This window comes from Podarcis liolepis, assembly GCF_965112155.1.
Source record: "Podarcis liolepis genome assembly, chromosome: 16".
In the NCBI taxonomy this organism is placed as follows: Eukaryota; Metazoa; Chordata; class Lepidosauria; order Squamata; family Lacertidae; genus Podarcis; species Podarcis liolepis.
The window spans coordinates 13278548-13350636 of NC_139567.1; the positions used below are offsets into that span (position 1 = coordinate 13278548).

Here is a 72089-nt window from a genome sequence, read left to right on the forward strand (position 1 = left end):
GTGAACAGAAGGCTGAATCTACTGAGGAGACAGAATGGCCAAACTTCTGAGCTAGCAGTTCACAGGCTGACGATTCAGATGGGGGAGACAGACTGTTTTTCAAAGCTAACACCCCACAGCCCTCCCTTCTCACTCCTAGCTCAGATGAAGAGGGATGGTTGGAAGATGGCCAAGGAGAAGCCAGGCTGACAACAGATAAGAGAGGGGCTCAATCCAATGACAGTGAAGAAGAGCCGATGAAAACTCTCAGTTCTCTGACTCGGCTTTTGCAATGCCTTAAGGAGGAGTGAAAAGGATGCAGGTGGCACTGTGGTCTAAACCACAGAGCCTAGGGCTTGCGGATCAGTAGGTCTGCAGTTCAAATCCCCATGACAAGGTAAACTCCCATTGCTCGGTCCCTGCTCCTGCCAACCTAGCAGTTCGAAAGCACGTCATAGTGCAAGTAGATAAATAGGTACCACTCCGGCGGGAAGGTAAACAGCGTTTCCGTGCGCTGCTCTGGTTTGCCAGAAGCGGCTTAGTCATGCTGGCCACATGACTGTACGCCAGCTCCCTTGGCCAATAAAGCAAGATGAGCGCTGCAACCCCAGAGTTGTCTGTGACTGGACCTAACGGTCAGGGGTCCCTTTACCTTTAAGGAGGAGCGAAAGAGGAGGGGCAGACACACAAGGTTCTGGTGTATATCCTGCTGAAGCAGAACTTGGATTAAGATTAGGGAATCTGTTGTTGCTGAGAGGAGTATGAAGCTCAGCTCAGGATGTTTATTTTGAAATAAAATCTATATTAAACTGACGGGAGTCTGCTTACTGCTGGGAAGCTGGCTAGTCACCAGGGATCTTTACAGATGATGATGATGGTGATGATGGTGATGATAATTTATTATTTATATGCCTCCCATATGGTTCCCCATCCACTCTGGGTGGCTTCCAACAAATTAAAAACATAAAGCACAGTAAAAGATCAAACATTAAAAACTTCCCTGCTCTTTAGCAATAAATCAGAGCACAGCTTCATCTGGAGAAAACCTGATTGACATTTGCTCCGATTCGGTATTAAAGATCAGGTTTCCTCAGCGGAATCTATCCAATTCACACATTCTGAACCAACCTGAAAATGGAAAAAGAACTATTCTTCAAAACTTGCAATTATCTGAATATTGTGATGCAGTCCTTCGACGCTGATGCTGAGAGTTGCACTTCCTGAAAGTGAGTGATCAGCACAGACTTCAAAGAGAAACAACCACATATTGGTAAATGTCTGATAGCTGTGTTGGCGTCCATAGTTCTGCCTGAGTTTATGCTCATTTTCTGTGTACTCAAATGAAATTCCTGTTTTCTGATTAGCTAGTAGGAGGAAAGAGGGGGGTATTATACATGACTGTAGGGTCCTGCTGCCCTACCCAAGCCTTTCCAATATGAGATGGTTACTTTGGGGGATCTTTCCTTTTTTAAAAAACACAGAGAGACATGGGTGAAACATGCTGCACTTAGTGACAGCTGTGATTGGCTAAGCAGAGGGGATGGGCAGAAGCATCATGCAGTGTCTTTCAGTCAGTGGAAATGTATGAATGCAAGTGTGGGTGACAGGAGAAAGGCTACGACCTTTGGGGAGTCAGAATCTTGGAAAGGCTATACCCCACATTGCACTACAAAGGAACTTCCTCTGGTTATATGAGCATGGTGACAAGACACTCACACACAAACATGTTGTTGTTGTTTAGTCGTTTAGTCGTGTCCGACTCTTCGTGACCCCATGGACCAGAGCACGCCAGGCACTTCTGTCTTCCACTGCCTCCCGCAGTTTGGACAAAACACACAAACATAGTCACCAACAAAGGCAGTGGTATACCGTAGATCGTTGGCGCCCGGGACAGGGCAAATGTTGTTCCCCTTTAGTGGACTGGTCAGTCTGGCGGCACTGGGCTGGCGCCAAGGAAATTGCCTCTGCAGCTTCCTCATGTGCTGGTGCCCGGTGGAGGAAAGATGTGGTGATGCTGATGCCACTGGTGCCCTCAGATGGTGGTGGCACCCTCCTCCTCACTCCCCCTCTTGGCTGACCCAGTGGATGGGGCACATTCAGGTGTCCCTTTACTGGCCATGCGAAGAAGGAGATGGTGGCACCACCCACGTCTAAGGGCCTGGCCTGGGTGCGGCTTGCGTCCTGCAGATCTGGCCTCTATGCAAAAGCCTGCCATGAGGCACCTAGATGCGTCCCCTCAAAGTTGTGTGCCAGGGGCCAAGTTGGAAAAGTGGCCTGAGCTTTGACCTAATCCAAACCTAACCAGCACAGAGAAGCTCCTCTCATAAGAGGAGTGAGGAAGGAGGAAGAGTTTGAAGAAGGGGCACCTTTTACAGGAAACCCCTCCCCTGAGCTTATTGGCTAATAAAGACCATGTGACAGGAGTCTGTCCTTCCCTCCTGGGAGGAATTCTTGAAAAGCTGCCTCCTGCATTGGGATGGAAGAAGAACATCTTCCACAGGAAAGGCTGGGTCAAGATGAGAAATATCCAAGCAATAGGATTCTTAGTCCTGTTCTGCTGTGTTACAGGTAAGCCACAGAGGATTCATAGAATTGTACAGTTGGAAGGGACACCGATGATCATCTAACCCAAGGCAAGAACAAAACCCCTTTCTAGGGGAGCTGTCAGGACAAAAGTCTCTGAGAGAAAAACTTGATTTATTAGACCATTCATTCTTGAGAAATAAGTGAAACTGTCAGAATTAAATTGTGCAAAAAGAATAGTTGTATTAAAGAGTGATCTGTTGTTATTGTTTTGAAAAGTCATCACCACTGCTGGCTGTACATTTAGACAGCTTTTAAGCAAGAAGCATAGTTGCTTTGTTCTCAGGTGGCGTATGCATTGTAGTCTTGCCTTAGAATACACATCCTTCCTGTGAGAGAGAAAAGAGAGTGTTACCTCTTTTAGGATGCTGCTTGCCATCTGAAGTTTTTAGAAGCAGTCACACTCATTTTAAAAAGACACAAAACTCTTCTGCACATCTCATTGAGGGAGCTCACCCTGCCATTGATCTAGTTGGATGGTTTGCTTTTCAAACATTATATGGCCATGGCCTATTCTGACTGTTCTCTTCTCCTCTCTATCTGGTGCAGCTCGAAATTTTAGATGCCTTGAATGTCCAAATGTTTCAAGTAACAACATATGTATGGTTCCTGAAAAGCAATGCACCACTGGACCTTGGGAATTTTGCTTTGCTCGTCAACTTAATGGACGTAAGTTCAGGGGGCAATTGTCATTCTTCCAGAGCACAACATAACCCTTATGACTGCTGCCAAGGCAGGAAGCCCATATCTCTAGGATTGTCAGACATCTGGTGACAGGGCTCCTGGGTGTTTGACAGCTGTATCAGATTTTTTAAAATTGCCAGGTAATATGTGCACATTAATGCATCCGTGTGCCATGATAAAACACAACTGATAGGAGATTGTGAAATGCATTCTTATATTTTATAGGAAATCTGCAAAGGCAATTCCGGCAATCCTACATACTTCTCAACATTTGTCAGATAGATTTCCTTTCCTTGACTTTCATTAAGCATAGGCTTTGCATAATCATGCAGAATATGCGGAATTATAGGTTAGGCCGCAATCACACACCCTGTGCATGCCATAGGTCAAGGCTTTTGTGAGTTGGTGGTAAAATGACAGCTACCAGGTAGAAGACAGAAAGTTATAAACCAAAGTCATTGAAAAGCATGCTGGCTGAATCTGCCATGCCACCTCACTCAGCTAAACCTCTGCTGATGAACAGAAATGGTCAATGAATTTGAAAAAGATTTTTAAGGCTACATCCCAATAAGCCTGAAATAACCTTTGTTTCCCTTTCTGCTCCCACCCCCTAAGAAGTGGGAAGGAATGTATCCTCTGCAAATGGCTGAATTTTCCTAAATGTAAAAATTGTGGTTTTCCCCCCCTTTACAGCAGGTTTTGTACATGTGGACCGGGGTTGCACTAACAGGTGCATCAGCTTTGTACATAAGGGGAAAAAGATGTCGCAGACTTCGCTGTGTTGTGTGAACGATCTTTGCAACAATCACAACTTCTGGACTGATTAATAATGAATGACTGTTTCTTGAGAATCGGTTGGTGGAAGCAGGTGGACTTCCACCCCCTCTGGCTTTTGAACAGTTCTGTTAATAAATCGTGCCACACAACAGATAGTCTTCTTCTTGCTATTCTTTGGCATGTGTTGATGGGAGTTGTTGGCAAAAACATTTGGTGGGCATCAGGTTGAGGACAGCTCTGATGACTAATTGGGCCATATAATGGCAACCACTGAAACTTTGTTGACTGTCTCACTACGGAACCAATATTTATTATTTCTTTATATCTTGCCCTTTGTCAAAGGAGCTCTGGGAGGCGAACATGGTTCTCATTTTCTTCTGTGAGGAAGGTTAGACTGAGAGGTAGTAAATGGCCTGTATTAACCTAGAGAGTATCACTGCATACCCTCCAACATTTCTTCACTGAAAATAGGGATGTTCTGTTCCATAACGATAATTTTACGATTTATACCTCACACATCTTACTGGGTTGCCCCAGCCGCTCTGGGCAGCTTCCAACATATATAAAAACACAATAAAACATGGAACATTTTTGAAAAAACCTTCCCTATACAGGTTTACCTTCAGACGGCTCTGGGGTCAGATAACTTCATACCCTCCAACATTTCTCCATTAAAAAAGGGACATCCTAAGGAAAAGTGGGACATTTCGGGATCAAATCCGAAACTGTGAAGGCTTCTCTAAATCGGGGACATCCCTAGAAAATAGAGACACTTGGAGAGTCTGTCACTGCTGAATGGGTATTAAGAACCTAATATTTGGTGGCTTGGTCCAACATTATAAGCACTGTGCTACTCAAGCTGATGTGAGTGCTGGGAGCAGTTAAGAGACCAATATTATTATTAATAAGACTTTTATTATTTCTTCCCCAGCCCTTCTGACTGGGTTTTCCCAGCCACTCTGGGTGGCTTCCAGCATATAAAGAAACATAATAAAAAGGATAAAAGGTAAAGGACCCCTGGATGGTTAAGGCCAGTCAAAGGCAACTATAGGGTTGCTGCGCTCATCTTGCTTGTAGGCTGAGGTAGCCAGCGTTTGTCCACAGACAGCTTTCTGGGTCATGTGGCCAGCATGACTGAACCGCTTCTGGTGCAATGGGACACCGTGACGGAAACCAGAGCGCACGGAAATGCTGTTTACCTTCCCGCCTCAGTGGTACCTATTTATCTACTTGCACTGGCATGTTTTCCAACTGCTAGGTTGGCAGAAGCTGGGACAGAGCAACGGGAGCTCATTCCGTTAAGGGGATTTGAACCACCGACCTTCCTATCAGCAAGCCCAGGAGGCTCAGTGGTTTGGACCACAGCGCCACCTGCATCCCTATAATAAAACATCAAACATACATATTCCCCTTGCTCAGCTAAAATTCCCAGAGTTTCCTTGGAGAGGGGTGGATTGTTAAACCACTCTGGGAAGTGAAGCCCTGTGAGGGCAATACTAACTCTTAAGTGCCTTTAAGAAACGACAGTCCCAATTGTTCTTCTAAGAAAGTCTTGACTGGTAAAAGGGTGCACATGAGTCCTTAACCTGATTCAGTGACAGCAAATGTTTGATTGCCGCAGTGTGTACCTATAGCTAATCTAATACCTCTGCAGGTATAAGGGCATTGGGTTTCCAAATGTGTGCTTGCCATGTGGACGAACACTGTTTTTAATACCTATTTTTATCACTTTGCATAGCAGTGGTGGGTGTCAAAAGAGGCTATTGATAGCTGAAATTCCCACTCTTTTACATTATGGGTTGAAGGCCAATGCAGGGCAAATGGCCTCGCCTACATCATTCTTCCCCAACCACACAACACACCTGCCAAAAGCACATGAGTGCCTACCTGTTCTTCATTCCCTTCATCGACTGTGCATGCAAAATGAAATCTGTCCAGACTGGGGGTTTTTTGGGTTGTTGTTGTTTTACAAAATCCTTTATAGGAAGCTCTTTATTTCCCCTTACCTGCTTATATTTGACTTTGAGGCCCTCTGCTTCTCTCCTCGTGGTATCTTGGAAGAAGTAATGGAAGATGAGCAGAGTTCTGGCAATAGGTTTCATAGCTGTGCTGTACTTTGATACAGGTACAAATCCCTGGGGCAAGAGGGAGGAAGGGCCCATAGTTCTGTGGAAGATCATCTGCTTGGCATGTAGAAGGTCTCAGGGTCAATTCCTGGCATTTCCAGGTATGGCTGAGAGACACCCTACCCTAAATTTCTCGAAAACTGCTGTCAATCAGTATTGGCAGTACTGAGCTAGTTAGACTTGTTACAATGCAGGTGTGTATGTGTTTTCATATACAATACAGTGGTACCTCGGGTTAAGAACTTAATTCGTTCTGGAGGTCTGTTCTTAACCTGAAACTGTTCTTAACCTAAAGCACCACTTTAGCTAATAGGGCCTCCTGCTGCCGCCGCACCGCCAGAGCACGATTTCTGTTCTCATCCTGAAGCAAAGTTCTTAACCTGAGGTAATATTTCTGGGTTAGTGGAGTCTGTAACCTGAAGCGTCTGTAACCTGAAGCATCTGTAACCTGAGGTACCACTGTAATAGCAAAACATTTTAGAAGGGATTATTAGGTTGGAATTCACTTAGTTAACTTTGATCACTCCATCATCCAGACTGGAAAAGAGCAGAAGAGAAAGCAGTGAATAGGAACCAGTGTGATGAGATGCATTGTTAAATTAAAGGTGAAAAATTAATAGCTTTATTAGATATGGAGTGATTTCTTTTGAGAAATGGTCACTATTACTTGCCCTCACACATGTGGATTTTTTAACACAGCCCTCCAACCAAATAATCTGTACAAAAATGCATACATTAGTGGAAAGTGTGGCTATAAACGCATATGTTGTTGTTGTTGTTCATTCCATTTATATACTTCCCTCTATCAGAAGATTCCAGCTCAATGTACAACATTAAAAACACATTACAGAACATCAGTGATGATGAAGAAGAAGAGGAGTTTGGATTTGATATCCCACCTTTCACTCCCCTTCAGGAGTCTCAAAGCGGCTAACATTCTCCTTTCCCTTCCTCCGCCACAACAAACACTCTGTGAGGTGAGTGGGGCTGAGAGACTTCAAAGAAGTGTGACTGGCCCAAGGTCACCCAGCAGCTGCATGTGGAGGAGCGGAGATGCAAACCCGGTTCCCCAGATTACGAGTCCACCGCTCTTAACCACTACACCACACTGGCTCTCAAAAAAACATAATACAAAACATACTGACAGACAGTCCAGTAATAAAATAGTTATCATAATAACAGTTCCCTCCCCGACACTTTCACAGGCCATAGATTATTTGCTAGCCATAGGCCTGGGTAGAGACTTAATGTCAAAAATGCATTATATTGGAGAAAATTGAGGGCAAGTCTGTATATTAAAAGGAATTCACACTAAAACACTTCTGCCTTGTAATGACTAAAAAATAAATAAATCTCAATCTGTTGGGGAAATGTAGGGTTGCCATGTTTCAAAAATCTGGACACAAAAGTTGTTGGCTCTGTCAGGGACATTTCGGATGTATGGCAACCCCTTCCTGCCTAGCTGTCAGGTTTTGAAAGGAGCTACGTTCTGTTGATTCCCCCCCCCCCATCTGTAGGCTGAAATCCTACAGAAATTACGCTGTCCCCACTTTTTCTGTGTTGGGTGGGTGGGTTGGAACCATTTCTTTAGAAGGGAATGCCTTCTACCTTGAGAATTAGGGAAGCTTTTAATATTTGATAAATCATTGTATTTTAATATTCTCCTGGAAGCCAAATATTATATTATTATAATTATACTGGGCACAATATTTCACCAGCTGCACCCCATTGTAGTGTTTCAATGGGGAGGTTCATGTGTCCCACTTTACAGAAGGGGGTTCTTTATCTGAAGAGCAGTCTCTACATCCAGAGCTGTCCAGACTATATCCAGTTTAAGGATTGTGGAGCATAAGAAGGGAGAATCATAGAATCATAGAGTTGGAAGAGACCACAAGGGCCATCGAGTCCAACCCCCTGCCAAGCAGGAAACACCATCAGAGCACTCCTGACATATGGTTGTCAAGCCTCTGCTTAAAGACCTCCAAAGAAGGAGACTCCACCACACTCCTTGGCAGCAAATTCCGCTGTTGAACAGCTCTTACTGTCAGGAAGTTCTTCCTAATGTTTAGGTGGAATCTTCTTTCTTTTAGTTTGGATCCATTGCTCCATGTCCGCTTCTCTGGAGCAGCAGAAAACAACCTTTCTCCCTCCTCTATATGACATCCTTTTATATATTTGAACATGGCTATCATATCACCCATTAACCTCATCTTCTCCAAAAACTGGGACTTGAAGCTGACCATCAACAGTTAGCACCTAGAAAGAAAACCAAGCAGACACAAAGACCACCTGGTCAGTTTTCACCACTGTGATTGGACTGATGCTTTTAAACATTTATAGAGCAGCTTTCGTACAAAATAACAAGATGACTTACAAGATAAGACCAACGCAGTAAAATACTAAAGGGGAAAAAAGATAACCAAATACCACAGATACCCAGAAGTTCCAGTAGAGCTGGAGATCTTTTTTATTTTATCTCCATATGGGATAGCTGCACATTCCTGCATCTCAGGGAGTTGGATTAGATTATTATCAGGGTCCCTTCCATGAAATTGCAGGAACTATCACTAAAACTGCATTGTGATACAGAGAGAGGGAGGAGAGAGAGTTTGCTTTTTGCTTTTGCACTATTTTTGGACTATTTATTTATATACTGCTTGATTGAAAGAAAGAAAAACCCTCAAAGTAATTTACAAAAACATATTCCCATTAGTTAGGGTTGCCATATTTCTAGAAGTAAGATTCACAAAAGTTGTTGAGCTTGAGCTTTTTTTGTGGGAGGGAGAATGAAACTCAAAACTCAAAGACTCTACATTACCCCAGCTACCACAAGCAATGAGTAGACTTGATGGGAGTTGTAGGCCAACACATCTGGAGGGTACCTGGTTTAGTGGATCTGTGATTTGCTGCCCTTCTACGTTCCCTAACACAAATGGCATCTCTGACTGCTTCTCCTACACACACAGCTTAACAAGTGCATATACATAACATTAACAAAGCATTGCAAAAGCAATCTTGACATGATTGTACTTGTGATTCCTTTTGAGCATGTCCTGTACTGATGCACTCATTTAATCAGGTACATCTCTTGCAATTAAGATAAACGGCAGAAAAGGGGAAAGTGGAGAGGAGCCACTATCCATGAAATTCAAGCACAAAGCTCCTGTTGAGATTTTTATATTTGCACTTTCTTCTCCAACCTGAGGATTAGTATGGGGAGTAGGGTACATTTTCTTAGCATGGCTCCAGATAAGTAGGGCCCTGGGGGGCAAAGGAAAGGCCCCTGCACCCCACAGGAAGCATGCACAGCCAACCCCCTCCTTCTCTGACCCTGCTACTGCTTACGAATTTGAGCAATTTTATTGGCAAAAAACTTCACAAACGTCTGTGAGCCTCTAGATGTTCTACACCCTCACTGCCAACTTGCTTCTAATAAACTCACCAGGATCCAGGTGCAATGTTAGAATCACCCACTCTGTTCTTACCATCACCCAGTGTAGGAAGCTTGCAATTTTTCTCCTTCTCTCCTTTTATTTAACTTGGCTTCTCTTCCTCCTTTGGCTTGAAAGAAGGAAACTAAGGATGAACAAAGTTCTGTTAATAGGCTTCCTAGCCCTTCTCTGCCTTGATTCAGGTAAGTCTAGGGCTCTTTTTTTTCAACTGGAACTCACCAGAACTCAGTTCCGGCACCTCTCAGGTGGGCGCCATTGCCATTCTAAGAGAATGAGGGAGGTGTTCATGGTGAGCTTGGGCACCTCTGTTTCTAGAAAAATAGCACTGGGTAAGTCCCAGAGTCAAGAAGAACAAAACATTATGGAGTGGGACTACAACGCAGATTCTCTACCGCTTGGCTACAGCCCTTCTTTCAAAAGGAAGAGGGCCTTCTTGGTAGTGGCATTGGCCTTCAAGCACCATCTTTGGGATACCATCTTTGTGGCTCCCCAGGCTTTTAAAATAGCATGCTTTGCAGTCTGGGTCTCACAGTTTTAATTAAGGTTTTTTTTTACACTGTGTTTTAATTGTGTTTTGATTTTGAGAATAACTTTCTTAAAGTTCCCTATTGTTATATACTGAATTGTAAAGAGTTTGTTCTGGCAGTTGTTTGGCACTTGCTTGCTCTATTGGCTTTGTGAACTGCCAAAGGAAGTCTTATAACGGGGCAACTATATGAGTAGTAAATTTTAAAAAATGAGACCTTAGGTAACAATATGAATGGAGCAAGAGGTTCTAATAGTAGTAGTAGTAGTAGTAGTAGTAGTAGTAGTAATTTATTTATACCCCACCCATCTGGCTGGGCTTCCCCAGCCACTCTGGGTGTCTTCCAACAAAATATTAAAATATTAAAATACAGTAATGCATCAAACATTAAAAGCTTCCCTAAACAGGGCTGCCTTCAGATGGGCACCACTCCACTTCTCAAATGTGTCCTTCATCCCTATCCCAACCACTGAGGTTACCTTTTCATGGTTTCATCCACCACTGCATGTCTTGCTATTCAAAGAGGGTTTAGCTATTTACCATTCACTTCCTGGGAGCCACTCTCTAACCAGTCATTTGCTTAACATTTTCTTCTCCTTTTTTCATTCTCCCTGCCAAGCTGAAGCCCTCTGGTGCCTCTACTGTCCGAATGTTGAGTATGATAATAGTTGTTCGACCATCCAAGAAATTTGCAATGCAGGGAATGACAGATACTGCTTCACACGAATGACTATTCAACGTGAGTCCAGTAGGAACAGTTTAATGTTTGAGAGTGGCAGAGGGATGATTTGTTCCTTTGCTTGTTTAGACTAAATCCCGCTTTCCAGACTCAAGAGGCTATCGAAGAGGCTAAGAGCCCCTCCTGACATCCTTTTCACAGTGCATTCATGGTGATTTGTGCTTATGAAGCTCTTGTAACCTCCTGCTCTTAATGTTTTATGCTGCAAATGTTCTGCGGGCTTTTATGTCTCACTTTTGCTGCAATGTAGCCCCTCCAAACTGCAGTAATGTGGGAGCCCTGGGGAAGTCACACAGAACAACTAAAGAAACAGTATGATGTGTGAATTGTCCAGTATATAAGGTTGCCACCCATCCCTTAAAATATGGAATCGTCCCTTTTTTTCAAAGTAAATTGCTGTGTCCCATATTGATTTAATACGAGATGCAATTTCCCCCCCTGCATTGGAAGTTGTCATCCCCTCCCTTCCACCTCCCTCTTCCTTCACTGGTCCTTTAAGGTACTTCATTCCCCACCACCACCTTTTTGTCCCAGCTGCGGAGCCGTGGGCAGGCAGAGCTTGCGCGGGCAAATGGTGGGTCGTGGGGGGGGGGGAGGAGAGCAAGAGTTTGTGCTGGCAGAAGTGAGAGAGTGAGAGCAAGAGCCGCTGCCATGTCAGGTGCGGCAGCTAGGAAGGGCGGCTGGCCAAAGAGCAAGATCTGAAAATCGAGAAATCACAGACATAGCATCCAGAGCTTAGTGGAGCAGCTAAAAGGTGAGGGCCCTTGCCCCCCAAACTCCTTTCTTGTGCAGTAAACGGTGGTGCTGACTCGGCTCAAATTCTTTCTCCCTGATTGCTTCGTATGTAGAAGGCCCCCACCCTCCAATTATGATTACAGTGGTACCTCAAAAGTAGAGCAGAATCCATTCTGGAAGTCCGTTCGACTTCCAAAACATTCGGGAACCAAACATGGGCGGAGGAAGGGGGCGTTGGGGGCAGTCCACCCCGGGTGTAATCACTGAGAGGGGTGACATTCGGTGTGCTGCCTGCCCACGACTCCCAAGCCTACCCCGAGCCGCTGGGGGAAGGGGCGGAGCTGCGCCACCTTGCCAGCACCCTTCCCCCCTTCCCCCTTTGTTCTGACAGCTTGGGGGAGGCTTGGGAGTGGTGGGCAGGTGGTGCGCCATTGCCACCTACTCCCAGGGTTCTTCTGGGGGGGGGGCCTCCCTGCAGCTGTCAAAAGGAAGAGGGAAGGGAGGAAGGCTGCTGGCAAAGCAGCACGGCTCCGTCCCCACCCACCCAGGAAGCAGCCTTCCATAGGCAGCTTGCGCCCTGTGATGCTCGCCCTGCCCCTATGGTCCCGTCCTCGGGTGCACAGCATGTGCACGGCTCCGGGTGCCGGAGGAGCTAGCTCTACCTCTGGAACCAAGGCGAAGCTTCTGAGTGGCTGCAGGAAGCTCCTGCAGCCAATCAGAAGCCACGGAAGCGGTGTTGGACATTCAGGTTCCAAAGAATGTTCACAAACCGGAACACTCACTTCTGGGTTTGCGGCATTCAGGAACCAAAACGTTCGACTTGCAATATGTTCATCAACCAAGGTAAGGCTGTACTTCTTGCAACTCCTCACCATTTAAGTGTAACTCAGAAGAGCCCATCTCCCTCCTTTTTTCTTTGCTGCAAGCTGCACTTAACATGGCTCACACACCATGCAGCCTTCTTCTGACTTCCCCACTGGTGAGGGGAAGGTGATCAGGCATTCCTGCACCCATCTCCCTGCCACCTCCCTCTCCCTTCTAACTTCCAGTAAGCAACAGTGCCAGAACCATCAAAGGTCAAGTGTGTGATGGCGCCTTGCCACACTGTCTTCTCCTGTTCGTCCATCTCTCTTGGTGGAAGCTACAGTAGGTGCTGTCACACACTTGACACGCACGTGTAATAAATACTAGGCAAGCAACCATATTCCGGCCACCACCAGAGCCATTTTAAATTATTTTTTTTGAAACTGGGCCACCTATTAGAGCAGACTTGGGGAATCTTTCTCAGCCTATTTGGGAAAACTTCTGGGGGCCATGCGCCAGTGGTGGGTGGAGCAACGCACATACATTTCCCTTTGCACATCAGACTTCTTTCTACATCTATGATCAAACGTTTTTCTCTCTCTATTCTCCATTCAGGCAAGAAGGAATTATTATCAGGCTTCAATGATACATTTGCAGTGAGGTGAAAGCATTCACTCAAGGAGAATGCAAAGCAAGGGCAGAGGGAGGTGTGGCCTGAAGAAAGAGGGTGTGGCTACAAAGGGATTGTGGCCTGTGCAGGGTCCCAAGGGCCAGAGAGAGGGAGAGAGTTTAGGAGGGCTACATTTGGCCCCTGAGCCTGAGGTTACCCACCTCTGTATTGGAGACTACAAGGCCACTGAAATATCTGATGGGTGACAAACAGATGCTTTTTGGGAGGCAGGAGAACTTAATGAAGTAGGAAAATCAGCTGTGTGGGAACTACAGGATAAAATGGTAATGTTCAACCCTCTTGATGTGAGCTGGGTGTGTGGATAATATGCTTGGCACCATCTGGTGCTTTTTCTCAATATTACTTCAGGGATGGAGCAGACATACATGGCACATCAGCTTCTAAATTGCTAGTAGGGATGGGGAGAGGGGGCTGGATCTACACTCACCTTTTAAACATTATTAGAACGATATTAGAAATATCATTCTAAAATGTCAAAATAGAAATGGTCTCTTCTGCTTCCTCCCTGCTGTCTCCCTGGTTCCTAGTTGCTCTGCAGACACCGTTAAAGAGCAGAATGTCATATGGCTATATAGTTGTCAGAACCATTCCTTAACTCATACTTAGCGTTAAAAACCATGAGTGTAGATCTGCCCAGGGTCCATGATGCATTTTTCTCTGTCACATCACTCCACAGATGGCAAAGTTACAAGTGTGGACCGAGGCTGCAACAGCGACTGTCATACCTTCAAGATCATGAAAAACAACTATGAAGAACATATGTTGTGCTGTGGATATGAATTGTGCAACGATCTGGATCTCTGGAATGTATGATGAAGAGCTGTTGTGATGTGTGGAATACTTTTGCAATTTTCATAGCCTTTGGACAAATAAATAAATAAATGTGCGCATTCCTAGCTATTGAGGGTGAGTCTGTGAAATCGAGAGGTTTCTAAAGTTTCTGGCTTTTGACTACTTGCATGAAATACATTGCTGTGAGTAGTGAACCAACAATGTTCTTGTCTCTTCTAGTAAAGCCATAAAGTCATGGGACGAGTGGATGTGCATATGAGCCCATCTCAACTCATGTGGAAAAATAAAAGACAAATATAGGGACACTTTCCTGGAAGAATATTTACATACTGCATTGGAATGTCCCCCATCTCTCTATGTACCCTCCTACATTCATATAGTCATCTAGAGATCTTTTCTTGGAACCTGTCACAGCCCATTAGAATCAGATGGGCTAATAAAAGGCCTACCATGAGTGGATATTTCTGGCCTGTCCACCACCACCAACCACACAGCACAAGCCGTTCCACTGGCTTTAACAGAATGCTTTCATCAAGCCTAAATTCAGGTCTAGCAAATGACAGAGAAGGATTCGGCAGGTCTCTGTGCATACCACAGTGGGCACTTCACTGACAACTCCTACTCTAGTAAATGTTATTGGGTATGATATGCATTTTCAAGCACCTTTTACTGAATTGTTAGATGAACATAAATCAATAGACCTGTCTCTTTGCTTTCAAATCCTTTTGAACATACCAGGGACTACCAGCCGCACCCCAGGTCTGGTCCTGGATCAATTTGGGGGATGGGGCAAATATTCAATTTGGGTTTCTGTTTTTTTTAAACACCCTAATTAAACTTATGGATGGGAGGGACAGAGGAAGGAGGCGTGAAAACAGGTGGTGAAATTCTGCTAGGTGCTCCCCTGCAAGCCATATCCCTGTGCACTAAACCCTACAACACACATTCCTCTGTCTTGAAAATATGAAAGCTGGAGACTTGGAGAAGGCAGCAGCAGGCTTGGATGGCAGCAGGCGGGCCCCTAGATATTTTGCACTAGGCCCCAGATCTCCTGTTGCATCCCACACTTTCATAACCGGCAAGTGTCCCATTTTAAGCGAGACAACCCGGATCACAGAAGACAATCCCCACTTCTGTTTGGATCCTGGAATGTCCTATTTTTTTGTCTGGCAATCTGGTGTGAGTCATTGTGCCAGAGAGCCAGACCAAAAGACACTCACTCTAGAGCAAACCCTCTAGGAGGGTTGTGCCACAGCACCTTCTGATCTAGCACTCTGGCGATTGTCAGCATTATCGTGCCAGAATGCCTACCTTCCAGCCACTGGAGCCAACTCCAGGGGGCCATGGGTGCTTAGGCACCCACAATAATATATTTGTGGGGCTGGACCCCCACAAAGTCAATTGGCAAAGTTGAAGCCCTTCGTTGTGGGCAGCCACAATATTCGGTGCAAAATAGCACCTATGCTTCCAGCGCTCTGGGACAATCCTGCCGATGATTGCCAAAGCATCATGCCCTTCCCGACATCCCAATTTTAGGGACGAAGTGTTGCAAGACATGCCCTTTTTAACGGCATGCTTAAAATTGTCCTTGGATTGTCCTGGGTCAGATCAGGGACTCCAAAAACACTGGATCAGGCCCTCAAATCAGATCATGGACTCCATGCACAGCCTTAATATCTATCGGTATAAATTTGTGATAAAATAGAGATGGTTTCCCATGAGGATTTTTTTTTAATAGTAACAGTCCACAAATTTCTGAAATGTGTACAACTGAATTAATACAGTGGTACCTCGGGTTACATACACTTCAGGTTACATACGCTTCAGGTTACAGACTCCGCTAACCCAGAAATATTACCTCGGGTTAAGAATTTTGCTTCAGGAGGAGAACAGAAATTGTGTGCAGTGCAGTGGCAGCGCAGCGGCAGCGGGAGGCCCCATTAGCTAAAGTGGTGCTTCTGGTTAAGAACAGTTTCAGGTTAAGAACAGACCTCCAGAATGAATTAAGTTCTTAACCCGAGGTACCACTGTAACTGGAAGAATGAAAAATGAAGAGAATCCAAAATCCATATATATGACCATCCCTACTTGCAATGCACCTTGGACAAAGGCAGGGTTTTATGGACTGCCCCAGGAATGACATTTCACACAGTATTCTTCTGCATGTACATTGAAGATCTAATTAAAAAAAATCCTTCCAGTAGCACCTTAAAGACCAACTAAGTTAGTTCTTGGTATGAGCTTTCGTGTGCATGCACACTTCTTCAGATACACTGAAACAGAAGTTGCCAGATCCTTCTATATAGTGAGAAGGTGGGGAGGGGTATTACTCAGAAGGGTGGTGGGAATGGGTGATTGTCAACAGGCTCATCTCAGCTATCTGCCAATCACCCATTCCCACCACCCTTCTGAGTAATACCCCTCCCCACCTTCTCACTATATAGAAGGATCTGGCAACTTCTGTTTCAGTGTATCTGAAGAAGTGTGCATGCACACGAAAGTTCATACCAAGAACTAACTTAGTTGGTCTTTAAGGTGCTACTGGAAGGAATTTTTTTATTTTGACTATGGCAGACCAACACGGCTACCTATCTGTAATTGAAGATCTAAGGCACACACCTGAATCCCAAGCTGTTCTAAGTCCTCACTGCCAATAAGGTTCAAAGAATAAACTCATTGGCCCTCAGGCAGTAAATTAAATCCACCCAAAGTGTTCTTCTTCTGATCATGCAAGGTAGGAAGGTTGCGACTTCACAACACCTGTGCTTCTATTTGACTTTGAGTCACCCTTTGCATCTCACCCCCCATTTCTTGGAAAAACGGACTAAAGATGAACAAGGTTCTTGCAGTAGGTTTTTTAGCCCTGGTCTACTTTGACATGGGTAAGTCCTAGAACATATGGTGGGCATTGTTAGTATGAAAGACATTGGAAATGCTTAGTTAAATTTTTGACCAACCAGTCCAAAGGGCAGTCTCAGAAAAGAAAGGTGTCAGTAGGAATAAATGAAATTAGCAGTGTTGTTAAATTAATGAGGAAGGATTGTTACTGAGATGTGATTTACATTAGGTGTCATTCACTATCAAGTATATGAAATAGATATGATTGAGCTTGCTCCTGACACCATCTATACAGCAAAAGGATTGCTTGAAGTGTGAAGTTTGAGTGAATGGATGAAATTAGCTGTACAAAACAGTATTTCTAAAAGGCTGCTAATGTCAAACTTCCCCACAGAAGCTGGCCAATATGCACAATGACTCTGTAAATGGGAGATATTGGCACTGGCTACCCTTCCTAATCCTGGTTTTGGATGAGTCCACCAATCTTTCATGCAGTTGCCAAGAAAGTTGGAAGGGACAGATTATTCCCAAATGCTTCCCACTTCTTAGCAAGACTTCATTTTAGAGCGGTGTTCTTCATCCTAAAAACAGGCCTACACTCATTCCTCCATTCATACCACAAATCTCTAATGAATATGATTGTTATACTCATTACATAGGTCATTCACACCTCCATCCTTTGTTTTCACACACACACACCCAAAATGGTGGTGCCTGTTTGTCTTGGGACCAATCTCAATTTATCCATTGCTTAATATTCTTCCTTTCTATTCTTCTTAGCTGTTGGAAGTTTTGTGTGTCATTACTGTCGGAAGGTTAAAACCGATAATACATGTGTCCATGCTGCAAAAACTTGTAGGGCTGGGCGATATAAATTCTGCTATACTCAGCTGATTGCTAAAGGTGAGTACCCTGGTAGGATTGATTAGAGATGCTGTCTTTGCCTTTGTAGAGATGGAGGAATCTGTACCTTTTGATTCTCTCAGTTTTTCCAATCTTAACATAATGAAACATTAAGCATTTAAAAAAACTTCCCTATACAGGGCTCCCTTCAGATGTCTTCTAAAGGTTATATAGTTACTTATCTCCTTGGCTCAGAGGAGGTCACATAACTCCATACCCTCCAACATTTATCCAATGAAAATAGAGACATCCTAAAGAAAAGTGGGACGCGGGTGGTGCTGTGGGTTAAACCACAGAGCCTAGGATTTGCCGATCAGAAGGTCGGTGGTTTGAATCCCCGTGACAGGGTGAGCTCCCATTGCTCGTCCCTGCTCCTGCCAACCTAGCAGATCGAAAGCATGTCAAAGTGCAAGTAGATAAATAGGTACTGCTCTGGCAGGAAGGTAAAGGGCATTTCCGTGCACTGCTCTGGTTCGCGAGAAGCGGCTTAGTCATGCCGGCCACATGACCCGGAAGCTGTATACCAGTTCCCTCGGCCAATAAAGCGAGATGAGTGCCGCAACCCCAGAGTCAGCCACGACTGGACCTAATGGTCAGGGGTCCCTTTACCGTCAAAGAAAAGTGGGACATTCCCAGATAAAATCAGAAACCGGGATGGCTTCTGTAAATTCAAGACTGCCCTTGGAAAATAAGGGACTTGTAGATATAACCCAACATAAATAAAAACATTGGTTTAAATCAGGCATAGGCAAACTCAGCCCTCCAGATGTTTTGGGACTACAACTTCCACGATCCCTAGCTAACAGGACAAGTGGTCAGAGATGATGGGAATTGTAGTCCCAAAACATCTGGAGGGCCGAGTTTGCCTATTCCTGGTTTAAATCAAATATGCACAATAGGATTAGATGCCTGGGTTTGTTTTGCCTTTAACAAATGGTCCATAACAGGCACTGAAGACAATACAGTAAATATTCACTCCTGTTAGTAACCATGCTGCAGCCATAGTAGATAACTATGGTGCCTTTTTCTCTTTCTTTCCCAGGGCTTTCTGTTGTCAATGTGGACCGGGGCTGTACTATGAAGTGTGAAACCATCAGGTATAGGAAAACAGGACTGGAAAAATATATGCTGTGCTGTAACACAGACCGTTGCAACCATCACAACATCTGGGTCAAGGAATAATAAAGGAATAATGAAACTTTGTTGAAGATGGATTAGTCAGGTCAACTGGATGTCTACTACTGTCATGCAGGGAACCTCGTACCCACCCTGTGGCCTCAATCTGTGGCCCCCAGATTAGGGCAAGTTGCCCTGTGCTGCCCCAGAGTCCATCCTCCTTGGCCTCCAAAACAAGCAGAACTACAGGCTTTAAAAACTTGGCAAGTGCACAGCATTGTGCAGAATCAGATCCTGGAGGACCTGATCCTACGTGCTTCTGGCCAGTGCTGCTTCATGAACAGTTTCCATGCATGCAAGACAAACAAATTGCAAAGGAGCCATGGGCAGGAATATCCTACTTCCCTTATGTCCAGGCTTTGCATTCTGCCTGCTTCTCCTTCACACCTGATGTCCTCCACCTGCCACATCTCATTTGTGGCCAGTCCATTCTGTTTCATCTGTAGACCCAAATCCCCCAGAATATGCCTTATTTGGCTTGTGCCTCTGCCAGATTTAGTGCAGAGCCCTAATGTCCACAGACTATGGCTTTCCTTTCCTTTTTTAAAAAAAACCCGCTCTGTTGCCAACTTGCTGCAAGCAACAAACCTATTTTTGCTGCAGTTCCATATTCTCCAACATTCATCAGAGGAAAATAGGGACATTTCTCACTCCCCCACAACTGACCCTCCTTGACCTCCCCCCATTTTTTGCCCTCCGCCCCCGCTGAGCATTTATTATCAGAAGAAGGGCACAAAGCACACATGCCCTCCACTGTCCTGAGAAAATCCCTTCATCTCAATTTTATTTTATTATTTATTAGATTTCCAAAAAAGGGGGGGTACCATACACACCAATAAATAAATTTTAGAATGGGGCAAGATTAGATGTGGAATTAAATATTAAAGCATTAAAAAAAGAAAAGAAATACTCCTTGCGCTCCACTCTGCTCCCTCTTTCGTCCCACCCAGCGTGGCCCTGCCTTCTGCCAGCCCATCAGAGCCAGTGTATCACATAGGGCAAGATTTCAGTGGCCACAGCCTCTCCTCATCCATGCCCACTCTCCAGCAGCTACTATGGGCTGTCCAAGGGAAGAGGTTGGCAGCGGCAGCCATGCAGAGGCAATGGTATGCTCCCTCGCAGACAAAGCTGCCACTATGGCCATCGCTCAGGACAATCACTGGCTCATTCTCCTCCTCAAGCTCAGCAGCAGCAGCGGCACTGGTGGGGGGAATAGGGACATTCCATGATCAAATCAGAAGCAAGGGTGGCTTTTGTAATTCTGGGACTCTCCCTGGAAAATCGGGACACTTGGAGGGTATGCAGTGCTAGTAATTATGCTGATATGGCACTGTGTCATAAATTACAATGGTGGAGACGTGTGCACAGGTTAGGCTCCCGAGAAGTCCATCTCAAAGAACAAGCAACCTTTTCAAGCCCATTTTTCTCTGGCTTGGTCAAAATTCTAAATTAAAGGAACATCCCTTCTGGTTAGGGCTGCAGGTCTGAGATTCCAGGGCCCAAACCTGGAAATTGCAAAAGAATGAAATATGGTTATTAGGCGAGTTGGCAATGGAATGGTTTACTGCCTATTGTTACAAACTGTTACGTTTATTTTTTAGTTCTGATAGTTTTTGCGTGCCTTCATAAATTGCATTATAGTAAAAAAAAAAAAACAACCTGGAAGAGAAAAGGTAACTTTCATACAGAATATTACTATGCAGAGTATTACTATTTTTGTAAGTCGCATTGCCTCATTTGGGTGGGGATACTAATAAAATTACTAATACTAATAATGCAAAAAATAATAATATTGTGGGTACTCAGATAAATAGGAACAACAACATTTTAAATTAGCTCTTATTAAAGCTTTTCTGTTTTGAAACAAACAGATAAACAGGGGAAACCATCCTATTAGAGAAGTTAACCAGCAAATCCAAACTACCACGGGGACAAGCAAAGGAGGGCAGCTTCACCCTAGGGTGTTTCCTCTTTATCGCATACACAGCACAACAAAACAACAACAACATTTGAAACAGCTGAAGCAAAATGGAATGATACAGAAGATTTCTGTAGATCCCTAGCTGTGACCCTAATTTAGCCCAATGATGCGTTCCCATTCTTGTTTGCAGAGTCAGAGGTTGAGTCATAAGACTGCAAGAACATAAGATGAGCCCACTGGATCAGGCCAATGTTCTGCTTTCACAGTGGCTGACCAACTGCCTGTGGGAAGATGGCAAGTAGGACCCAAACACATTAGTACCCTCCTTGCCTGTGGTTTCCAGCAACTGGTATTCAGAGGCATCATGTCTCTGACACTTGAGGGATCACAATCACGTGACAGGAAATGATTCATACCCACAAAGACTACACATAATAATAATAATAATAATAATAATAATAATAATTTATTATTTATACCCTGCCCATCTGGCTGGGCCTCCCCAGCCACTCTGGGCGGCTTCTATAGAACCCAAAAATACAGTAAAATATCACACGTTAAAAACTTCCCTGAACAGGGCTGCCTTAAGATGTCTTCTGAATGTCAGGTAGTTGTTTATCGCTTTGACATCTGCTGGAAGGGCGTTCCACAGGGCGGACGCCACTACCGAGAAGGCCCTCTGCCTGGTTCCCTGTAGTTTTGCTTCTCGCAATGAGGGAACCGCCAGAAGGCCCTCGGCGCTGGACCTCAGTGTCCGGGCAGAATGATGGGGTGGAGACGCTCCTGGGAGCCAATGTAGGTCTTTCAAGACCGGTGTTATATGGTCTCGGCGGCCGCCCCCAGTCACCAGTCTAGCTGCCACATTCTGGATTAGTTGTAGTTTCCGAGTCACCTTCAAAGGTAGCCCCACGTAGAACGCATTGCAGTAGTCCAAGCGGGAGATAACCAGAGCATGTACCACTCTGGTGAGACAGTCCGCAGGCAGATAGGGTCTCAGCCTACGTACCAGATGGAGCTGGTAAACAGCTGCCCTGGATACAGATTTGACCTGTGCCTCCATGGACAGCTGTGAGTCCAAAATGACTCCCAGGCTGCGCACCTGGTCCTTCAGGGGGCACAGTTACCCCATTCAGGACCAGGGAATCCTCCACACCTGCCCGCCTCCTGTCCCCCAAAAACAGTACTTCTGTCTTGTCAGGATTCAACCTCAGTTAGCCACCATCCATCCTCCAACCGCCTCCAGACACTCATGCAGGACCTTCACCGCCTTCACTGGTTCTGATTTAAAAGAGAGGTAGAGCTGGGTATCATCCGCATACTGATCCGCTAACATACCCGTCAAATGTCCCAATTAAATCAGGACATCCCGGTTTGGAGGGGCCGTGCTCTTGCACAGGTCACGTGACTTCTGGGGGAGTGCAGCTCTGGAAGATGTGCACCCTGCTTTTGCACGGCCCCATGTTGGAGGTTATGGTCTAAGTGCCACTACTACTCTTAGGTGCCTTGGTACATCTGTGTCAAGACTGATGAGACGCCGACAAGTGTACATCAGGGGAACGGTATCTGGTGTCTGACACAGGTAAGGTCTGTCCTCTGTGGAGACCTGTACCAGCCAGGAAGCAAGAATCAGAGGCAGGGGGAACTTGAGAGATGGGGGAAGAGGAGGAATAGGCAGACCACCCTCTCCTATATCACTTTCTCCCAGAACCAGGAAAGGATTGAAGCAGGAAGCCAGCCCTGTATCAGGAAATTTTCAATGTCTAATGTTTTACAATTATTTATGTGCTGTAAGCCATCCAGAGTGGCTGAGGAAACTCGGCCAGATGGCCAGGGTATAAATAATAAAATTATTATTATTATTATTATTATTATTTGTCAGGGGTTCAGGGACAGAGGCACAGGGGAGGGAGGAGACGGAGAGCGATGGGGAAGAATCCCAGGACAGTGAGGAAGAGGATGACAATGACTCGAGGGATTCCATGAGTCTTTCAAGTGAATCGGAGGATTCCCAGAAGGGGGCGCCTGTGGTCAAGCCAAGGGGAGTCCCAGGGGGGACTCGTCAGGAGCAGGGGGCCAGCAGGGGATCCCAAAGTGGGAGCTGGGAGTCAGGACCGGCTTCCCCGCCAGAGCGCAGTGAAGGGGGTGGAGGTTCCAGTGTGACAGGGGAAACAACTCCGGCAGCAGAGAAGGAGGGGAGGTCGGAGCAAGGCATCCTCCCGGAAGGGGAGGGGAGTAGTGAAGGGAGTAGTGTAACTGTCAAGAGGAAGGTTAGAGGTTGGGCGCGCGCGCCAAGTTCAAATGTGGCGGCGCGCGGAAGAACAGGGAGCCCGGAGGAGGAGCCAGGTCCCAAAGCCCGCAGGAGGGGGGGAGAGCAGTCTGGGGATTCCGCGTCAGGGGAATCCAGGAGGGGCGAAACCCCAGCGGGCAGGAAGACCCTGCGGAAAAGGAAAGAAAGGAAGAGGTGGAGCAGTGCAAGCCTCTTAAACTGGTGCAGGGGAGGGACTGACTCAGAGGGGACTTCAACGGTCTAAGCGTAACAGACGTGGGGCTGCGCGCCTCGGCTGTGGAGCGGATAATGAACTGCAATAAACATCTCTGTATATAAACTGGACTTGGCGTGGTCTCTTGTGAGCTGGGACCTGAGGCAGCCCTGACATCATCATCATTATTATTATTATTATTATTATTATTATTATTATTATTATTATTACAGAATCAGCCTCCATGCCCACAGCCTGTTGGGGGAAGGTACTTAAACATGAGGAGGGGGAGTGGTCCCCATTTTTGCTGCAATTGCTCCATAGAGCGCAGACATGGGAATAGCTGCCTAGATACCAAATTGGTGTGAAGCAACAGTAGAAGCAACTGTCATGTGTTTTCTTTGAAAATAAGGAGATAATTTCTCTGCCATGTTCGTTCCTTGGCTGGAGAGCACCCTTGACAATCTGCCGTCATGAGTTACACATTTCAGAACATGCATTTACCGTGTTTTAAGATGAGCGTTGAGGGATGTGGATACAAAATGTACCGTCTGCGGGGGCTTACTTTTACTTGCTGTCATTTTAGATAAAAGTGGTGGGTGTGAAAGGAGGATGAGGACGATGTGTACCTGTGTTTCTTGGTTGCATAATTAGTGGAGGTTCAAAGGAGGACGAGATACTTACCAATTCTTCCTCCAGCACATGAGAGACTTGGCAAATGTCCATAAGCTATTAGACGTTCTATCCCCTCACTGCCAACGTGCCTCCTATAATCAACTCTTCAGGACCCAGGTGCAATGTTAGAGTCACCCACTCTGTTCTACCATCACCCAGTGTAGGAAGCTTGCAATTTTTCTCCTTGTTTCCTTTCATTTAACTTAGATTCTCTTCCTTCTTTGGCCTGAAAGAAGTAAACTAAGGATGAACAAAGTTCTGGTCATGGGTTTCCTAGCCCTTCTCTACCTTGATTCAGGTAAATCCCAGAGGCAAGAACAACAAAACATTATAGAGTGGAACCAATGAGCAGAAGCCATTGGGGAATGATAAGGATAATAATAATAATAATAATAATAATAATAATAATAATAATAATAATAATAATAATAATTTATTATTTATACCCCACACATCTGGCTGGGCTTCCCCAGCCACTCTGGGCAGCTTCCAAAAAATATTAAAATACTGTGATACATCAAACATTAAAAGCTTCCCTAAACAGGTCTGCCTTCAGATGTCTTCTAAAAGTCTGGTAGTTGTTGTTCTCTTTGATTCTCCCAGATTAAATGGGAGCAGGAAGGTATGATCCTTCCAAACATGGCTCAAGAACTGATGAAGAATATAAACAATATTAAAATAGAAAAGTATAAAGAATTAAGTAGAAAAAATTTATTAAAATGGTATAGAACTCCAGCACAAATGGTGTATATATTGAAAGGGTTTAGTCCCAAATGCTGGCATTGTGGTCAGGAAAAAGGACTATATTCACACATGTGGTGGGAATGTAATCTGGTTAAGGAATATTGGCAAAAGATTATAAAGGTAATTTCTGGACTATTTCAAATAAACATAGGAGTTAATAGGGATTTGTTATTTTCGGGAATACTGGGAAATAACAAAGTAAAAACTAATAAGCAAGAGCTGTACAAGATTATGATTCTAGCTGGAATGGCAGTTATTGCTTTGGGATGGAAAGAAAAGGCCAAATTGAATATGGAAATATGGAATGATTATGTTTTTGAATACGTACAATCAGAAATATTCACACAAATAGTGGCAGAGGATAGGTGGGAAAATAAAGGCCAAAGAATCACAAATAAATGGGCACTTTACAGGAACTGGATAGAAAGAGGGGAAGCCAAACCTAACATACAAGCTCGAATGAACAGACTGTGTACATGGATAAAGATATGAAGAAGGAAGGCTTAACCGGGGGCGGGTGAGGGCTGGAGTGGGGAGGGAGAGGAAAGGAAGAGGGGGGGGGGAGTAAACAGGATGGTTTTTTGAATTGATGTTGTTATGTAAGCCATTTTTTCAGAAACCATATATATTAATGTTATGTAGTTAGGCATTGTAGTATGAATGAATTTTGTTCTGTAGTCTTTGTTTTATAGAATATATATATAATAATGTTATGTTACTAAGCAAATTTAATAAAACAGGGGGAGAAAAGGGGGGGGGAGAAAGTGCTTGAAGGGGGGGGGAGCAGAAACCATTGGGGAGAGCTGAGGCTTTGCTCCACAGATCAAAATGCATTGCACGGAAGTTGATTGATAGGTAAATCTTGGACTGTTGCTCTAATCCTAAAGCACACTTACAGGGAAGGAAACCTCACTGAACACATGGGACCAACTTCATAGTAAACATACTATGAAACAAGCTAGATATAAAACAAGGGCCTGCCCTTTGTAAACAAAAGGTTTACAAAGTTCAGTTGTTGCAAAAGTTTTTCAGTGTTAATTTTATGGATTCTTTAAAATCACCATGGTATTTAACAATAATATCTTATGTCCTTTAGAGGAGAAATTGTGAATTGCAGAATTTTAAATACTCGTCATCATCCTTGGCTTCACTCAATACAGTGGTACCTCGGGTTAAATACTTAATTTGTTCCGGAGGTCCGTACTTAACCTGAAACTGTTCTTAACCTGAAGCACCACTTTAGCTAATGGGGCCTCCTGCTGCTGCCATGCTGCCGGAGCATGATTTCTCTTCTCATCCTGAAGCAAAGTTCTTAACCTGAAGCACTGTTTCTGGGTTAGTGGAGTCTGTAACCTGAAGCGTATGTAACCCGAGGTACCACTGTATTTATTTATAACACTCTTCCATTTTCTTCTAGTTGTGAGGGTGGGGGATGGGGAGGGGCCTCAAAAGTGGAGTAACCTAGGGCCTCTCTTCCTCTAAATCTGGTCCTGCCTTGACCTCAGCCCCCACGTTTCCCCTTGTGTGCAAGCAGGAGGGGGCGGGGAATCCCTAAGCTGCAGTCCAGAAGATCTCAGTTTCACCCTTTGCATTAGTGCAGGCATGTTCACGTCATCAAATCATGCCTCAGATCTCATGCTATCTGCTGCTGCTGCTGCTGCTGCTGCTGCTGCTGCTGCTGCATGTTGTATTCTCCATCATCTGGGGCAACAGGTTGATGAAGGCTGCTGTAGAGTCTCAGGAGTTGAAGCAGTCCAGGAAATGAGATGCCAAATAATAATGGAGAGCTTGTTTCTTTGAAGCTTGGCCACAGTCCCAGTTCTCTTCTGTCTCCTCAACACCTAAGTGTAAATGTACACTTAGTAACAACCCCTGAAGCTTTGATGGATGACTCATTACACTGCTAGCAACTCTCCTAAGAAGAGGCTTCATCACATATTCATACGCTTTGCTGTTGATCAAGTCCTGTCCTTTTCCAGAGAATTGGCAAACACAAGCTGGGGTTCAGTCATGGTTATAAAGCAGTTGTGTCTGTCATAATGTGTACACAAGTATGCACGCTACAGTCAAGGCAGCACCTGTGGCCCCTGTACCAGCATGGAAAGAACCTGGCCATGACATTCACCTACGCCATTCTTCCACAAGTTCATGGAAGACTTACAAATGTCCATCATGAGTCACTAGATGTTCTGCATCTTCACTAACCATAAGTTTCTAGCGGCCCACCCACTAGCCCTCAAGGATGATAATTAAATCTAGCCACTCTGTTCTTCCCATAGTCCAGTGTGGGAAGCTTGCACCCCTCAAACCCCTGCCCTCCCCCCTCATCTGCCTTTATTTAAGTTTGATTGCCTTTTCTTGTTTTTGCCCTCAGTCTCGGTAAAAAATGGAAGTAAAGCTAAACATCCTTCTGGCAATACATTTCTTCATCCTTCTGTATCTTGAGGCAGGTAAGTCCAAGGCAAAATAACAAAGCACTCTAGAGGGGAATTACTAGGAGAGAGCTATTGGGAATTGCTTAATTTATGTAGCTCATCCAATTCTGGGAATTCTAAGATGCCAGTTGCAGAAAAGTCTCGGTACAAGTATCTGAAATGAACAGTGCTTTCCAGAGATGGAAAGAAGATAAAGTCCTGACCAGAGAAGAATGGCAGATTAAGTTGATGGATTATGCTGAAATGGCAAAAATGACCTGAAGAATCAGAAATCAGGAAAACCAAAACTTTAATAAAGAAAGGGGGAAATTTATAATTTATCTTAAAAACCATTGTAAACAGTTAAAATTGTTCATAGGATTGGAATAACACTTGTAGCTTAATGGTGAATCTTGGCTATAATGGAGGTGTAAAAGATTTGGGTTATTATAAAAGATGCAGGAGGAAACGATTAACAATAGGATGCACAAAGGAGAGGAGGGAAGTCCAGGAGATTCTGATGCGCACCAACCCCTCTCGCTCTCCAAGCTTCAGCGAAAGCCTGCATTCGCCACATAGGATACACACAGATTTCCCCTTCATTTTTGGAGGGGGAAAAGTGTGTCCTATAGGGCGAAAAATACGGTACCTAACTTGCAGTTGTTGTTGGCATTTGGTGTGTTCCATATGAATGCATTTCTTTTCAAGCAGGTGTATTGCCAGCAATCTTCCTCCAACCAGACATCGCCCCTGAGTGGTTGGGGCAACCCAGTCAAATGGGCAGGGTACAAAGAATGAAATTATTATGTATTATTATTATTATTTGTTTATTTGTTTTCTATTCCCCCTTTTTTGCTCGTCTTGTCCAGCTGGAGTTATCAGGTGCCTTCACTGTGGAGAAGTTCAGCATGATAACACCTGTGAGCATAGAGAAAAAACTTGCAAGGCGGGACCTCGGAGATTCTGCTACAGCCGGATGACTGTTACAGGTGAGTCTGGCTGTAAGCATGAGTACTCTTACACTTGCTGCTAAAGTCCTCCAATGCTTCAGCCTTTGGACATCTGATAGCCACTCTTTCCTGCCCTGTACCAGTGAGTCCGAAAGCATGTCAAAGTGCAAGTAGATAAATAGGTACCGCTCCAGCGGGAAGGTAAATGGCGTTTCCGTGCTCTGCTCTGGTTCACCAGAAGCGGCTTAGTCATGCTGGCCACATGACCCAGAAGCTGTATGCCGGCTCCCTCGGCCAATAAAGCGAGATGAGCTCTGCAACCCCAGAGTTGGCCACAACTGGACCTAATGGTCAGGGGTCCCTTTACCTTTACTTTTTACCAGTGAGTCTACCTCTGATTCTGCTGGACATAGACTATGCACTTGGGGCTGGGTAGAGTATGGATCAGATGCTCTAAGCAGATGTGCTAGACGCCAGTGGCTGAGCTGCAGTGCATCCTCAGTAAGAAGAGTGCAGAGACAAGAGGCAACATGGCGGCAGCAGCAGACACAGTTGTACCGCAACTATACTCCAGCTTTTTAGGAATTGGTTAGGTGAGATTCCTGCATAACAGGGGGTTGGACTAGATTATCCTTTACGGTCCATTCCAACGCTACGATTCTCTAGAATTCTATGATTCTAGGTTCACTGCTCTAGATATACACAGGATGAAAGAGTAAGAGTTTGGGCTGCAATGTACTTCTGTTATAGAAATGTTAAAATGAACCTTGCTAAAAAACATTTTCACCGTAAGAAAATGTCACATTTGTAAGTACCAAGCTCATCTTTTCCAAAATCCATGGCATATAAAGAATGGTGTCTTGCTTTGTTCCCCAGTAAGAGAAGCAACAGCATGCTAGCCTTATATATACAGCTGGAGGCTAAATTCTGCTGTTAGTGGAGGCTAATTTATGTTATTATAGTTCAGGCAAGTAGTAAAACCATCTATATAAAGCACAACATTCTACAGCTTATGGCACCACTGAGCCTCTTGGGCTTGCTGATCGGAAAATCGGTGGTTCGAATCCCTGTGACAGGATGAGCTCCCGTTGGTCTGTCCCAGCTCCGGCCAACCTAGCAGTTTGAAAGCACACCAGTGCAAGTAGATAAATAGGTCCTGCTGTGGCAGGTAGGTAAACAGCATTTCTGTGTGCTCTGGCTTCCATCACGGTGTTCTGTTGCAGAAAAAGTGGTTTAGTCATGCTGGCCACATGACCTAGAAAGCTGTCTGTAGGTAAACGCTGGCTCTCTTGGCCTGAAAGCTAGATGAATGCCGCAACCCCGTAGTCACCTTTGACTGGACTTAACTGTCCAGGGCTCCTTTTACCTTACAGCTTATAAAAGTGAAATCCATCAGGCTAATAGCATGAAACTTGCCATACAAGTTTCCTTTATAATAATAAAATGGTGGTGGTGGTGGTGGTGGAAACCATATGCTTATCATGGAGCTTGGATATATTTTTCTCTTTCTTACTATCCCTTTCCAGATGGTGCTGTGATGCGAATGGACCGGGGCTGCACCAATGTATGCCGTAGGGTGAAGTTTCAGGACAAGTTATCCAGGGAAGATATGTGGTGTTGTAAGAAAGACCTTTGTAACCATCACAATATGTGGACCTTTAGATATTAAGGATGAATTTGTGAGATCAGAGGAATGTTTGCCTTACCTGATCCTGTTAATAAGGGTATTTTCATTTGAGCACTCCTCAAGTGTTGGAAAGAACCTCTCTGTTGATGTCATTCTCTTGCTCATGCAGGGGTGGGGAAACTCAGGTCCAGGAAGCAAATACAGCCCTTCAAGACTCTTTATCCAGCCCGTGGGATTCTTCCAGACAATGGACCCCTTCCCAGACCACACCCCTTCTTCTGAGGTCCCACCCTCCTCTGTTCATCTTCCATACTCTCAATTGGAGCTTTTGCTAGGCTGGAATGTGTCCTCACCATCTAATAATGCCTCTTGCTTGCCTGGATGAAGAGAAGTGTGTGCGACTTCCCACTTTTTGTCAACTCCACTTTATTTATTGTGTTTCTGTCTCAAGTTCCTTCCATGTACCCCCTTCCATTGATTAATATTAATTTGGTATTTGCAACATTTTATTCCACCTTTCCCAAACTCACAGCCTCTTACATGAAATAATCGGCCACTTGCAGAGAGCAAAATAACTGCTGGAATTATATGGAGAAGCATCAGGCAAGATGGAGACAGGCAATAGTTTTAAAGTGATGTAGCCATCTATAATATGCACCCAAACATGTCCCACTGTCAGTTCTGATCTTTGGGGGGGGGGATACTGAGAATTTGAGGCTCTTCAAATATATCCTGATGTGTTCATGGAATCATTGAGCTAAAAGAAACTGCAAGTGCATTTTCTAAATGTATTTATCATAAATGCATGTTGTTCACCCAAAGGAAAACAAATACAACATATGGATCTCCCTCCCTAGAGAAGGTCGACTGGCTGTCTCCTTGCTGTCCTCCTGCCGGCAGGGGAAGAATTTCTTGCTGTAACTGTTGGAAAACTAGCCCCCTCGGGAGAGGCTGGCCCCTCTCCCAGGCTCCAGGGGCCTGTTTGCCGGTGATCTACCCTGGCTGGCATCCCGGCAGTCCAGGCAGATCTTGATAGGCGACACCTCCCTGGGTGAAAGGTGCACACCCCCTTCTTCCTTGCATACCAGCAGGAGAAAGAAGATAGTCAGAAAGTCTATTTCAACTCTAGTTTATTTCTCACTGTACAACTGTACAAAAACATGTCTGCTCGCTCAGTCTCCTCCGAGCAACTCACTGAGACTTCCTTCACACAAGCAACAGGAATGTCTCATGTTACACAAAGAACAAATCCCTGTGAATTCCCTGGAACTTCCTGTCCCACGGTCAGCTCCATCATGTGATGTAAACATCCAGCTGCTTGTTCGCAGCTGCGTAGTACTCATATCCCAACAGTAACAGGCTTTTGAGAATTGACAGATTTTCAAAAAGGGCTGGTGCAGTGCAGATATTATTGTAATTATTGGTATGTTTTAAACAGATTTCATATCTGTATATAGTTAATTCTATCAATGTTTAATTGTATTTTAATGATTGGTTTTTCTGCCTTTTTAGCAGTTTGTGTTTTTATCAGTAAGCCGCCATGAGTCCCATCAAGGGAAAGGCAGGGTACAAAAATATTATTACTATTACTATTCATATTCATATTAATGATGATGCTGCTGAAAATAATTATTATAATGAAACAACAACAACAACAACAACAACAACAACAACACAACAACAACAACAACAACAACAACAACAACAACAACAACAACAACAACAACAACATATTTATACCCTGCCCATCTGGCCGGGCCTCCCCAGCCACTCTGGGCGGCTTCCAAGAAAATATTAAAATACAGTAATACATCAAACATTAAAAGCTTCCCTAAACAGGGATGCCTTCAGATGTCTTCTGAAAGTCTGGTAGTAGTTGTTCTCTTTGACATCTGGTGGGAGGGCATTCCACAGGGTGGGTGCCACTACCGAGAAGGCCCTCTAATGTTTTCAGTGCTCCTAAATGCTTACGTTTGGTGCACACAGTGACTATAAAGTTTCCATTTCATGCTGATTGGACAGCTCTAGGACACTGGAGAAGGGACCCATCAGGGACTCTGTTGAAAAAAAAGTAACTGGCCTTTGAGCCGCTATGACTCTGGCAACTACATCCCTGGCTTCCATGAGCAGTCCAGGCTCAGGCTCCCCCCCAGGTTCCACCAAACAAGGTGGCCCTGCCTTCCTGCCACAGCTAATATCTGTTAGAATTCCTGCTCCATGATTGCAGTCATGGAATTTTTGTCTATCACATGATGGTGTATGTTTTAACTCCACAGAGTGGGAAGTGATGGAGACAGGATGTTTGTGTTACTGTGTTCCATGAAGTGGGACTATTGTCCTTTGTTTTGTTTCTCTTTGCTGTCTGATGCTAGAGAGAGAAGGACCCATGTTGCAGTGCTCCATGTGTGTTTATATGTAAATAAAGTAGATTAGCCAAAATGCTGAGTTGCTGAGGTCTGTTATGCAAGCTGCGCAAACTCTGTGGATCCCTAAGTATACCGGTGTCTGTTGCCATCGGGCACTGTGATGTTCGGGCAGAAGAAAGCTTTTGAAGCTCCCATACGATCGACCAGGAGGGAGAGAACATGCCAGTTGGGCATGTGTCTCTGCCAGGGTCCTACTCAAGTGTAGGACAAGCTCCTGAATCCTTAAATGATCTCCTGGCAGTTGGACCACCAGGCATGCTCTCACCACCACGAGCAGAAGGACACACAGGCCTGATTGGCGTAGAAAAAGCAGTCTGGCAACTGGTGTTGTGGCTGCTGGCAGCAACTCTGCCTCATCTGCTTATGGTGGCACTATAGTCAAATATCTGTAACAGATTATGCATAATGCTATGGTGTTCTAAGATCAAAGAATGTCACAGGCTTAGATTGTGCTTTCCCGATAAGATTGTAATGGGTCATAATTTCAGTTCTGGCATGAAAAATGAGTCTCTTCAGGAAGAGGCCACAAGTCCACTTTAAATGCATATCTGCCCACATTTCCAAGCCATTATATGAGGAACATAGCACAGGACACTTGATTCCTTCTCCTGAGTCATCAGCTCAAGGGAGAAAACAAAACACATACAGAATGCAGCTTGTATGCTTTTTATTCATTATCTGCTGCTTTGGCTTGGGTAAGTATGAGAAAGTCTCAGCTATGACGATAACTCAACTTATTCAGGGCCCTCGTTTGAAAACTGCTGTGATATCTCATGTACTGAAACAAATCTTATCCCACTTTTTAAGTGGATTTTGTCTGAAAGCTTCTCTAAGCTAAAGGTGTCCAATAGCCTAATCTTGTTTCTGAAATTAAAATGATGCTTTAGGAATGATCTGTTGTGCTTTTTCTTTATATATATCTGGATTTTGTGCAGAGTGCTCTGCATACCAATCTGTTTCAGCCTTCTGTTTATGTTTGCCATTCTCTTGCTTCCATTTAAGAATGTATTTTAGTTTGCTGTTGTTCTTTGTAACTGTATTTATAAAAATTAAAAAAAAAACGGAACTGGAATGACCGCTCCCCGCTTAAAACGGGGGGCGCCCTTTGCGTGGACGCGTGCAGCCCCTAGATCTGGAGCAGCTCCAACAGCATAGGCTTGGCTTTGCCTTCCCTCAGGTGGGATACCTGGAGGTCTCCGCCTACCTCAGTCAGTTGTCCAATCCCACCTGGGGGAAGCGTTGCCAAGGAGACCAGGCCAGGTAGGGGAGGGATTACCTGCCCACACAATAGAGGGAGGATCTTACCTAGGAATCCTCACTTGGCTCCCCCCACCCCCACCCCACGCACACACTGGATAACCCTGATGCTCCCTAGGTCCCCGGCTGGGGACCGGGGAGGGAGAACGCCCAATGCCTGAGCCAAGGTCTACCCACATTTGAAATTTAATAAAGTTGTGGCCAATTTAATCCCATAGCACGTTGTCTTGAGTCGTTATTCCACATGACGGGGGGACCGTGCAGGATCTGGGGACTCCGCCTGTCCACGCAATGTATCTCTTATTCATTGTTATTGCTGTGCATGCAGCATTAATTCTGATTGGAAATCTTTTGAAGACCTCTTTGGTGGAAAAGTGGCATGGAAATGGAAATATATGTACTTGAATCAAATGTTACTACATTTTAGTGCCACATGAAGAGAAAGAGGAGCTCAGTAGTGTAGCATCTACTTTGCATTCAGATTAGAAGATCTCAAGCTCCATCCCTGGTATATCTAGTGAAAAGGATCAGGTTGCTGTTGTTGTTGTTAATAATAATAATAATAATAATAATAATAATAATAATAATAATAGTGTCTGATCTACTATAGTATGGCTCAGGCTGTGACATCAGGGCTCAATGCTGCATGCTGCTAATCAGTGCTGAAGTCATATAAGCACAGAGCTTAATTAACTATTCCCATGTGAACTTGTGGCTCTCCCATAAGCTGTGCTATTTTTCTAGAAAAAGAGGTGCCGAAACTCAACATGAATGCCTCCCTTGTTCTCTTATAATAGCAATGGCGCCTACCTGAGAGGTGCCAGAACTGAATTCCAACTGGAAAAAAAAGCCCTGCCAACAACAACAACAATATTTTTTTTGAAAAAATATCTCACCCATCTTGCTGGGTTTCCCCAGTCACTTGGAAGTCGAATGTAATCTGTTCCAGAAGTCAGTTTGACTTCAAAACATTCAGAAACCAAAGCACAGCTTCTGATTGGCTGCAGGAAGCTCCTGCAGCCAATCAGAAGCCGCAGAAGCCCCGTCGGACGTTCAGGTTCCAAAGAATGTTCACAAACCGGAACACTCACTTCCGGGTTTGCGGCGTTTGGGAGCCAAAACATCCGAGTTCCAGGGCGTTTGGGATCCAAGGTATGACTATATAGAAACACAACAAAGCATCAAGCATTAAAAAACAAAATATCCTATACGAGCAACAAACAAACCAATAAATCAATAGAAACCAATAACAATAACAACAACAACAATAAACATTTTACAGTTATACCCAAATTAAAATGACCGCCAAGCCCAACTAAACATTTAACCAACATCAACCCAACAAAAACAAAACAGAGGAACCAAAGTTAAAACCGTTCAAAACATTTTATTTTATTTTTTTTATAAAATATTTATTAAAGGTTTTAAACAATAAAATCACCAAACATATAAAATACCATCACCAAGATATAACAAACACAGTTAAAAAGAAAGATAAAATGAAAGAAGCAAAGAGATACACAAAGAATAGAAAATATAAAACGAAATCAACTGTCTGTAAAACATATTTTCTTAACCTTTTGGACTTCCTCACATCTCCCCCTCCTGCGTTCCCAATTATAGAATTATAAGCAGCAATTTATCACCTTGTTCCAAATCTTATTTTATAAATTTCAAATATTATGTCTCCAACTTTAAACATTTTTTTCAGGTGCTTAGATACTTAATTTAAACATAATGTTACTCCAAGTTTCATCTTTTTCTTAAACATCACTTATTCTCATATTCTTTCAATTAAATTACTGGTGCCATATTATTTTCTATCCTGCATCTTCTTAACATTCATACAGTTTATAATGTTTTTGTAGATAGTCCTTGAACTTTTTCCAGTCCTCTTCCACTGTCTCTTCTCCCAGGTCTCGGATTCTGCCAGTCATTTCTGCCAATTCCATGTAGTCTATCAGTTGCGTCTGCCATTCTTCCAGCGTGGGCAAATCTTGGGTCTTCCAATGTTTTGCGATGAGTATTCTTGCTGCTCGTTCAAAACATTTTAAAACATAAGACCCTCTTGGTCTCCCTGCCCAGTGCAGTGGTGTTCAGCAGTGAACCCTGGATGCTTGTCGGCGAACCATCTCAAACATTGTCGCTAGAGATGCTGGCGGCTTCCCAGGCTGCTTTGTATTCTCTCTTCTGGAGTGGAAACAAGGTCTGCTGCAGAATTGCATATTGTAATTCTAAATCATAGCGCGCAGTGTTGATCTTCTTGTACGCCCCTTTTCTCATCCCTTGGGCAAGGACATACGTGTGTGTGTGTGTGTTGTAATATGAAGGTGGTCACATTCATATAGGGGATTGTTTCTGATCCTTTGCCTGCAGCTGAAGCTCTCCGCTGTCAGGTCTGCAATGATTATAAAACTGCCCAAGGCTGCGCCGTTCAATGGAGCACCTGCGTGGCTCCCCGTGGAGGGCAATGCATATATATCAGAAGAATTACCAGTAAGTATGCTTCTTTGCTTGTTTATTTTATTTCAGCCATCCTGTATACTGTTTGATAGTAAAAACAACAACAACCCAACAACTTCAAAGCATGAAGTTTTGCATCTGCCTGTTTATATTCTGTGACCAAGCACATATCTAAACTATGAAAGCACTTGTGCAGCTGCAGTCTGCAGGATTGAACCCTCCATTCATCAGCTAGTGAGTAGAGGATTCAGTCCTATGAACTTCAGGGTGCTCCTTCATAAGTGCTTGCCAAGCAGCAGCCAGCAAGGTTGAAACCCTCCTCCTCTCAGGAGAGGAGGAGAAGAAAATGATGGTTTATTACATTTCTTTACCTCCCTTCATCCAATCACAGGTCGGTTTAGAATATAAAAACACAAAATAGATACCACAGTAACAAACAAAAACATTACCCACATCCCACAGTTTAAAAGGCCATGTTGCCGTTGTTGTTTATGGACCAGAGCGCATCAGGCCCTCCTGTCTTCCACTGCCTTCCGCAGTTTGGTCAGATTCATGCTGGTAGCTTCAAGAACACTGTCCAACCATCTCATCCTCTGTCGTCCCCTTCTCCTTGTGCCCTCCATCAGGGTCTTTACCAGGGAGTCTTCTCTTCTCATGAGGTGGCCAAAGTATTGGAATCTCAGCTTCAGGATCTGTCCTTCCAGTGAGCACTCAGGGCTGATTTCCTTAAGAATGGATAGGTTTGATCTTCTTGCAGTCCATGGGACTCTCAAGAGTCTCCTCCAGCACCATAATTCAAAAGCACCAATTCTTCGGCGATCAGCCTTCTTTATGGTCCAGCTCTCCCTTCCTTTCATCACTACTGGGAAAACCATAGCTTTAACTATACAGACTTTTGTTGGCAAGGTGATGTCTCTTAAAAGGCCATAGATGGTTTAATTAGCCAAAGGCCTGGGAAACGTACTGGGAGCCAATGTAGGTCTTTCAAGACCGGTGTTATATGGTCTCGGCGGCTGCCCCCAGTCACCAGTCTAGCTGCCGCATTCTGGATTAGTTGTAGTTTCCGGGTCACCTTCAAAGGTAGCCCCACGTAGAGCGCATTGCAGATGTCCAAGTGGGAGATAACCAGAGCATGCACCACTCTGGCAAGACAGTCCACAGGTAGGTAGGGTCTCAGCCTGCGTACCAGATGGAGCTGGTAGACAGCTGCCCTGGACACAGTATTTTTTTTTTTTTAATGATATTTATTGAAATTTTTTTAGAATTACAAAAAAGAACACAGCAGAAAAAGAAAAAAAAGAAAACAGGGTTACCTTAATCTATTTTCATCTTATCTTATAGAAAACCTTAAAACTTAAAACTTAAATCTTATTTTTACCAACTTCTCATAACCATAATATTCTTGCCTAATTCATTAGACATTTTTACTAGAGCCAAGTAATTTCGTTCCAACATTTTTCTAACATTCATCAATTTCATAAAACAATCCTAGTAATAAAAAAGAGAGATAAAAACAATCCAATCTTCATCCAGCGTCCCTTCCTCCTGGTCCCGGGTTTTGTCAGTCCTTTTTATCCATTGATCTAGCGCATTAACCTGGTAACCTTATATCGGAGGCCCTTAAGTCTCTTCCATGTCCCTTCCGTGGCTCTTCTTCATATTCTCCTTTCACTCGTGGGAACTCCAGCTTGGTAATGTTTTTGACCCTTATCAACAAATCAGCCCCTTTTCCAAAGTCCAGACTAAACTCCATGTAGTATTTGAAACCATGTTTCAGAATCCCTCCAAAATTAAGAGCCCCCACAGCCCCAAACATCTCACGGCCCATTGCCAGACTTGGAAAGTCCAAACATCCCTGCATAGGGGGGGTCTATCCAACCCCCCATTTCAAAACCAGTCCAAACTTTATCTTTCCAAATCTGGCTTTTTCCAAGTTCATTTGTCAAATCCAAAAGCTCATGTTCCTGCAGGGCCAGCTGCCCTGGACACAGTATTGACCTGCACCTCCATGGACAGCTGTGAGTCCAAAATGACTCCCAGGCTGCACACCTGGTCCTTCAGGAGCACAGTTACTCCATTCAGGACCAGGGAATCCCCTATACCTGCCCACCCCATGTCTTCCCAAAACAGTACTTCAATCTTGTTAGGATTCAACCTCAATCGGTTAGCCACCATCCATCTTCCAACTGCCTCTGGACACTCACACAGGACATTCATTGCCTTCACTGGTTCTGATTTGAAAGAGAGGTAGAGCTGGGTATCATCCGCATATTGATGAACACCCAGCCCAAACCCCCTGATGATCTCTCCCAGTGGCTTCGTGTAGATGTTAAAAAGCATGGGGGAGAGAACGGAATCCTGAGGCACCCCACAAGTGAGAGCCCAGAGGTCTGAACGCTCATCCCCCAACACCACTTTCTGGACACGGCCCAGGAGGAAGGAGTGGAACCACTATATAACAGTACCCCCAGCTCCCAACTCCTCTAGACAGTCCAGAAGTATGTCATGATCAATGGTGTCAAAAGCCACTGAGACCAAGAAACAGCTTTCACCTTTGTCCCTAACCTGCTGGACATCATCGACCAGTGCAACAAAGCCAGTTTCAGTCCCATGATGCGGCCTGAATCCCGATTGGAAGGGATCCAAATGGCCTGCATCTTCCAGCCGTGCCTGGTGTTGATCAGCTTCTGGCATTTAATTTGAAGGTATTGCATATCTGTGGCATCTTTTAGTGGGCCAGGATCTATAAGAGCTGTCTTTTATTTGTATAGATGTGTTTTTCATATTTTTACTGGCTGTCTTCGTTGCAATTGGTGTTTGTGCCTATATTGTCTTTGAAAGTCACTTTGAGTCACTGTTATGAGGTAAATGACTAGAAGAAGATGACAAGAACATCCATCAAGTTGTGTATCTAATCCAGACTTTTCCTTTAATTCAGTGTTAATGAAAATCTGGGCAGGATCTTATGATTTCCATATACCAATGTGCTTGTTTTTAACCTCTCTAGGGAATTCGCTTTCTTCCACAAGAAGATGCACTAGGCCAGGTGATAAGTGCAATATCCGAAAAGTCACACCAGATATAGAAATTCTGGAAACTGTTTGCTGTAAGCAATCTAACTTTTGTTTACGTGATCCTCCAAAGGGAAAAAAGTAGCATAGAGCTACTGCAGAGCGCTTGCCATCACCTAATCCTCATATCCTCACTGTGCCACGCTGCTGAAATAGCTTCTTCAAGTGTTGCTTGATGTTTTCTTTTATTGACAATAAAATGTCCCATGCTGGCTTCTGAAGCAGACTGTTAATAAACTGACTACTCTAGCAGATTTTGTGTTAAACTGAGACATTTTATAGGCTGTTCACTCTCATGTAGTCTCTGGTTCTAATATTCATAGTTGTGGCTCAAAGTTCTTAGATTATTCAGCAACAGTTATTTAGTTATTTGGGCAAGGAGAAGGCATGATGGCACCAACTCTGTATGTATGGATGGGTGTGGATCAGCCCAAAGTTGTTCAGAGAGAAATAGGACAACTCTTGTGTGCTCTGCACCATCCCTAGCCAGCCAAGCAAAGTCACTTTCGCCAAGCCACGCCCAGATCTTGTGAGTAGTCCGCAAGATCTTGCCAGAACCTGGAAGGCGCAACTGCTTCTCCTTGCTTCTCTGACGCTGGGGGGGGGGGCAGGTGGTAGAAGGGAGGAGAGGTGACAACAGTGGCAAGATCTTGTGAGAATTCCACAAGATGTTGCGAGATCTGCGTGAGATCTCATCAGATCTCGCAGCTGCCACCACTGCCCCTCACTTCTCTAGCGGTGGCAGGAGTCACAAGTCTCTTTCACGCTTTTGCCGCAAAATAGTAACAACAAATACATAGAATGCTGCTGTAGTAAATTACATACAAATCTTTCGATTATTCAGCAGCAGTTACAGTTATCCTTAAGTATGGTGCGGATCAGTCCAAAGATGTTCAAAGTGAAATAGCCCCGGTTCTATCACAGAGCAATGAACCTTCCCTCTGGCTGGAGTTGGATGGAGGAATGAGCAGATCCACAGGTAAGCCAGCCAGGGGGAGTTCGTTGCAGGCCAGTGACTGAAAGTCACTCCAAAGGGAAGCCAGAATGAGGCTGCAAGAATCCAATAAGCAGAAGAATCGACAAAGGGATGGGAAAGTCTGCAAACTAGGAGCACAGCTTGTGGGAGGGAGGGGAAAGAGACACAAGGTGGCTTAACAGGCAGGGAATCCCAGATAAAGAGTAGGAGTCACAAACTCAAAAAGAGTGTTGGCTTGCTGGCCTAGAAGTATTTGCAGCTGGCCTAGAAGTATTTGCAGCAGACCAGATCAAGAGAAACCAGTAGGTTGCCTGGGTTGGTGATGCCGTGCTGGGACCCTGGGCAGCAATTCCACCCCTTCTCTTTTCACTGTGCTACCACAAGGGAAACCACTTCCAGCTCTTTGTTGGAATCTTGGCAGGTCTGTCTCTCTGGTTCATTCGCTAAAATGGGCTCCCAGCTCCAAAGTTCCACTGCAGTTATAGGTAGAGAATGTTTCTGCACCCAACTGCAATGATCCACAAAATCTTATCAGCAGGAACAGAATGGAAAGGACAATACAGAACCATTTTCCAAGACTGATCTCATGTTTTGGGAGGGGCAGGGAATCTCAACTCGGGGGCTGAATGCCCTCCCCCTCCAGTGGGAAACTCCTATGACCCTGGTCCTGGAGGCCACATCCAGTCTGACATCTACACTGACGCAACTTTCCTTCCCCCTGACAGCACTGACAGCATTGTTTTGTTTTTTATGGATTCAAAGGACCATGCAATGAGTGCAACAATAAAACAATTGCTTGATATTGTTCCGGGGAGGTTTTCAATCAGAGCCAGTGTGGTGTAGTGGTTAAGAGCGGTAGACTTGTAACCTGGGGAACCGGGTTCGCGTCTCCGCTCCTCCACATGCAGCTGCTGGGTGACCTTGGGCTAGTCACACTTCTTTGAAGTCTTTCAGCCCCACTCACCTCACAGAGTGTTTGTTGTGGGGGAGGAAGGGAAAGGAGAATGTTAGCCGCTTTGAGACTCCCTAGGGTAGTGATAAAGCGGGATATCAAAATCAAACTCTTCTTCTTCTTCTTCTTCTTCTTCTTCTTCTTCTTCTTCTTCCACAACCAGGATTTAATTACTCATATCCAGAGAGCACAGAGAGAAATGAAGTGGGTAGAGCAAAGAGACCAGGCAAAGGTCTGGTCTCTTAGACTGCTAGGAGAGGAGCCTTAGAGCAGGGGTCCCCAAACTAAAGCCCGCGGGCTGGATAAGGCCCGAGGGACTCGTTTATCCGGCCAGCACCAAACCCCACCGCCTGCTGCCGCTGCCCGCTCTTACCAGCGCTGTGCTGTGCGGCTGCCAACTTCAAGGTCGGAGGAGCACCGGAAATAGCTTGTGCGCATGCGCAAGCATTATTTCCAGTGCACATCCGGGTTGGAGGAGGCCCATGCACATGCGGACAAGCTATTTCCAGTGCTCCTCCAACCCGGAAGTGCGCTGGAAATAGTGTGTGTGCAGGCGTATGGGCACGTGCTCCCCTGCCCTCTGGCCCACCACACAGTCAGCACTGGAGACACCGGCCCGAGGCACGGTAAGTTTGCTGACCCCTGCCTTAGAGAGTGGTGGGAAGGCCGGGACCTTCAGTCGTCACAACTGCCTCATTGGGCCTCTCATTCAGCTCAACTGAAAAGGTTGGAAGAAAGAACATGAATTAGGCACTTATCTCTGTATGTGGTGGCGATGGAAGAAAACTTAGGAGTTTGGGGATAAAATAATCTTGGAATGTGGTGAAACACTTTGCTCTTCCATTGACAAAAGATTTTCATTGGCATTACTATCCAGTTTTGATTGAAAGAACGAGACAATGCCATTTCAAGAAATGCTATTGTTTTATTTTATTGCTGTAAGACAGGTAATTGTAAAATAGTGGGGAATAAAATTGGAGGTTCAATACAAGAACAGAGTTGTTGCATTTGGCAAAACACTTTTGCAGAGAAGCTGACTGAATACATGTGAGTTTCAGAGTTTACTGAAATGATTCAGCAGCTCAAGGGCATGCATTGAAGTCCATGGGTCCTATCAATCCCTAGCCATATTCAAAGTAGACACATTAATGCTAATGGGATTGATTTGTTTGGGGCCATTAATTTCAATGTGTGTACTTTGAGTAGAACTTGTTGGGAGACAACCTAGTGGTCTGATGTACTTAGATGCATCATTCCCATTACTTTCATGAAATCAAGCTAAAATAATTATCAATCTATATGTCTACCATGAAAATTATTTTTAAATTGTAAAAGTAATTTAATGCAACGGCATTAAACTTTCAGTGGTATTTAGGACTACTGGAGAAAACAGAGTGCTAGCTTGAATGTCAGAATATAGGGTTGCCAGATTTCAAAAAGTAAAAGCCAGGACACCCTGAAAGTTGTTGAGCTTTTTTGGGAGGTGTATGGCAATCCTGATCTGACATGCATCTGTAATTCTTTTCAGCAGCTGATAGTATTTGCTACCTGCCATCAGTGCTGTTTTTATCTAGGAAAGGAGGTGCCAGAACTCACCTTGAATTCCTCCCTTGTTCTCTTATAATGGCAGTGGTGCCCATGTTTCAGCTGCAAAAAAGTCCTGCCAGCCATGCAATGCAATTTGGGGTCTGCTGCTGTTAATACTTGGCTAAATTAATAGCTGACCCAGGACCAATTTATCTGAAGCAGGGAGTGTGGATACTTGGGAGGAGAGAAGAAAGAGGCAACACGTCTTGGAATATGGTAGAGGCAAAAGACCCAATGGTTTCACAGACATATTACTATGGTGCATTGCAGAAGTCATGGGAATCACAGCATGTTGATGTTCTTGTACCATCTAAGCTCACGTCCACAAGGTTACATGGAGATTTCTTCGAGGAGCACTTTTGCCTATAATATGGTACCTTTGTCTCTATGGAAAAGGAGAAAAAGGAACTCATTTAGTATATTCACAGCGCTTCCTATGGTCTGCCCTGAGCATAGATCATTAAATGGACCACGCTTTGGACCTCTGACATGCTTTACATTGAGATGCTAGATTTAATGTAGAGAGGCAGTAGCCCTGTTTAGGTCATCAAAGAACGTGTGGTTCTCTCCCCAAGTATGTAGGGAGCAGACCACTCAGCATGGGGATGTCAGAGATGAAGTGGGCAGGGCCACTGAAACTGGGGACGGGGCTGCTGAATGTACCTTCATGTGTTCCTCTAACCAGGGCCAGCCTGCCCAGAAAGTTGACTGATGCCGCCACCTCGGATTGTGGAATCCCAAAAGATGGCACCCCGTGGGCTCCTCGCTTGCACCTGTCACTGTGCAGGTTCTCACAAGATGTTGCCACTGATGCTGCTTCTCTTCACTTCTCCCATGGTAAAGAATGCCCTGCCCACCTGCCCACCACCACCATCAGAGAAGCAAGGAGAAGCAGTTGTGGCTTCCAGGTTCTGGCAAGGTCTTATGGGCTACTCACCCATAACCCAGAAGACATAGGAGCATGATCAGCTGCAGGGGGCACCTTCCAACTTTACCTGATGAGGTGAAACAGGCTGGGCCACCCTTGCTTCTGACACTGGAATGGGCCTAATGGGACTTGCAAAAACATACTATAGTCTGAAGAGCTCTTGTTCAAGATTCCAACTAGTCAGTCATGCCCCACTCCAGAATACTCCATTTGATTTCTGTTTGGAAAGTTCTCCCACATTGTGTTTTTGTATATACAGTGGTACCTTGGGTTACATATGCTTCAGGTAACAGACTCTGCTAACCCAGAAATAGGACCTCGGGTTAAGAGCTTTGCTTCAGGATGAGAACAGAAATCGTGTTCCAGCGGTGTGGCAGAAGCAGGAGGCCCCATTAGCTAAAGTGGTGCTTCAGGTTAAGAACAGTTTCAGGTTAAGAACGGACCTCTGGAATGAGTTAAGTACTTAACCCGAGGTATGACTATATGTATATATATATATCCATTTCTGATATGAGATGGGTTTCATTATTCTTGTGTGCATTATATTTTTCAAGCAGTATGATACCAGTTTAGCAGTCATGGCTTCCCCCAAAGAATCCTGGGAACTGTAGTTTGTTCAGAGTGCTGAGAGTTGTTAGGAGACCCCTATTCCCCACACAGAGATGCAATTCCACTCGTTTCCTGGCTATAAGGATTGCTTATCAAACGGTGGCTTTCTGGGGGCTCATCCACATTTAGCTTTTGCCACGCCCTTTTAGGCACCGTCCATGCTTCCAAGCACCATGTCCGGAGCCTTCACCTCGAAAATCTGATCTGTAATGTTGAATTGGAACAAATGGCAATTCAGGTTTTCCAAGGATTGCCGTTTGTTTCTGATTCAGCAGTAAATCACAGGTTTTCAGAGGGAAAACATTGGGGGTGGGGGGAGCTCAGACATGATGCTTCAAAGCATGGAAGCTTCAAACCATTCTAGATTTGTGTCTAGAAACATGGCACAAAAGGAAGTCTGAATGAGCCCCGAGTATTATAATATTCCAGAATATTACAGGTAGTAATGTGGTGTGAAGATCCAGGAGCTAGAAGATAAAGAACAGGCATGCTATAGAACATTAACTTAAGTATGATTTCATATGGAATCAAACATACTTTCGATGTAGATCAGCAGGCACTTTTCTCCCGGGGAAGCTTCACAAGTGGAGTTTTTCTTGACACATCCACCAACGAATTCGTATTTTTCGCAGACATGGCAGGTGAGAGCATCAACTGTTGGAAAGAGGAGTCAAACCTCTTTTAAAAATTAATAAATAAATGAAAACATTGATTCTTACCTTTCACAAACTCAGTGTGACTTGCATGAAGAACATTGAAACAATAGTTGATGTCGAGCCAGTTTGAAAGTTATTGAATGGAGGCAACCCACATATCTCCCAAGGTAGTATTCACGGTTCCTCAAAATACACAGTTTTATCCTTGGAATAGACCTTGAAACCACATTGGCTTTCATTGTGTAAATATGAATCTCTATTCTCCATGGACACCTCTGTTTAACAGTTTTGTACATTTTCAGGATAGGATGCAAACCTGTTAATAGCATAGATTGGCAACCTAAGGCCCATAGGCCACAAGCTGCCCACAGGGATCATTTAGCCGGCCCACGAGCTGCCCCCCACTCGGCAAGTCCCCATACTCTGCACTAAGCTGGCACAGAGCAGTGTGGGGACTTGCTTTTGCGGTGCCAATTTCTGCGGTGCCGGAAATTCTGTCTGCGCATGTGCAGATGCTGGAAATCACGTCTGCACAGATGCAGGCACCAGAAATCATGTCTGTGCAGACGCCGGAAATCGCGGGCATGCACGCAATCCGGCCCAAGGAGGGATCTCCGCTGGAGTGAACCAGCCCAGGCAAGGTAAATCTTGCCAACCCCTGGCATAGATTAAGCAGGGGCATGATCTGGACTGATCTGGACTTAAGCCAGATTGGCTTGAGACAGTGATGGGTGACCCTGAGTCAAGTCAGCCCAGCTGGACTGATCTGGAGCTGTGAAAAGGTCTGATAGTTGAGGGGTGGGATGGGAAAGAAGGAGAGGTTGACAGGAAGGCATTCTTACTACAAAGTGAGAAAGGGTGTGATTTTAGCAGTGACTCATAGCACATTGTTTACCTGGTTTCCCATCATTGTATGCCTCTGCATAAGGAGATAGCTTAAATTGGCAAGAATGACAGATTTGCTGCATCTGCACAGTGCCAAGCTATATTTTTTGCTACTCACCCAGAGCACAGCAGAGGAGGATGGAGAGGCCAAGAAACAGAATCTTATGCATAGTTCCTTTTCTCCTGGTGAGTGACAATTCAATAGAGGATCAAGATCTTGTCAGCAGAACTCAATCCACAGGAGAGCACAGGAGTGGCAGCTGGACTCTATGCTGCAATTATTATACAGTTGCAAGTTCAGCCAATTAGAGATGGATTTCACCACCATGTAAGTTGGTAGATCTTGTTGGAGATCTATATTGCTGAAGTCCATATGCTAAATTCGATTGTATCAGGAATTAACAGCCAAGGAGCAGGTTGTGCTATGCCCATTTGGAGGCTTCAGATGAATGCTTGATGGTCAGATTAATGGACCTTCACATGACTGACTCAGTGAAAACACATAGACATGACTGAGCTTCAGTGGAAGAATGGGGAACACCACCAAAAACCAGGATCCTGAGGGAATTTACAAGGTGACCATCAGCTCATGTCAATTGGCATGCAAGAATGGAAAGAGGTATACAAAATGAGAAGTTCCTTGTTCATACTGAAGAGTTTGCAACAGTGTGTGCTGATGTGGACTTCTTACATGGTTTATCAAGTGAATCATGACATCAGTGCACTTGGCATTGCTTTAATATAAGTATACCCCTCAAAGAACTATCCTTGACTCTTGTACCAACCCTTATCTTAAACATGACGTGGAAGTTACAAACAAATATCCTGGCCTCCTAATGCTTAATGTAAAGATCAGCACACTAATCTTGTGCTACCAGCAAACTGCAATTATCATTCTTGTAAGGAGGAACAAGACTCAGCACAGATAATGAAAGGTACTTTCAATAGTAAATTCATGATTCAGGGAATATACAGATAATACTTAGTCATTTCCAGCCAGGGGCACGTCCCTTCAACTTCACGTTATCCCAGTAAACAATTGGTAAACTGACAGGAATTTGCAGGAATGCTGCTAAGGATTTCGGTGTTATATTGTTTGCTCTCTTGGGAAGGCCTCTTCCCTCTCCATAGGGAATATTTGACCCTCAATTGTACTTCAACCCCAGACTTTCAATGATTTTGTAGCTCACAGCTGGAATGAGTCTCTTCTTAATGATCTCTATGATCATCTCTATGCCTTTCTGCACACAGACCGCAAGAACCTGTGAGAGTTCTGCTGTATGGATGGTATTAGATAAAAAGCAAATAGCTTAACTCTTTCAGATGCACAGAGCTCTGATCCTAGACTCTGTGTTCTCGTAGGATTCCTTCCTCTTCCTCTTCCTCTTTCCTTTCCTTTCCAACTGTGAGTTTGCAGCAGGAGTGCCGGCTTGGCCCCACGACTGTGGGTGCCCGGAGCTGTGGATGCCACACAGCATACATGGCCCTGGCACCAAAATTTTGGGTTGCCTGGCCCCTTCATGGGGAATTTTGTGGGTGCTCAGGAACCCAGGGCCCCAGGTAGCCAGCACCTAGGGTCTGTGAAACATTGTTGCATTCACTCTTCTGACTTGGACTTGTTAGAGATCATCTCCTTTTTAGATCTAAGATGTATATATACAATATGTTTTGCTGCCTGTGTATCTGTAACTTGGCTGTCTGAAACCATACCCATATATGCCATCTCCCTTTCATTTCAAGGAATAAACCAATCTTTCAATACTCCTCTGGTGGGTGCAACTTATGGGGAATAAGCGAGAAAGTAAACACATATTCCTAATGGGTGCATGTACTGTCTCCAATAAAAGATTCCTATCCTTTTTGAGTTGTTGCATTGAATATCTATCAGTGCTGGACATGCATGTGAGTTGAGTCACACACCTCATAGGATGCGGGTGGCGCTGTGGTCTAAACCACTGAGCCTCTGGGGCTTGCCGATCGGAAAGCTGTCTGTGGACAAACGCCAGCTCCCTCGGCCTGAAAGTGAGATGAGCGCCGCAACCCTATAGTCGCCTTTGACTGGACTTAACCATTCATTTTTAGCAAGATTTTTTTTAGAATTAGGCACATATCTGGAGTGTGGTGGAACAGCTTGCTCTTCTATTGACAAAAGATTTTTGTTGGCATTACTACCCAGTTTTGATTGAAAGAATGAGACAATGCCATTTCAAGAAATGCTATTTTTTATTTTATTGCTACAAGACAGGTGATTGCAAACCACTGGAAAATGAAAATGGAGATTCAGTACAGGAACAGAGTCGTTGCATGATTTGGCAAAACATTTTGACAGAGAAGCTGACTAAATAAGTGTCCACTTCAGGGATGATGGATGAGGATGGCCTTGCAGCTCATGAAAATTATTTTTAAATTGTAAAAGTAATTTAATGCAACGGCATTAAACTTTCAGTGGTATTTAGGACTACTGGAGAAAACAGAGTGCTAGCTTGAATGTCAGAATATAGGGTTGCCAGATTTCAAAAAGTAAAAGCCAGGACACCCTGAAAGTTGTTGAGCTTTTTTAAGGAAAACCCCAAAATTAATTGTTGAGCTTTTTTGGGAGGTGTATGGCAATCCTGATCTGACATGCATCTGTAATTCTTTTCAGCAGCTGATAGTATTTGCTACCTGCCATCAGTGCTGTTTTTTTTTTCTAGGAAAGGAGGTGCCAGAACTCACCTGGAATTCCTCCCTTGTTCTCTTATAATGGCCGTGGTGCCCATATTTCAGCTGCAAAAAAGTCCTGCCAGCCATGCAATGCAATTTGGGGTCTGCTGCTGTTAATGCTTGGCTAAATTAATAGCTGACCCAGGACCAATTTATCTGAAGCAGGGAGTGTGGATACTTGGGAGGAGAGAAGAAAGAGGCAACACGTCTTGGAATATGGTAGAGGCAAAAGACCCAATGGTTTCACAGACATATTACTATGGTGCATTGCAGAAGTCATGGGAATCACAGCATGTTGATGTTCTTCTACCAGCTATGCTCACGTCCACAAGGTTACATGGAGATCTCTTCGAGGAGCACTTTTGCCTATAATGTGGTTTCTTATTCTCTATGGAAAAGGAGAAAAGGGAACTCATTTAGTATATTCACAGCGCTTCCTATGATCTGCCCTGAGCATAGATCATTAAATGGACCACGCTTTGGACCTCTGACATGCTTTACATTGAGATGCTAGATTTAATGTAGAGAGGCAGCAGCCCTGTTTAGGTCATCAAAGAACATGTGGTTCTTTCCCCAAGTATGTGGGGAGCAGACCACTCAGCATGGGGATGTCGGAGATGAAGTGGGCAGGGCCACTGAAACTGGGGACTGGGCTGCTGAATGTACCTTCATGTGTTCCTCTAACCAGGGCCAGCCTGCCCAGAAAGTTGACTGATTCCGCCACCTCGGATTGTGGAATCTCAAAAGGTGGCACCCCGTGGGCTCCTCACTTGCACCTGTCACTGTGCAGGTTCTCACAAGATATTGCCGCTGATGCTGCTTCTCTTCACTTCTCCCATGGTAAAGAATGCCCTGCCCACCTGCCCACCACCACCATCAGAGAAGCAAGGAGAAGCAGTTGTGGCTTCCAGGTTCTGGCAAGGTCTTATGGGCTACTCACCCATAACCCAGAAGACATAGGAGCATGATCAGTTGCAGGGGGCACCTTCCAACTTTACCTGATGAGGTGAAACAGGCTTGGTCACCCTTGCTTCTCCCACTGGAATGGGCCTCATGGGACTTGCAAAAACATACTATAGTCTGAAGAGCTCTTGTTCAAGATTCCAACTAGTCAGTCATGCCCCACTCCAGAATACTCCATTTGATTTCTGTTTGGAAAGTTCTCCCACATTGTGTTTTTGTATATACAGTGGTACCTTGGGTTACATATGCTTCAGGTTACATATGCTTCAGGTTACAGACTCTGCTAACCCAGAAATAGGACCTCGGGTTAAGAGCTTTGCTTCAGGATGAGAACAGAAATCATGTTCCAGCGGTGTGGCAGAAGCAGGAGGCCCCATTAGCTAAAGTGGTGCTTCAGGTTAAGAACAGTTTCAGGTTAAGAACGGACCTCTGGAATGAGTTAAGTACTTAACCCGAGGTATGACTATATGTATATATATATATCCATTTCTGATATGAGATGGGTTTCATTATTCTTGTGTGCATTATATTTTTCAAGCAGTATGATACCAGTTTAGCAGTCATGGCTTCCCCCAAAGAATCCTGGGAACTGTAGTTTGTTCAGAGTGCTGAGAGTTGTTAGGAGACCCCTATTCCCCACACAGAGATGCAATTCCACTCGTTTCCTGGCTATAAGGACTGCTTATTAAACGGTGGCTTTCTGGGGGCTCATCCACATTTAGCTTTTGCCACGCCCTTTTAGGCACCGTCCATGCTTCCAAGCACCATGTCCGGAGCCTTCACCTCAAAAATCTGATCTGTAATGTTGAATTGGAACAAATGGCAATTCAGGTTTTCCAAGGATTGCCGTTTGTTTCTGATTCAGCAGTAAATCACAGGTTTTCAGAGGGAAAACACTGGGGGTGGGGGGGGAGCTCAGACATGATGCTTCAAAGCATGGAAGCTTCAAACCATTCTAGATTTGTGTCTAGAAACATGGCACAAAAGGAAGTCTGAATGAGCATCGAGTATTATAATATTCCAGAATATTACAGGTAGTAATGTGGTGTGAAGATCCAGGAGCTAGAAGATAAAGAACAGGCATCCTATAGAACATTAACTTAAGTATGATTTCATATGGAATCAAACATACTTTCGATGTAGATCAGCAGGCACTTTTCTCCCGGGGAAGCTTCACAAGTGGAGTTTTTCTTGACACATCCACCAACGAATTCGTATTTTTCGCAGACATGGCAGGTGAGAGCATCAACTGTTGGAAAGAGGAGTCAAACCTCTTTTAAAAATAAATAAATAAATGAAAACATTGATTCTTACCTTTCACAAACTCTGTGTGACTTGCATGAAGAACATTGAAACAATAGTTGATGTCGAGCCAGTTTGAAAGTTATTGAATGGAGGCAACCCACATATCTCCCAAGGTAGTATTCACGGTTCCTCAAAATACACAGTTTTATCCTTGGAATAGCCCTTGAAACCACATTGGCTTTCATTGTGTAAATATGAATCTCTATTCTCCATGGACACCTCTGTTTAACAGTTTTGTACATTTTCAGGATAGGATGCAAACCTGTTAATAGCATAGATTGGCAACCTAAGGCCCATAGGCCACAAGCTGCCCACGGGGGTCATTTAACCGGCCCACGAGCTGCCCCCCACTCGGCAAGTCCCCGTACTCTGCACTAAGCTGGCACAGAGCAGTGTGGGGACTTGCTTTTGCGGTGCCAATTTCTGCGGTGACAGAAATTCTGTCTGCGCATGCGCAGATGCTGGAAATCACGTCTGCACAGATGCAGGCACCGGAAATCATGTCTGTGCAGACGCCCGAAATCGCGGGCATGCACGCAATCCGGCCCAAGGAGGGATCTCCGCTGGAGTGAACCAGCCCAGGCAAGGTAAATCTTGCCAACCCCTGGCATAGATTAAGCAGGGGCATGATCTGGACTGATCTGGACTTAAGCCAGATTGGCTTGAGACAGTGATGGGTGACCCTGAGTCAAGTCAGCCCAGCTGGACTGATCTGGAGCTGTGAAAAGGTCTGATAGTTGAGGGGTGGGATGGGAGAGAATGAGAGGCTGGCAGGAAGGCATTCTTACTAGAAAGTGAGAAAGGGTGTGATTTTAGCAGTGACTCATAGCACATTGTTTACCTGGTTTCCCATCATTGTATGCCTCTGCATAAGGAGATGCATCTGCACAGTGCCAAGCTATATTTTTTGCTACTCACCCAGAGCACAGCAGAGGAGGATGGAGAGGCCAAGAAACAGAATCTTATGCATAGTTCCTTTTCTCCTGGTGAGTGACAATTCAATAGAGGATCAAGATCTTGTCAGCAGAACTCAATCCACAGGAGAGCACAGGAGTGGCAGCTGGACTCTATGCTGCAATTATTATACAGTTGCGAGTTCAGCCAATTAGAGATGGATTTCACCACCATGTAAGTTGGTAGATCTTGTTGGAGATCTATATTGCTGAAGTCCATATGCTAAATTCGATTGTATCAGGAATTAACAGCCAAGGAGCAGGTTGTGCTATGCCCATTTGGAGGCTTCAGATGAATGCTTGATGGTCAGATTAATGGACCTTCACATGACTGACTCAGTGAAAACACATAGACATGACTGAGCTTCAGTGGAAGAATGGGGAACACCACCAAAACCAGGATTCTGAGGGAATTTACAAGGTGACCATCAGCTCATGTCAATTGGCATGCAAGAATGGAAAGAACTATACAAAATGAGAAGTTCCTTGTTCATACTGAAGAGTTTGCAACAGTGTGTGCTGATGTGGACTTCTTACATGGTTTATCAAGTGAATCATGACATCAGTGCACTTGGCATTGCTTTAATATAAGTATACCCCTCAAAGAACTATCCTTGACTCTTGTACCAACCCTTATCTTAAACATGACGTGGAAGTTACAAACAAATATCCTGGCCTCCTAATGCTTAATGTAAAGATCAGCACACTAATCTTGTGCTACCAGCAAACTGCAATTATCATTCTTGTAAGGAGGAACAAGACTCAGCACAGATAATGAAAGGTACTTTCAATAGTAAATTCATGATTCAGGGAATATACAGATAATACTTAGTCATTTCCAGCCAGGGTCACGTCCCTTCAACTTCACGTTATCCCAGTAAACAATTGGTAAACTGACAGGAATTTGCAGGAATGCTGCTAAGGATTTCGGTGTTATATTGTTTGCTCTCTTGGGAAGGCCTCTTCCCTCTCCATAGGGAATATTTGACCCTCAATTGTACTTCAACCCCAGACTTTCAATGATTTTGTAGCTCACAGCTGGAATGAGTCTCTTCTTAATGATCTCTATGATCATCTCTATGCCTTTCTGCACACAGACCGCAAGAACCTGTGAGAGTTCTGCTGTCTGGATGGTATAAGATAAAAAGCAAATAGGTTAACTCTTTCAGATGCACAGAGCTCTGATCCTAGACTCTGTGTTCTCGTAGGATTCCTTCCTCTTCCTCTTCCTCTTTCCTTTCCTTTCCAACTGTGAGTTTGCAGCAGGAGTGCCGGCTTGGCCCCACGACTGTGGGTGCCCGGAGCTGTGGATGCCACACAGCATACATGGCCCTGGCACCAAAATTTTGGGTTGCCTGGCCCCTTCATGGGGAATTTTGTGGGTGCTCAGGAACCCAGGGCCCCAGGTAGCCAGCACCTAGGGTCTGTGAAACATTGTTGCATTCACTCTTCTGACTTGGACTTGTTAGAGATCATCTCCTTTTTAGATCTAAGATGTATATATACAATATGTTTTGCTGCCTGTGTATCTGTAACTTGGCTGTCTGAAACCATACCCATATATGCCATCTCCCTTTCATTTCAAGGAATAAACCAATCTTTCAATACTCCTCTGGTGGGTGCAACTTATGGGGAATAAGCGAGAAAGTAAACACATATTCCTAATGGGTGCATGTCCTGTCTCCAATAAAAGATTCCAATCCTTTTTGAGTTGTTGCATTGAATATCTATCAGTGCTGGACATGCATGTGAGTTGAGTCACACACCTCATAGGATGCGGGTGGCGCTGTGGTCTAAACCACTGAGCCTCTGGGGCTTGCCGATCGGAAAGCTGTCTGTGGACAAACGCCAGCTCCCTCGGCCTGAAAGTGAGATGAGCGCCGCAACCCTATAGTCGCCTTTGACTGGACTTAACCATTCATTTTTAGCAAGATTTTTTTTAGAATTAGGCACATATCTGGAGTGTGGTGGAACAGCTTGCTCTTCTATTGACAAAAGATTTTTGTTGGCATTACTACCCAGTTTTGATTGAAAGAATGAGACAATGCCATTTCAAGAAATGCTATTTTTTATTTTATTGCTACAAGACAGGTGATTGCAAACCACTGGAAAATGAAAATGGAGATTCAGTACAGGAACAGAGTCGTTACATGATTTGGAAAAACATTTTGACAGAGAAGCTGACTAAATAAGTGTGCACTTCAGGGATGATGCGTGAGGATGGCCTTGCAGCTCATGAAAATTATTTTTAAATTGTAAAAGTAATTTAATGCAACGGCATTAAACTTTCAGTGGTATTTAGGACTACTGGAGAAAACAGAGTGCTAGCTTGAATGTCAGAATATAGGGTTACCAGATTTCAAAAAGTAAAAGCCAGGACACCCTGAAAGTTGTTGAGCTTTTTTAAGGAAAACCCCAAAATTAATTGTTGAGCTTTTTTGGGAGGTGTATGGCAATCCTGATCTGACATGCATCTGTAATTCTTTTCAGCAGCTGATAGTATTTGCTACCTGCCATCAGTGCTGTTTTTTTTTTCTAGGAAAGGAGGTGCCAGAACTCACCTGGAATTCCTCCCTTGTTCTCTTATAATGGCCGTGGTGCCCATATTTCAGCTGCAAAAAAGTCCTGCCAGCCATGCAATGCAATTTCTGGTCTGCTGCTTTTAATACTTGGCTAAATTAATAGCTGACCCAGGACCAATTTATCTGAAGCAGGGAGTGTGGATACTTGGGAGGAGAGAGGAAAGAGGCAACGCGTCTTGGAATATGGTAGAGGCAAAAGACCCAGTGGTTTCACAGACATATTACTATGGTGCATTGCAGAAGTCATGGGAATCACAGCATGTTGATGTTCTTCTACCAGCTATGCTCACGTCCACAAGGTTACATGGAGATCTCTTCGAGGAGCACTTTTGCCTATAATGTGGTTTCTTATTCTCTATGGAAAAGGAGAAAAGGGAACTCATTTAGTATATTCACAGCGCTTCCTATGATCTGCCCTGAGCATAGATCATTAAATGGACCACGCTTTGGACCTCTGACATGCTTTACATTGAGATGCTAGATTTAATGTAGAGAGGCAGCAGCCCTGTTTAGGTCATCAAAGAACATGTGGTTCTTTCCCCAAGTATGTGGGGAGCAGACCACTCAGCATGGGGATGTCGGAGATGAAGTGGGCAGGGCCACTGAAACTGGGGACTGGGCTGCTGAATGTACCTTCATGTGTTCCTCTAACCAGGGCCAGCCTGCCCAGAAAGTTGACTGATTCCGCCACCTCGGATTGTGGAATCTCAAAAGGTGGCACCCCGTGGGCTCCTCACTTGCACCTGTCACTGTGCAGGTTCTCACAAGATATTGCCGCTGATGCTGCTTCTCTTCACTTCTCCCATGGTAAAGAATGCCCTGCCCACCTGCCCACCACCACCATCAGAGAAGCAAGGAGAAGCAGTTGTGGCTTCCAGGTTCTGGCAAGGTCTTATGGGCTACTCACCCATAACCCAGAAGACATAGGAGCATGATCAGTTGCAGGGGGCACCTTCCAACTTTACCTGATGAGGTGAAACAGGCTTGGTCACCCTTGCTTCTCCCACTGGAATGGGCCTCATGGGACTTGCAAAAACATACTATAGTCTGAAGAGCTCTTGTTCAAGATTCCAACTAGTCAGTCATGCCCCACTCCAGAATACTCCATTTGATTTCTGTTTGGAAAGTTCTCCCACATTGTGTGTTTATATATACAGTGGTACCTCGGGTTACATATGCTTCAGGTTACATATGCTTCAGGTTACAGACTCCGCTAACCCAGAAATATGACCTCGGGTTAAGAACTTTGCTTCAGGATGAGAACAGAAATCGTGTTCCAGCGGTGCGGCAGAAGCAGGAGGCCCCATTAGCTAAAGTGGTGCTTCAGGTTAAGAACAGTTTCAGGTTAATAACGGACCTCTGGAATGAGTTAAGTACTTAACCCGAGGTATCACTATATGTATATGTATATGTATATGTATATGTATATGTATATGTATATGTATATGTATATGTATATGTATATGTATATGTATATGTATATGTATATGTATATGTATACTGTCAGGGCTGCCGCCCAGTCCCAGCTCACATAGGACCAAGTCAGCCAGCGTTCAGTTTCAAAGAGTCTTTATTGGATTACAGGTTCCATTTCCAAACTGCAACGTGCAGCCCTACTTCTTCTAGGTCAGAACGACGAAGACCCGTCTGAGTCTCCGCCTCTAGCGCACCAGCTTAATACCCTAGCCTTGCTCCACCTCCTGCGCCTTTCCTTCCGTCTCTGGGTCCTCCTGCCCCCCTGGGTCTCTCCTTTCCTCCTCTCTTCTGACGCGGACCCCCCTGACCCTTCCGCCTCCTTGCGGCGGGCTTTGGGACTCGGTTCACTCTCTGGGCTGCTGGCTGCGCCAGCTTCCGTTACATTTGAACTTGGCGCGCGCGCCCAACTCTCCACTTTCCTCTTGATCGTTTCCTCGCTCCCCGAGGTGGGCGTGACTACTCCTGACTCATGCCCTCCCTCCTTCTGAAAGTCTCCGGAGCCCGATATCTGGTCCCCTTTCTCCCCGCTGCTCCCGGCTGGGAACGTGGGTCCCGATCTCCAACTGCTGCTTTCTGATCCCTCTCTGGACCCTTCTTCCTGGGGTGTCCCCCTGCTCTCCCCCCTTGCTCTGGCTGCTGGCGCTCCCTTCTGGGAATCCTCGGACTCGCTAGACAGGCTCGGTGATCTCGGGTCGTCATCCCCACTCATCCTTCCTTCGTATTCCTCCCCCTCGCTCTCTGTCTCCTCCCTTCTCTGCGTCTCTGCTCCTGAACCCCTGACATCCATCCCCCCCTCGAAGCCCCCCCTTCCCCCCTCCCCGCTTTCAAGGGTGGTTGGTGGGTGCTCCGTCATCACGGGAGTGAATGTCGGATACAGTTCGCTCCCCGTTGCTGGCCGGCCAACTGAAGACCTCCGAGTCTTCCTCCCCGCGTTCGTCAACGGTGGTCTCCTCCGCCTCCATCTCGGTGCCGCCGTGCTCGAAACCAAGGTCCTCCCCGCAAACGTCCATGTCCGTCTCTGCGTCTGTCGCTGGACCTGGTGTCTCCTGCCACTTCCGGCGCCACTGCTCCTCTGGCCGATCGTCCCACCAATACGAGTTGTCGGACGCCGAACCCTCCGGTGACCCCTCTGGGGAACGTGTGCGCGGTGCGGGTTCCCCTTCCGAGTCGAAGCCATGGAACGTGCTGGAGGAAAGCGTGGGCGTGAACAACCAGTCGTCGAAGAAGCCCGCTGGCATAGGTCTGTGTGGGAAAAGGGCATGAAACTCATCCTTGAGCAGGGGTTCCTCCAAGGCGTAGTCCGGCACCCAGCTATTAGTACTGGCCCGGGTGCCCTCCCTTGCTAGTAGATATTCTACTCCGTCTTCCCCCCATCTGGAGTCCAAAATCTCCGTGACTTCGTTGATGGGGTCCTGCTGTGGCAATCTTCCCACCTCCGTCCGCTCCGGAGACTGACTCGGTGCCGTTCCTGGTTCCTGGAACCTGTGCGGTGCCCTGTAGGGAGTGAGCACCGACCTGTGGAACACCGGATGCATCCTGGAACCCTCTGGTAGCACCAGCCGGAAAGCCACCGGGTTGATCTGCGCTTCGACTCGGTATGGACCGAGTTGCTTGTGCCCTAGCTTCCTCTTGGCTAACGATCGGGTCGGCACCGCGTGGGCTGCCAACCAGACCCAGTCTCCCACTCGGATCTCCTCGCCAACTCGCCTGTGCTTGTCAGCTTGGACCTTGTATGCGTGCTTCGCCAGCTCCAGCTGCCGTCTGAGTTGATCGTGGACCTCTTGCAACTCAGATGCGAAAGCGTCCGCCGTCTGTGGTTCCCCTTCCCCCACTCTGTCCAGTCCCGGGAAGGTTCTGGGATTCCTCCCATTGTTGGCGAAGAACGGCGTCACCCCTGTGGATACGTGTTTCTTGTTGTTGTAGGCGAATTCGGCGAGCGGCAGGTAATCCACCCACGTCGCCGGCTGTTGATTGGCATAGCATCTCAGGTACTGCTGCATGATGGCATTGACCCTCTCCGCTTGCCCGTTGGTCTGCGGGTGCCTTGCCGATGTCAGGTTGATCTTGACGTTCAGGAAGCCCATCAGCTTTTGCCAGAAATTCGAGATGAACTGGCGTCCGCGGTCGGACAGTATAGACCGTGGCAGCCCGTGCACTTTGAACACGTGATCTATGAACAATTTGGCTGTTTGTTCTGCCGTGGCCACCTTCGCACACGGTATGAAATGTGCCATCTTGGTGAACAAGTCCACCACCACTAGTACAGCTGTCTTGCCTCTCGAGCTGGGTAGATCCGTGACAAAGTCCAGGGCCACCCTCTCCCATGGTTCAAACGGCGTTTGCAGCGGTTCCAGCAGTCCCGCCGGTGGTTTGTGCACCGGCTTGGCCCTCTGGCAGGTGTCGCACCTCGCGACGTAGTCCGCGACTTCCCCCCTCAGTCTGGGCCACCAAAAGTCTCTTGCGACCAATTCCACCGTTTTTTCTGTGCCAAAGTGCCCGGCCGTGGGTGCGTCGTGCAGCTGCTGCAGTACCCGGGCGCGAAGTTCGTCTCCCGGCACGTAGACGGCCCCTTTACGTAAGAGCAAGCCGTCTCGTATCTGGAACTCGTCGCCCTTCGCCGTGCCCTTGTGCACCTCTGCCATCTTCGCCTGCGCGAATGAGTCGTCCGTCAACGCCCTTCGCACCGCATCCAGGTCTACTGTGGCTGAAGCGCACGCCCACGCTGTTGGCGCGAAGATGTGCATGGCCGCCGCTGGCGTCGCCTCTTCGAGGTACTGCGGTTTTCGGGACAGGGCATCCGCCATGATGTTGGTGTCGCCCGGGACGTACTCAATTCGGAAATTGAAGTCAGCAAAGAACTCCGCCCAACGGATCTGCCTCTGGTTCAGGAACCGAGCCGTGCGCCAGTGCTCCAGATTCTTGTGGTCCGTGCAGACCTGCACCGTGTGCTTGGCGCCGATCAGGAAGTGCCTCCACGCCTTGAAAGCTGCATGAATGGCAAGCAGCTCCCTATCCCAGATGGTGTAGTTCTGCTCCGACTTGCTGAGCTTTCTGGAGTAGAACGCCCCCGGCCTCCAGACCCCCTGCGGGTCCTTCTGCAGCAGTACCGCTCCCACTGCTCTATCGGACGCGTCTGTCTCCACCCTCAGCGGTCTGCTGGGGTCGATATGCAGCAGTTGCTCTTCCGACGCGAAGAGACGCTTGAGTGTCTGAAAGGACCGCTCCGCCTGCTCCGTCCAGATGAATTTCTTTTTCTTGGAGCTTAGCGTGTCCGTAATAGCTGCCGTCTGCATCGCGAACCCCTTGATGAACTTGCGATAGAAATTGGTGAATCCGACAAACCTCTGGACCTCTTTCCGGTTGCGCGGGCTCTTCCAATCCAACACCGCACGAACCTTGGCGCTGTCCATGGCTAGCCCCTTGTCCGACAGCTTGTAACCCAAGAAATCCACCTCCGTCGTGTCGAACTGGCACTTCTCCAGTTTGGCGTACAGTCTATGCTGCTGCAGCCTCTTCAGCACCTCCCGAACGTCCTGGTCGTGTGCTTGCTGCGAGTCAGAGAATATCAGGATGTCATCCAGAAAGCAGACGCACTTCTTGTAGAGGAGTCCCGCCAACACGTGATGCATAAAAGCTTGAAAAACGTGGGAGCCATTTTGCAATCCAAAAGGCATAACTCTATATTCGTAGGTGCCCAGAGGCGTGAACATGGCTGTCTTCCACTCATCACCCTCCCTCATACGGATGAGATTGTACGCTCCTCGCAGGTCCAACTTGGTGAACACGCGTCCCTTGCGCACCGTCGCCAGCAGGTCGTCAATCCTGGGCATAGGGAAATCGGAGGGCTTGGTCATTCTGTTTAAGAGGCGGTAATCCACGACCAATCTTTTTTGGGGCGTGTCCTTTTTCTTCACGAAGAAAACAGGACTGCCCCCTACTGCGCTGGACTCCCGGATGAAACCGCGCTGCAAATTGTGATCGATGAACTGTTTGAGTTCCTGTAGTTCGTCCTCAGACATGGAATATAGCTTCCCCTTCGGCAGCGTCGCCCCTGGCAGGAGGTCAATCTTGCAGTCATATTGCCTGTGCGGTGGTAGCTTGTCTGCCTCTTTCTCGCAGAAGACCTCCAGAAAGTCCGCGTATTTGTGGGGAACTGCTTGCAACGTTCCCAACTGCAGTTGTGAGTCCTCCTCCTCCCCCTCCTGCCTGGGCAGGATGCAGTGTTCTGCGCAGTAAGAGGAGCCGAAGATCAGCTGTCTCTGGTACCAAGCCAGCGTTGGACTGTGCCTGTCCAGCCAACTCATGCCCAACACAATGGGCGTGTCCGACAGTCGGGTGACATTAAAACTGATGACTTCCCTGTGGTTACCAAGTTGCATCACCATTGGTGGCGTCTGCTTCACCACCTGCCCCCCTAGCAACTCTCTGCCATCCACTGTGACGACTTGCAGGGGCAGAGTGGCAGGCAGCAGCTTTATAGCGTGCTGCTCCACAAAATCCTGTGCTATAAAGTCTGCGTTGCTTCCAGAATCCACAGAAAGCGGCACTTCGATGGTGACTCCATTGGGTAGCTGGAGAGACGCTGTGAGTTGCACTACTGGTTTGGGTGGGAGGGGGTCCGTGGGTTGCAATATCGCTGGGGACTGCTTCACTGATGCGTCTGGCTGGGCCCCAGTGCCTCTGTCTCCAGCCAGACATCGTCGTTTCCCTGCTGGGCTTCGCTGCATTGTGTGGCCACTTTCACCGTTGCGGAGGCTGCAGTGTGCTTGGAGCTCCTCTGGGGACACTCTTTCGCCAAGTGTTGAGGGCTCTCGCATATGTAACACTTCCTGGTCCCTCTAGGAGGTTTAGTCTTGACTGCTGTCGGTGCAGAGGCTCTGCTAGCTGACTGAGCCCTGGCGCCTCCCACTTCCATAGGTTCCACTCCCCCTCCTGGCGGAGGTGTGGATTGCGCACGCGCTGCTTCCCTTGGAACGAAAGAGAAACTTCTCGCTGCTTCGCGCCCTCCACGTCCTTCATCTCTGCACCATGGACGTTCTTCCAGCCTCACCCCCACAGTCAGCGCCCTTTGGACCACCTCCTGCGTGCTTCGGGGCCTCTCCCCCCTCGCAATTTCATCCTTCACAGCAGAGCTGAGACCCTCCCAGAACAGGTCCCTGACTGGGGGCGAGTCCCGGTCCCATTCCAATGCACTGACCCGCGCAAAAAAGCGGGCGTGGTACTGTCGGACGCTCGCCCTCCCTTGTTTCAGTCCATGAATCTCCCGTCGGGCAAGATCCACATCAATGGTAGACAAAAAACATGCATCCATCGCTTTGATAAAGGCATCTGCACTCTGAAGCGCCGGATCTTTATCCCTCCACAAATTGCGCAGCCACGCCTTCGCATCCCCATGCAAATGGGACAGTATAAACCCCACTTTCTCTTGCTCATCTCTAAAGTCTTTTGCCAGCAGTTGCAGTGCGCACATCACATCTGCTCGAAAGTTGGGGTACTGTTGTAAATTCCCATCGAAGTGAGCCACCAGCCCTCCTGCTCTCCGTGCCAACCCAACCCCCTCCGGTCTGGGTCCTGGCTGCCCATGCTTAACCCATGCTTCAAACCTGGCGTGGAGATCTCGGTAGGCGGCTGCCACATCCTCCTCCCTTTTCTTGGATGCCAGTACCTCCGCATTCAATTGGGTAACTGCCTGTTGCAGCGCTGAAACTTTCTCTGCTTCCGTCATCTTTGCCAACCGTCGTGAGCTTGCTCCCACACACCGATCCCCTCCTCCAGCTGCTTCTGTCTCCGCTGCGAGGTATCAGGTGTCCGAAGCTTGAGAGACGGGTCTTACTGTCAGGGCTGCCGCCCAGTCCCAGCTCACATAGGACCAAGTCAGCCAGCGTTCAGTTTCAAAGAGTCTTTATTGGATTACAGGTTCCATTTCCAAACTGCAACGTGCAGCCCTACTTCTTCTAGGTCAGAACGACGAAGACCCGTCTGAGTCTCCGCCTCTAGCGCACCAGCTTAATACCCTAGCCTTGCTCCACCTCCTGCGCCTTTCCTTCCGTCTCTGGGTCCTCCTGCCCCCCTGGGTCTCTCCTTTCCTCCTCTCTTCTGACGCGGACCCCCCTGACCCTTCCGCCTCCTTGCGGCGGGCTTTGGGACTCGGTTCACTCTCTGGGCTGCTGGCTGCGCCAGCTTCCGTTACATTTGAACTTGGCGCGCGCGCCCAACTCTCCACTTTCCTCTTGATCGTTTCCTCGCTCCCCGAGGTGGGCGTGACTACTCCTGACTCATGCCCTCCCTCCTTCTGAAAGTCTCCGGAGCCCGATATCTGGTCCCCTTTCTCCCCGCTGCTCCCGGCTGGGAACGTGGGTCCCGATCTCCAACTGCTGCTTTCTGATCCCTCTCTGGACCCTTCTTCCTGGGGTGTCCCCCTGCTCTCCCCCCTTGCTCTGGCTGCTGGCGCTCCCTTCTGGGAATCCTCGGACTCGCTAGACAGGCTCGGTGATCTCGGGTCGTCATCCCCACTCATCCTTCCTTCGTATTCCTCCCCCTCGCTCTCTGTCTCCTCCCTTCTCTGCGTCTCTGCTCCTGAACCCCTGACATATATGTATATGTATATGTATATGTATATGTATATGTATGTGTGTGTGTGTATATATATATATTTCTGAGATGAGATGGGTTTCATTATTCTTGTGTGCATTATATTTTTCAAGCAGTATGATACCAGTTTAGCAGTCATGGCTTCCCCCAAAGAATCCTGGGAACTGTAGTTTGTTCAGAGTGCTGAGAGTTGTTAGGAGACCCCTATTCCCCACACAGAGATGCAATTCCACTCGTTTCCTGGCTATAAGGACTGCTTTTTAAATGGTGGCTTTCTGGGGGCTCATCCACACTTAGCTTTTGCCACGCCCTTTCTAGGGACCAGTCCATGCTTCCATGCACCATGTCCGGAGCCTTCACCTCGAAAATCTGATCTGTAATGTTGAATTGGAACAAATGGCAATTCAGGTTTTCCAAGGATTGCTGTTTGTTTCTGATTCAGCAGTAAATCATAGAATCATAAAGTTGGAAGAGACCACAAGGGCCATCGAGTCCAACCCCCTGCCAAGCAGGAAACACCATCAGAGCACTCCTGACATATGGTTGTCAAGCCTCTGCTTAAAGACCTCCAAAGAAGGAGATTCCACCACACTCCTTGGCAGCAAATTCCACTGTCGAACAGCTCTTACTGTCAGGAAGTTCTTCCTAATGTTTAGGTGGAATCTTCTTTCTTGTAGTTTGGATCCATTGCTCCATGTCTGCTTCTCTGGAGCAGCAGAAAACAACCTTTCTCCCTCCTCTATGTGACATCCTTTTATATATTTGAACATGGCTATCATATCACCCCTTAACCTCCTCTTCTCCAGGCTAAACATGCCCAGCTCTCTTAGCCGTTCCTCATAAGGCATCGTTTCCAGGCCTTTGACCATTTTGGTTGCCCTCCTCTGGACACGTTCCAGTTTGTCAGTGTCCTTCTTGAATTGTGGTGCCCAGAACTGGACACAGTACTCCAGGTGAGGTCTGACCAGAGCAGAATACAGTGGCACTATTACTTCCCTTGATCTAGATGCTATACTCCTATTGATGCAGCCCAGAATTGCATTGGCTTTTTTAGCTGCCGCGTCACACTGTTGGCTCATGTCAAGTTTGTGGTCAACCAAGACTCCTAGATCCTTTTCACATGTACTGCTCTCAAGCCACGTGTCACCCATCTTGTATTTGTGCCTCTCATTTTTTTTGACCAAGTGCATCTTCTCCTCTGAGTGACCCCACTGTTTCTTTGTTCTTCCTTTTGCTACGAACATACCCATAAAAGCCTTTTTTGTTGTTTTTAACCTCTCTAGCAAGCCTGAGTTCATTCTGTGCTTTAGCTTTTCTGACTTTGTGTCTACATGTGCTGGCTATTTGTTTGAATTCATCTTTGGTGGTTCCCCCCCTTTTCCATTTTTTGTACACATCCTTTTTTAATCTTAACTCAGTTAAAAGTTTTTTAGACAGCCACCCTGGCTTCTTTAGGCACCTTCCATGTTTCCGTCTCATTGGTATTGCCTGGAGTTGTGCTTTTACTATCTCCCTCTTAACAAACTCCCAGCCATCATGAACTCCCTTTCCTTTTAGTATTACTGTCCATGGGATCTCACCCAGCACTTCCCTAAGTTTTATGAAGTCGGCTTTCTTAAAGTCAAGAAATTGAGTCCTAGTATGCTTGGCTGCTCCTTTCCGCTGTATAGTAAACTTCAGAAGAGCATGATCACTCGCGCCTAATGATCCTTCCACTTCTACCCCACTAACCAGGTCATCAACATTGGTTAGGACCAGATCTAAAATGGCTGTTCCTCTTGTTGCTTCTCCCACTGAGAAGCAAAAAGAGAATCACAGGTTTTCAGAGGGAAAACACTGGGGGTGGGGGGTGGGAGCTCAGACATGATGCTTCAAAGAATGGAAGCTTCAAACCATTCTAGATTTGTGTCTAGAAACATGGCACAAAAGGAAGTCTGAATGAGCATCGAGTATTATAATATTCCAAAATATTACAGGTAGTAATGTGGTGTGAAGATCCAGGAGCTAGAAGATAAAGAACAGGCATGCTATATAACATTAACTTAAGCATGATTTCATATGGAATCAAACATACTTTCAATGTAGATCAGCAGGCACTTTTCTCCCGGGGAAGCTTCACAAGTGGAGTTTTTCTCAACACATCCACCAACCAATTTGTATTTTTTGCAGACATTGCAGGTGAGAGCATCAACTGTTGGAAAGAGGAGTCAAACCTCTTTTAAAAATAAATAAATAAATGAAAGCATTGATTCTTACCTTTCACAAACTCTGTGTGACTTGCATGAAGCACATTGAAACAATAGTTGATGTCGAGCAAGTTTGAAAGTTATTGAATGGAGGCAACCCACATGTCTCCCAAGGTAGTATTCACGGTTCCTCAAAATACACATTTTTATCCTTGGAATAGCCCTTGAAACCGCATTGGCTTTCATTGTGTAAATATGCATCTCTATTGTCCATGGACACCTCTGTTTAACAGTTTTGTACATTTTCAGGATAGGATGCAAACCTGTTAATAGCATAGATTGGCAACCTAAGGCCCATAGGCCACAAGCTGACCACGGGGGTCATTTAACCGGCCCACGAGCTGCCCCCCACTCGGCAAGTCCCCGTACTCTGCACTAAGCTGGCACAGAGCAGTGTGGGGACTTGCTTATGCGGTGCCGGAAATTCTGTCTGCGCATGCGCAGATGCTGGAAATCACATCTGCACAGATGCAGGCACCGGAAATCATGTCTGCGCAGACGCCCGAAATCGCGGGAATGCACACAATCCGGCCCAAGGAGGGATCTCCGCTGGAGTGAACCAGCCCAGGCAAGGTAAACCTTGCCAACCCCTGGCATAGATAAAGCCAGGGCATGATCTGGACTTCAGCCAGATTGGCTTGAGACAGTGATGGGTAACCCTGAGTCAATTCAGCCCAGCTGGACTGATCTGGAGCTGTGAAAAGGTCTGATAGTTGAGGGGTGGGATAGAAGGAGAGGTTGACAGGAAGACATTCATACTAGAAAGTGAGAAAGGGTGTGATTTTAGCAGTGACTCGTAGCACATTGTTTACCTGGTTTCCCATCATTGTATGCCTCTGCTGGTTAGTGAAAAGAGGAGATAGCTTAAATTGGCAAGAATGACAGATTTGCTGAAGCTGCACAGTGCCAAGCTATATTTTTTGCTACTCACCCAGAACACAGCAGAGGAGGATGGAGAGGCCAAGAAACAGAATCTTATACATAGTTTCTTTTCTCCTGGGGAGTGACAATCAGATAGAGGATCAAGGTCTTGTCAGCAGAACTCAATCCACAGGAGAGCACAGGAGTGGCCGCTGGACTCTATGCTGCAATTATTATACAGTTGCGAGTTCAGCCAATCAGAGATGGATTTCACCACCATGTAAGTTGGTAGATCTTGTTGGAGATCTATATTGCTGAAGTCCTTATGCTAAATCCGATTGTATCAGGAATTAACAACCAAGGAGCAGGTTGTGCTATGCCCATTTGGAGGCTTCAGATGAATGCTTGATGGTCAGATTAATGGACCTTCACATGACTGACTCAGTGAAAACACATAGACATGACTGAGCTTCAGTGGAAGAATGGGGAACACCACCAAAAACCAGGATTCTGAGGGAATTTACAAGGTGACCATCAGTTCATGTCAACTGGCATGCAAGAATAGAGATAACTATACAAAATGAGAAGTTCCTTGTTCATACTGAAGAGTTTGCAAAGAGTTTGTGAGCTTATCTGGACTTCTTACATGGTTTATCAAGTGGATCATGACATCAGTGCACTTGGCATTGCTTTAATATAAGTATACCCCTCAAAGACTCTGGTACCAACTCTTATCTTAAACATGACGTGGAAGTTACAAGTAAATATCCTGCCTTCCTAATACTTAATGTAAAAATCAGCACACTAATCTTGTGTGCTTATAATTGCAAACTGCAATTATCATTCTTGTAAGGAGGAACAAGACTCAGCACAGATAATGAAAGGTATTTTCAATAGTAAATTCAGAGAATATGCAGATAATTACTTAGTCATTTCCAGCTAGAGTCATGTCCCTTCAACTTCACGTTATCCCAATAAACAATTGGTAAACTGACAGGAACTTGCAGGAATGCTGCTAAGGATTTCGGCTTTACAGTGGTACCTCGGGTTACATACGCTTCAGGTTACATATGTTTCAGGTTACAGACTCCACTAACCCAGAAATAGTACCTTGGGTTAAGAACTTTGCTTCAGGATGAGAACAGTGGCAGCAGGAGGCCCCATTAGCTAAAGTGGTACTTCAGGTTAAGAACAGTTTCAGATTAAGAACGGACCTCCGGAACGAATTAAGTACATAACCAGAGGTACCAATGTATATTGTTTGCTCTCTTGGGAAGCCCTCTTCCCTCTCTATAGGGAATATTTGGCCCTCAGTTGTACTTCAACCCCAGGCTTTCAATGATTTTGTAGTTCACAGCTGTAATGGGTCTCTCCTTAATGATCTCTACGCCTTTCTGCACACAGACCAAAGGAACCTGTGAGAGTTCTGCTGTCTGGATGGTATAAGATAAAAAGCAAATAGCTTAACTCTTTCAGATGCACAGAGCTCTAATCTTTGACTCTGTGTTGTGGTAGGATTCCAGATCAGGTCCCCTCTCCTCTCCTCTCCTCCCCTCCCCTCCCTTCCCTTCTCCCTTCCCTTCCCTTCTTTTAACTGTGAGTTTGCAGCAGGAGTGCCGGCTTGGCCCCACGACTGTGGGTGCCTGGAGCTGTGGATGCCACACAGCATACATGGCCCTGGCACCAAAATTTTGGGTTGCCTGGCCCCTTCATGGGGAATTTTGTGGGTGCTCAGGAACCCAGGGCCCCAAGTAGCCAGCACCTAGAGTCTGTGAAACATTGTTGCATTCACTCTTCTGACTTGGACTTCTTAGGGATCATCTCCTTTTTAGATCTAAGATGTATATATACAATATGTTTTGCTGCCTGTGTATCTGTAACTTGGCTGTCTGAAACCATACCCATATATGCCATCTCCCTTTCATTTCAAGGAATAAACCAATCTTTCAATACTCCTCTGGTGGGTGCAACTTATGGGGAATAAGCGAGAAAGTAAACACATATTCCTAATGGGTGCATGTCCTGTCTCCAATAAAAGATTCCAATCCTTTTTGAGTTGTTGCATTGAATATCTATCAGTGCTGGACATGCATGTGAGTTGAGTCACACACCTCATAGGATGCGGGTGGCGCTGTGGTCTAAACCACTGAGCCTCTGGGGCTTGCCGATCGGAAGGTTGGCAGTTTGAATCCAGCAATGGGGTGATCTCCCTTTGCCCTGTCCCAGCTCCTGCCAACCTAGCAGTTAGAAAGCACGTCAAAGTGCAAGTAGATAAATAGGTACCCCTGCAGCAGGAAGGTAAACGGTGTTTCCATGCATTCTGGTTTCCGTCATGGTGTTCCATTGAGGCAGAAGCGGTTTACTTATGCTGGCCACATGAGCCGGAAAGCTGTCTGTGGACAAACGCCAGCTCCCTCGGCCTGAAAGTGAGATGAGCGCCGCAACCCTATAGTCGCCTTTGACTGGACTTAACCATTCATTTTTAGCAAGTTGTGTTCTATGTTTAGTTACATTCTGCTGAGCCCAGAGCTTTGCCAGGGTTAACTCAGAAGAAGTTACACTGTCTTTCCTCGAGGTGGGGAGAATTGCTCAGTAAGTCAGTATCAGCAAAAACTATCCCGGAAGACCAACTATATCTATGATGCATTTAATTGGAAATGCTGGAGGAAAGATTTTTTTTTAGAATTAGGCACATACCTGCATGGGGGGGGGGGTGTTGGAAAAAAATGCTGAGAGTTTTGGGGCACAATAATATTGGAGTGTGGTGGAACAGTTTGCTCTTCTATTGACAAAAGATTTTCGTTGGCATTACTACCCAGTTTTGACTGAAAGAATGAGACAATGCCATTTCAAGAAATGCTATTTTTTATTTTATTGTTACAAGACAGGTGATTGCAAACCACTGGGAAATGAAAATGGAGATTCAGTACAGGAACAGAGTCTTTACATGATTTGGCAAAACATATTGACAGAGAAGCTGACTAAATAAGTGTGCACTTCAGGGATGATAGATGAGGATGACCTTGCAGCTCATGAAAATTATTTTTAAATTGTAATAGTAATTTAATGCAACGGCATTAAACTTTCAGTGGTATTTAGGACTACTGGAGAAAACAGAGTGCTAGCTTGAATGTCAGAATATAGGGTTGCCAGATTTCAAAAAGTAAAAGCCAGGACACCCTGAAAGTTGTTGAGCTTTTTTGGGAGGCGTATGGCAATCCTGATCTGACATGCATCTGTAATTCTTTTCAGCAGCTGATAGTATTTGCTACCTGCCATCAGTGCTGTTTTTATCTAGGAAAGGAGGTGCCAGAACTCAACTTGAATTCCTCCCTTGTTTCTCTTATAATGGCAGTGGTGCCCATGTTTCAGCTGCAAAAAAGTCCTGCCAGCCATGCAATGCAATTTGGGGTCTGCTGCTGTTAATACTTGGCTAAATTAATAGCTGACCCAAGACCAATTTATCCGAAGCAGGGAGTGTGGATACTTGGGAGGAGAGAGGAAAGAGGCAAAGCGTCTTGGAATATGGTAGAGGAAAAAGACCCAATGGTTTCGCAGACATATTACTATGGTGCATTGCAGAAGTCACGGGAATCACAGCATGTTGATGTTTTTGTACGATCCATGCTCACGTCCACAAGGTTACACGGAGATCTCCTCGAGGAGCACAGTTGCCTATAATATGGTTTCTTACTATCTATGGAAAAGGAGAAAAGGGAACTCATTTAGTATATTCACAGCACTTCCTATGATCTGCCCTGAGCATAGATCATTAAATGGACCACACTTTGGACCTCTGACATGCTTTACATTGAGATGCTAGATTTAATGTAGAGAGGCAGTAGCCCTGTTTAGGTCATCAAAGAACGTGTGGTTCTCTCCCCAAGTATGTGGGGAGCAGACCACTCAGCATGGGGATGTCAGAGATGAAGTGGGCAGGGCCACTGAAACTGGGGACGGGGCTGCTGAATGTACCTTCATGTGTTCCTCTTACCAGGGCCAGCCTGCCCAGAAAGTTGACTGAAACCGCCACCTCGGATTGTGGAATCTCAAAATGTGGCACCCTGTGGGCTCCTCGCTTGCACCTGTCACTGTGCAGGTTCTCACAAGATGTTGCCACTGATGCTGCTTCTCTTCACTTCTCCTATGGTAAAGAATGCCCTGCCCACCTGCCCACCACCACCATCAGAGAAGCAAGGAGAAGCAGTTGTGGCTTCCAGGTTCTGGCAAGGTCTTATGGGCTGCTCACCCATAACCCAGAAGACATAGGAGCATGATCAGCTGCAGGGGCACCTTCCAACTTTACCTGATGAGGTGAAACAGGCTGGGCCACCCTTGCTTCTCACACTGGAATGGGCCTAATGGGACTTGCAAAAACATACTATAGTCTGAAGAGCTCTTGTTCAAGATTCCAACTAGTCAGTCATGCCCCACTCCAGAATACTCCATCTGATTTCTGTTTGGAAAGTTCTCCCACATTGTGTGTTTATATATACAGTGGTACCTCGGGTTACATATGCTTCAGGTTACATACGCTTCAGGTTACAGACTCAGCTAACCCAGAAATAGGACCTTGGGTTAAGAACTTTGCTTCAGGATGAGAACAGAAATAGTGTTCCAGCGGTGTGGCAGAAGCAGGAGGCCCCATTAGCTAAAGTGGTGCTTCAGGTTAAGAACAGTTTCAGGTTAAGAATGGACCTCTGGAATGAGTTAAGTACTTAACCCGAGGTATCACTATATGTATATGTGTGTGTGTGTGTGTGTGTGTGTGTGTGTGTGTGTGTGTATATATATATATATATATATATATATATATATATATATATATATATATTTCTGAGATGAGATGGGTTTCATTATTCTTGTGTGCATTATATTTTTCAAGCAGTATGATACCAGTTTAGCAGTCATGGCTTGCCCCCAAAGAATCCTGGGAACTGTAGTTTGTTCAGAGTGCTGAGAGTTGTTAGGAGATCCCTATTCCCCACACAGAGATGCAATTTCACTCGTTTCCTGGCAATAAGGACTGCTTATTAAACGGTGGCTTTCTGGGGGCTCATCCACACTTAGCTTTTAGGCACCAGTCCATGCTTCCAAGCACCATGTCCGGAGCCTTCACCTCGAAAATCTGATCTGTAATGTTGAATTGGAACAAATGGCAATTCAGGTTTTCCAAGGATTGCCGTTTGTTTCTGATTCAGCAGTAAATCACAGGTTTTCAGAGGGAAAACACTGAGGGGGGGGGGGGGAGCTCAGACATGATGCTTCAAAGCATGGAAGCTTCAAACCATTCTAGATTTGTGTCTAGAAACCTGGCACAAAAGGAAGTCTGAATGAGCCCCGAGTATTATAATATTCCAGAATATTACAGGTAGTAATGTGATGTGAAGTTCCAGGAGCTAGAAGATAAAGAACAGGCATCCTATAGAACATTAACTTAAGTATGATTTCATATGGAATCAAACATACTATCGATGTAGATCAGCAGGCACTTTTCTCCCGGGAAAGTTTCACAAGTGGAGTTTTTCTCAACACATCCACCAACGAATTCGTATTTTTCGCAGTCATAGCAGGTGAGAGCATCAACTGTTGGAAAGAGGAGTCAAACCTCTTTTAAAAATTAATAAATAAATGAAAGCATTGATTCTTACCTTTCACAAACTCTGTGTGACTTGCATGAAGCACACTGAAACAATAGTTGATGTCGAGCAAGTTTGAAAGTTATTGAAAGGAGGCAACCCACATATCTCCCAAGGTAGTATTCACGGTTCCTCAAAATACACAGTTTTATCCTTGGAATAGACCTTGAAACCACATTGGCTTTCATTGTGTAAATATGCATCTCTATTGTCCATGGACACCTCTGTTTAACAGTTTTGTACATTTTCAGGATAAGATGCAAACCGGTTAATAGCGCAGATTGGCAACCTAAGGCCCATAGGCCACAAGCTGCCCACGGGGGTCATTTAACCGGCCCACAAGCTGCCCCCCACTCGGCAAGTCCCCGTACTCTGCACTAAGCTGGCACAGAGCAGTGTGGGGACTTGCTTCTGCGGTGCCGGAAATTCTGTCTGCGCATGCGCAGATGCTGGAAATCATGTCTGCACAGATGTGGGCACCGGAAATCATGTCTGTGCAGACACCGGAAATCGCGGGCATGCAGGCAATCCGGCCCAAGGAGGGATCTCCGCTGGAGTGAACCAGCCCAGGCAAGGTAAACCTTGCCAACCCCTAGCATAGATAAAGCAGGGGCATGATCTGGACTGATCTGGACTTCAGCCAGATTGGCTTGAGACAGTGATGGGTAACCCTGAGTCAAGTCAGCCCAGCTGGACTGATCTGGAGCTGTGAAAAGGTCTGATAGTTGAGGGGTGGGATGGGAGAGAAGGAGAGGCTGGGAGGAAGGCATTCTTACTACAAAGTGAGAAAGGGTGTGATTTTAGCAGTGACTCGTAGCACATTGTTTACCTGGTTCCCCATCATTGTATGCCTCTGCATAAGGAGATAGCTTAAATTGGCAAGAATGACAGATTTGCTGAAGCTGCACAGTGCCAAGCTAAATTTTTTGCTACTCACCCAGAGCACAGCAGAGGAGGATGGAGAGGCCAAGAAACAGAATCTTATGCATAGTTTCTTTTCTCCTGGTGAGTGACAATTAGATAGAGAATCAAGGTCTTGTCAGCAGAACTCAATCCACAGGAGAGCACAGGAGTGGCAGCTGGACTCTATGCTGCAATTATTATACAGTTGCGAGTTCATTCAATCAGAGATGGATTTCACCACCATGTAAGTTGGTAGATCTTGTTGGAGATCTATATTGCTGAAGTCCATATGCTAAATTTGATTGTATCAGGAATTAACAGCCAAGGAGCAGGTTGTGCTATGCCCATTTGGAGGCTTCAGATGAATGCTTGATGGTCAGATTAATGGACCTTCACATGACTGACTCAGTGAAAACACATAGACATGACTGAGCTTCAGTG

The 72089-nt window shown here is 45.7% G+C and overlaps 2 long non-coding RNA genes across 2 annotated transcripts; both read left to right on the forward strand.

Annotated features, from left to right (window-relative positions):
* The first annotated feature begins 2450 nt into the window (after positions 1-2450).
* Positions 2451-4161, forward strand: LOC310695624. The gene is made up of 3 exons (XR_014520189.1): positions 2451-2547; positions 3112-3231; positions 3940-4161. It is a non-coding gene; the product is annotated as an uncharacterized lncRNA (long non-coding RNA).
* A 5438-nt stretch (positions 4162-9599) lies between these two features.
* Positions 9600-13992, forward strand: LOC310695917. Its single transcript, XR_014520350.1, has 3 exons — positions 9600-9783; positions 10747-10866; positions 13773-13992. It is a non-coding gene; the product is annotated as an uncharacterized lncRNA (long non-coding RNA).
* The last annotated feature ends 58097 nt before the right edge of the window (positions 13993-72089 follow it).